Consider the following 72089-nt stretch of genomic DNA (forward strand, 5'->3'; position numbering starts at 1 on the left):
TAGTGGGAAAGGGGAGCCCAAAAACAATGCCCACCACATTAAGGGAGAGGCGCTTGCCAAAGTGGAAAGTTTTACCTACCTGGGCATCCAGTTCTCCAGCAGCGGACATTGGGGGCCACACTTGAAAGCAGTGAGACTAAAATGTATAATGTCTAAAATTGGGAACAAACCCATTAGAGAACTTTTGACCTTATATAGAAGTAAATGTATACCTTGTGTCAATTATGGGGCTTCTATCTGGGGTTTGATTAATTGTCTCCATTTACAGATACGGGAGAACCTGTTCTTATGGCGCATATTGGCTGTGCCACGATCAACCTCTTCTTACATTGTCCAACATTAATTTGCGGTTCCCTTCTAGAGAATGGCCTGCAGATAAGTCTGATCACCTTATGGCACAGTATATGGAGCAAACTGGCACTACATTTACTAGAGAGGTGATTGTAGACTGCCGAAACCTAGAGCTTAGAGCAAGAATTCCATTGTAGGCCTATGCAAATAGCCTTCTAAAGAAAGTGGACGGGACCATGAGTATTGAGGACCCTGCCAGTATACGACAATTTAGTAAGAAAGATCTACTAAAAAAAACCCTGATTGGGATAAGGAAAGATCTACTAAAGAAAACCCTGATTGGGATAAGGATGGCTGACAGGGAATCTAAAGAGAGCCCTAACCTCACTGTGCCATAGTATCTTTCAGGCGCGGTACAACAATGTGCAAGGAGCGATCTTTTATTGGTTTCTAATATACAGCACAGATTCTACCTCACTCGGTTGAGATTGGGCATTCTACATTTCATGCTCGCTTTCCTTAAGATGGGGGCTTAGCCCCAAAAGTCACTAAGTGTCCATGCGACAGCAAGTCAAATAAGTCCACTCTGCACTTTATGCTTTTTTGTAAATGTTAGAGTGACCTAAGGAGACAAATACTGCGACCATTGTTCATACAAAAAGGTCTCATCTATTATAAAGATGCTTTTAACATATGTAATCTGTACAATGTGGCTTTGAGTTATAGAGAATCTGTTTCTATCGCCCACGCTGTTCGTAGAAGGAAACTGCTTGCACACTTGGAAGCTCTTACTAATGAAGTTGTGCAATGAGGACTCTTGGCCTCCCAACAATCTATTGCCACTGGGTTTGAGCTAGGATTTTTATCACTGTCTATTTTAATACTTGATTTTAAATGGTGTCTGGGCCTCGCCTCCCTCCCCCTTGACTTTAATATATTTGGGTTTTTAAATGGCAACTTTTTGCGCGATATCATCAACCTTAAGTGTGTGAGACGAACCATAACACAATTTTTTTGTTAGGTTATTTATTCCCCAGGGTTAAATGTTTGCAACAAAACCCGAGAACTGTCAATGTTCTTGATGAATCTTTGTAGTAACTGTGTGCCTACTACTCATTTTTAGTTTTCACCTTGGCAGAGCATGAGCTGTCGCTGCTAGACATTTTGTATACATACAGTGGGCTTAAAGCCTGCCCGGAGCTTACCATGTTACCATTAGTGTTGCTTTCATTTCTTTTATCCCCTTTTGTTTTGGCATGCTTGCTTTATGTCCTCTTCTTGTGTTTGCCCCACCCCCTGGAGCATGGACCAAGTACTTTTGGCATTCATTTCTCCGGTTCTTGTAGCTACTTTATTTTGGATGCAACAACTCCATATGAGTGCCTGTGTTTTAAGTCCATCTCCCATATCCCCGTCCATGTACCTTCTATTACCTCCACCCTTCCATGTTGCTTCTTTTCCCTCCCAACCCTCTGCCCAGCAATATAACCAAATGAGCTCATCTATGACAGTGATTAGGTCTGTCGTGTGGCGCATAAGACACATATCCTTGGACTGTAAAGTGTGACTGAGTCTGCTGCCTTCCAAATAAAGAACACTTCAAAATTATTTCTTGTCCCCCAAATATTATTTATTGAGCCATGTTCTTCTACTTGGTCAAAAATACGGTGCTCACCAGTGCAGTGCCTCTGTAAAAACACTGACAGAATCCATTTGATTTGCTTCTCTTCTGAGACTAAGGACCCCGTAGAACTTGAACTGAGGCTCTGACATAGGCCTTTGCATTCCTGTATGTCATGGGTCCTCGCAAACATTTGCTCAGAGGCCACAGGGTATGGTCTGTGGAGTGACCGAAGGCCGTACTGATGCCAGCGGGGGTGGCGGTTGGGGGTCTGGGTGGGTCAGAGCCTTATAAGGCAGTCTAAGAAAGAAAGAAATAAATGGACAAGCATTTAGTTTCAGGTTAACTAAAGTTAAGTGGTGCAGGACACCACTGTTGTCACTCCATAACATCATTTAACCTGCAAATAAATGCTTGCCCGTTTATTTAACATTTTTTTTCTGAATATTAGTGATCAGCAAGTAAACAGCAGCTTGTGCTGCTTTTGACCAGGGGCTGCATGTAAAGGTCAAGAGGGCCACAAGAGCCCCCGGGCCGTCCTTTGACTATCTCTGCTCCAGGCAACTGCACCCTGCTCTGCACTGCACCAGTCCATTCTACTCCACCCTAGGCCACTCTACATCATTGCACTGTATGCCATTTCAACTCTACGCCACTGCATTCTCCATCACTCTACTGTGCCCTACTCTACACCACTATACTCTATTCCACTCAACTCTGCACCACTCTATTCTACACCACTGCACTCTATGCAGTTCCACTACACCTACGCCACTGCACTGTACTGTCACTGCACTCCCATTGCCACTGCACTATATGCCAGTAACTTTCCTCTACTCTACTCCAATCTGCGCCATTGCACACAACTCTCTATGCCACAATATGACTAAAAGACATTGTCAAAGCCAATAGTATTTGCATAGGTGAAGCGTATTGGCTTTGCCAATGCTTGTTCTTTCCCGTTTATTTCCTCTCTCCATTCACACTTCTCACTGTCTCTCTCTTCGCCTCTGTGTGTTCTTGCTGCCCTGGTACCGTTACCCGCTGCTGCTGACTTCGGTGCTGCTCTCTCTTGTGCTGCGAAAGGCTCTGCTGTAATTTGAGTGGCAGAAGCAAAGTCACCGCTTAGGAAAGTGTCAATGACTCGTCCAGCTGCAGCGCGCGCTCCGAACCATCGCGTAGACCAGTTACTTTGGAAGTAGAGCGCGTGTCACAGAGAGAACGTAGCATCGCGCCAATAGCTGCCGCCTTTGGAACTGGAGATCAGGGTTCGAGTCTGGGTTTCGGCTCATCCTGTCATTCCACATAACTCACTCCTCCCTTAAAATACTATAAATAAAATTTAAAAAAGAACGTGCAATTAAGTGATCCGACTTAGCTCTATATTGTCAAGTGCTCATAGGAGCAGTGAGGCAGGGCTGACCCTCCGTGCTGTCTGCGCATCCCTCGGTCCCGGAAAAGATTACGTTGGGCTGAACTAATGTGAGAGAAGAATTCAGGCGTATGTACTTCCATAGTGTATACTGCCCGGTAGCAAACTCCAGTCCTGAAGTAAAACTGTGATCAGGGACTTCTGACAAGTGTTCGTCGACGTCCCTTTACAGTGTGTAATGTAGGACTTGGCTCGCGTTGCCGTCTTGACGTGGGTTTGGCTCGTGTCTAACTCAGGAGCCAAAGCCCGCGTTTGGAATTGTTACCTTTTAAATGTATTATTCACGAGCCACGGTCCGTGCATACCATGTTATGTTTCAAAGTGTTACTCTCGTGCATGGACGGCTGAGTCTTTCGGTTAGCCATTGTAACCACCGGCTTTACGAAGACCAGACGTTCATGACGGGTGGAGTTATTACCTGTGGATTAAACGTCACTTACCTGAATCATTTGCCTCCTCTTCATTTACAACATATTTTGGCGACGATCGGGAGAACTCCACCCCACCTACGCGGATTTTTCTTCATTATCTGCACCTCGTCAGCGCTGTCATCATTGGTCGAGTAATGGCTTAACCTCCAATCAGCGGAATTGTTTTCCTCAATTTCTTTTACTGGCAGCCTCATTGGTCGGTTACAATCCGCTGCAACGATCCACCTCATTGGATATTGTTTTCTAATCTTCTTGAGGTATCGTGTGGAAACTTGATCGACATGACAAGGTACTGTGATTCTAAACATTTATTTAACTAGCGCTTCTTCAACGATACGCACGTTGTGTATGGAATCGTTTGGCTTATCCTTTGCGTGTCATTTCAGCGATACGCACGCTTCCAAAATATAACAGTTTAAATATTTATTTAACAAGCGCATCTCCAACGATACGCACGTTTCATTTGGAATCAAGCAGGTTAACCATTGCGTATCATCCCAGCGATACGCACGCTTCCAATATACAACAGATTCAATAATTTGCACCTTACTCACACGGTATTTCACCGCGTATCTCTGCAGCGATACGCACGCTTTTCATTTGGATTTAACATTATTGTTGTCAGATTTCTACAGTGATACGCACGTTTTTGAAACCTTAAAAAACTACCTGGCATAATTAATATAACAATTGTCTCAGCATTCTGCATATTTTTAATTCAGGGATATTTTAGCTACTATAACGATATCCATGTTTTCAAACCTTTCATATTTTTGGTGTTAAGATTACCGTAATTTTAGCCTCTTCTTATACTAATCTACTGTATTTTTATTAAATATGGCTAATAACCAGTGGCATCAAATTACCCAACCCCCACCTTTCTTGAGCAAACCTGGTACTCCTGATATAATTTGGTCTGAGTGGTTCGGGTTATTTGAGAACCATTTAGTTGCTATTGATGCTGCTGATTATTCTGACAAGAGAAAGTTCGCTATTCTTTTTGGTTGTTTAGGCCAAGCTGGCCAGCGAATTCTTAAAAGTATTATTCCTATAGCCCCTCCCATTTCACAAGATGAGAGTGGAGATAATCCTTGGAATGTATATATTGAAGCCATCGCCAGATTAAAAAAACAATTTTGTGATGAACCTAACATTATGTTAGAACGACACAATTTCTATTCCAGGAAACAAAAAGAAGAAGAGAAGGTAGAAGAATACATCGCTGCTCTCAGAGTGTTGGCAATCACTTGTAACTTTGAACCTTCTCCAGACAAATTTATTAGGGATCAATTTGTATTTAATTGCGTTTCTAGGAAAATTAAACAGAGGATTCTTGGGTGCAAGAACCCATCTTTAACTGAAGTCATAGACCTCGCCCTTAGTATTGAACGCTCTACTTTAACCAGTAAAGTTGTAATGGAACCACCGAAACAGGCCGTCAATGCAATAGACTGTTATGACTCTGATCAAGAAGAAACCCTGTGTGCCATTTCTAATAGAAACAAAGTACAATCTAGTAAATTCATTCAAAAGAAAAAGAAATTTTTCTGCTATAGATGCGGTTCAAAAGATCATATAGGAAATGCTCCGAACTGCCCTGCACTCAAGAAGCGTTGTTCTATTTGTAAAAAAATTGGACATTTTCAAGGAGTTTGCAGATTTGCCAAGAAACCTCCCAATGTTAATATGGTAGACTTTGATGCATGTTCTGATTCTTTTAAGAACATTGTTGTAACCTTAGATTCTAACGGCGATATTGATTCCATTAAGGGCCCGCTATGTGCAGCTATTATTGATAATGTTCACCTCCAAGTTATGGCAGATTCAGGTTCCCCATATACAATTCTTAGAGATTCAACCTTTTATGAAAAATGGGACAAAAGAGTTGAATTGATTGAATCTGATGTTAATCCATTGGCATTTGGCGAGAAGAATATTAACATGCTGGGGTATTTCGAAGGATTAGTCCAATGTCTGGGGAGGGAGACCGTCACTAAAATTTATGTGGCAGAGAAAGGTAAGGACATCGTGGGCTGGAAAGACTTAGCCAGGATGGGTCTTTATTTAGTTCCTGGTGATGAGAATCCCATCAAAGTTGGGAAGTTACCTACTTTTAAAACTGATCTACCCATTGCTGTGATAGAAAGTCATAATGTAGACGTACAAGATATTGTATCAGGATTTAAACCTGTTTTCAAGGAAATGGTGGGGAGTGTCAAGGGATTCGAACACAAGATTAGATTGATACCTAGAGCTCAACCAATAGCACATAAAGTTAGAGCAGTCCCACTGAGCGTCAGATCGGAATTGAAAGTAATGTTGGATGATTTGTGTAAACAGGGTATCATTTCATCTATCAATTCTTCACAATGGGTCGCACCAATTGTAGTCGCCTGTAAAAAGACGGGAGAAATTAGATTATGTGCGGATTTACGCTCATTAAATAAGAACATAATTGTTGACTGTCACCCGCTACCAAGAATCCACGAGCTCCTGGCTAACATAGGCGACGCAAAATGGTTTTCGCTGATCGATCTTAGGTCAGCGTACCATCAGGTGTCTTTGGCAAAGGAATCCCAAGAACTTACTTCTTTTATCACACCATTTGGAGCTTTCAAATTCCTTCGCCTTCCTTTTGGTTTAGCGTCTGCTGGAAGAGTTTTCCAGAAGCTGATGGATGTATTATTCCAAGGGATAGCGGGTGTACAGGCATATCTTGATGATATCTTGATTTTTGCCAAAACGTTAGACGAGCATAATATTATCCTCCGAAATGTTCTTTCAATTTTGATGTCTAGGAATATGACTGTTCGCACAGATAAATGCAAATTTGCAGTGAACAAAATTGATTATTTGGGACATACAGTCTCAGACCAAGGTATCACTCCCAAATTTTCGGTTGTTAGAGCCATTGAAGATGCAAAGCCTCCCCCTGATAAAGATGCCTTACGATCCTTCCTTGGGCTAGCAGAGTATTATGCCAGGTTTGTTCAGTCATACTCCCAGCTAGTTGAACCTTTAAGGAAACTTTTGAGGAAAGGGACCAATTTTGTTTGGACACAGGAGTTGGACAAGGTTTTTTGTGAGATTAAGAAGTTGATTGTTTCTGCAAAAGCCATACATGCTTTCAGGGAGGATGCCATCTCTGTTATCACGGTTGATGCAAGTATTTCTGGTCTAGGAGCAGTGCTTACACAGAAGGTTAATGGTCAGGAGCAAACAGTGGCGTTTGCGTCTAGAGCACTTAAAGAATTTGAACAGAGATATAGTGCTATCGAGAGGGAAGCCCTGGCTTGTGCATGGGCAGTCCACAAGTTTAAAATGTACATTTGGGGTAGAAGATTCGAGTTGGTCACTAACCACAAGCCACTAATCTATATCTTTAATAAATCCAGTTCAGCGTCCATGTCTGCACGGCTTATGAGATTAGTTTCAAAGTTGCAAGAGTTTAACTTTTCCGTTAAGCATATTGTTGGTGGCAAGAATTTTCGGGCCGATTGCCTGTCAAGGATGGCTATGGTCAAGGATGATGAGGAGGATTTTCTAGTGGAGGATGTCGAATGTGTAACGTTTGTGGATGCTGTGGATGAAATTAGTGATGTGATTTCCGAGAGTGATTGGAAGGAAGCCACCTCCTTAGACAACGTGTTGTTGAAAGTTATCGAGTTTACCACCCGTTGTTGGCCTGAACCAAGAGGTTTGAGCGGTGATTTACGTAGTTTTGCTCAAATAGCTGAGGAACTTTCTATTGAGAACGGTGTAGTACGAAGAGGTGAAAAATGTGTTCCTCCTTTTAAATTAAGAGAGTCCATTATTAATAAGGCTCACCAAGGGCATTTGGGGGCGACTAAAACCTCTATGCGTATTAAACAGCACTATTGGTGGCCTTCAATAGATTCCCAAGTAAAAAATTTGATTGATTCTTGTCCGGAGTGTTTATTATCCGACAAACATTGGCGCACATTAAAAGTCCCTTTGCACCCGACGGATTTTCCTAACTCTCCCTGGGAGAAAATTGGGGTAGATTTTTCAGGCCCTTATTCCATTCTTCAGCAGGAGAATAGGTACATTATTCTTTTGGTGGATTATTTCTCAAAGTGGATGTACTTTGATTTCGTTAAATCTCCAGATTCAGACTCCACCATAACCTTCCTCAAGAAAGTTTTTGATTTAGAAGGGTCCCCTAAGTTTATCGTCACGGATAACGGGACTCATTTTGTCTCGGATAAAATGTGCAAATTTTTGAAACAATTGGATATTAAACAACTCAAGGTCTCTCTTTATTCTCCAGCTTCGAATGGTCTTGTCGAGAGGGGGAATAAAGTAATCAAAGAGGGTGTTCAGACGGCGGTATCTTGCGGTTACAAAGTAGATGATTTTGTGAAGCAAAAAGTATGGCACTATAATACCTCTCCTCATTGCGTGACTGGGGTTTCCCCATTTTCCTTACTGAGAGGCAGAGAGAATCGTTCTGTTTTATTTCCTTCCTGGTTGCACCAGGATTCTGCCGTTAAAACTATTGATTTGGACTGTTAAGAAAACTGTTCTCGAAAAACAAAGTCAGATGAAGTTACATTTTGATGGTACCTCAGATGGTAAATTGGTGGATCTGCTGGTTGGTGACTGGGTTTTAATCAAGAACCCTGGAAAAGTAGTTAAAGGACGTTCAAAATTTTTTGCCCCTGTTCAGGTAGTTAAAGTTAGTAAGGGAGCAGCTTTTCTGGGCAAAAAGGGTTGGTGGAATAAACGCCAGTTAGTGAAAGTTTCTGATCACCAAGCTGAAATTATCAAAGGCAGGAAGTATAGTGATAAATCTGATAATTTGGATTGGAGTTTTTGGATGGATACCCCTTCCATTTCTGGTGTCCCTAATCATTCTTTCACACAGCTTCCTGTGGAGGGTTTAGTGGATCCTCCAAACGTTATCGTTAACCAGGATGTCGCAATTCACAAGAAAGTTTCTTCTTTCGGCAGACACATCAGGGCTCCTGAGAGATATAACAAATTCGTTAAATTCTAGACATTTGTTTTTTGTGTTTTGTTTCATTTTTATTTTCTTCTTCTTTTCCCCTTTCATTTTGTTCACTGTTGTAAGGGGGAAGGTGGTGTAATGTAGGACTTGGCTCGCGTTGCCGTCTTGACGTGGGTTTGGCTCGTGTCTAACTCACGAGCCAAAGCCCGCGTTTGGAATTGTTACCTTTTAAATGTATTATTCACGAGCCACGGTCCGTGCATACCGTGTTATGTTTCAAAGTGTTACTCTCGTGCATGGACGGCTGAGTCTTTCGGTTAGCCATTGTAACCACCGGCTTTACGAAGACCAGACGTTCATGACGGGTGGAGTTATTACCTGTGGATTAAACTTCACTTACCTGAATCATTTGCCTCCTCTTCATTTACAACACAGTGTCAGGGGCACTGCAGCGGCGTTGCCTGCATTTGTACGTTTCTGTAATACTTCAGCTTCGCTACGATGCGCCTGTAACACTGATGCACTGTCCCTGAGCTGCATTCGTGAAGGGGTCCCCAGCACCGGTTTGGGTGCACGTCCCCTCAGTGACAGCATACACAACAGTCACCGACGTGGAGGAGCAGGCTGCTCATTCCGACACTTAATGTATAGCTTGTCGTCCCTCGCTCGGCTACTCCTGGGGTGATTTGAAAGCTGTGAATAAAGGGGTGCAAATGTACTGCCCAGCTCCTTCTCAGAGAGTGTCTCCTGCTCAGCCACGTAAACTTCGGCTGCTGGCGGTGCGCACTCGCATCATACCTCTGCTGTTATCTCCTCCCCGCCCCCGCTCATCTTCCTCCTCCACTCATGTGTGGACGTCTCCTCCACAATCTTCTTTCTTTCCACTTTACTCCACCCTTGTCCTCAACTATCTTCCACAGGCTTCCCCCCACCTCTCCTTCGCATTCCTCTCTTCAATGTTTCCCTCCAGGATGCGCGACACTCCCCTTCCTCGGGCCCCTCACTCTCCAGCAAGGCCGCCATCTCGGCCTAGTCGTCGGATGCCATCGCTTCGTCCACGTCCACCAGAAGCCATCCCACCAGATGGCAGTGAATGCCCCTCACAGTGACAGGTGCCCTTGAGGGAGTCCCGCCCACGAGTAAAGACAGCCAATGAGAGCAGCCTCCTTTCAGTACTCCTACACTCAAGAGACCGAGCCCTGTCATTCCCACCTCGTTGTGCAGGTGAGACAGCCTGTAGCAGCACTGCCTCGTTTCCAGGCAGTAGAGACGTCACCTGTGACATCCCACCTGCGTAAACCTCAAGTAATACAAATGAGGCCCCTAGTAACTGCGGGGCGCGGTGGCGCGCGCCCTGTGTCCCTGCCGCTGGGGTTGGCCGGGCTAGTGACCTCATGAGGTAGGCGGGTGTTCGATTCCCCTGGGACCAATGATGGTGTCACAATACAAATAGTGGCACTTTGTGGCATATAAAGGGGTAGTCTCCTCTAGAGGTCACTGGCTCGTTTTTATCTTTCTTTATGTTTTACAATCCCTCGCGCTCACATAGTTTTTCATTGTGTACAACTTTTTGAGGAGTTTGCCTTTACATACAAATAATATTTGTTTTATATTTGTTTAAGCATGTTAAAAGCAATGTCAAAAATACATCAGCACTTTTTGCCTGCATCATTTTTTAATCAATTGTTGTTGAAAGATAAATTAGGCCCAAAATGACAGACAATCTAGCTTTATGAAAGAACTTTTAGATTTCAATTACAAAATAACACTTATCAGCACAGTCCCTTTCTATTGATGATTTTCGACTGGAGTATTAATTTCCCATTAAACGGAAGATTCATCTGTCCTCCTTAGTAGTTTTCATTTATGAGCTACTTAGATTGTTCCATATTTGGTGAGATTATACTTTGTAAATCAATGCAGAGCTATAAAGAGACATTATTTTCACAAACTTAGAAAAAACTGTAGTCAATAAACAATAAGGTCCTAGAAAGATGTGTTCTATTTGACAGACAATCAATCAAATCAATCATGGGTTGGTAAAGCGCAACTACTTACCCGTGAGAGTTTCAAGGCGCTGGGGGAGGTGGAGAGCAGATCTGTCTACGTGCTTGGGTCATTCAAAGAGACAGGGCATGAGGTTCTTTCTGAATTGGGGTAGCGTAGGAGATAGTCTGAGGTGGAGAGGTAGGGTGTTCCATGTCTTGGCAGCCAGGAAGGAGAAAGGCTTTCCTTCGTTTCTGGTCTTGCGGATCCGTGGGGCGGTGGCTGTTGAGGTATGCTGGTCTGGCGCTGTGGGTGAGGAGTTTGAAGAATATTTTTCTGTCTGCCGGGAGCCAGTGGAGTTCGAGGAGGTGTTGACTGATTTGGCTGAGCTGGGTGAGGTCGAGGACCAGCTGGCTGTGGCATTCTGGACATTCTGGGGCTTGCAGAGGCTTTTCTGGGTAACGTCTGTGTAGCGTACGTTGCTGAAGTCGAGTCAGCTGCTGATGAGCGCGTGAGTGGCGTTCTTTCTTGATTCAGTGGGGATCCATCTGAGAGTCTTTCACAGCAGGCAGATGGTATTGAAACAGCCCAAGGATACTGAGTTGATCTTATGGTCCATAGTGAGCGATGCGTCTAGTATAATGCTAAGGTTTCATGCGTGCTCCATTGGGGGTGGGGGGGTTCCTCGAGCAGAGGGCCACCAGGTATCGTTCCATGCGGAGGGGTGGATCCCAGGATGAGGACTTCTGTCTTGTCTGAGTTGATATTAAGGCAGCTGTTCTTCATCCAGGTGGCGACAGCTTTCACCCCTTCTTGGAAGTTGTGCCTAGTGACTTTGGGTTAATTGGTGAGGGAGAGAATCAGCTGTGTATCGTTGGTCAAGATTGTTGCGAGGGGGGCCAGGTAGATGTTGAAGAGGGTGGGTCTGGGAGAGGAGCCATGGGGCACTCCACAGTTGGTCTCTGTCGGTTCCGAGAGGTATGGCGAAAGTCAGACTTGTTCTGTTCTGCCTGTGAGGAAGGATCTGATCCAGTCGAGTGCCCGGTCACTGATGCCAGCGTCGTGGAGTCTAGTTGTTAGGGTGCGGTGGGAGACGGTGTTGAATGCTGCAGAGAGGTCCAGGAGGACGAGGGCTGCGGTTTCACCCTGGTCGACGAGGGATCGGATGTCGTCGGTGGTGGCGAGGAAGGCGGTCTCGGTGCTATGATTGCTTGGGACACCAGATTGGGAGATGTCCAGAATGTTGTTTGTTTCTATGAAGTCGGCTAGTTGGTTGTTGACAGCTTTTTCAATTACCTTAGCTGGGAAGGGGAGCAGGGAGATGGCCTGAAGTTCTTATGGTCTGTCGGGTCCGCGTTGGGTTTGTTCAGGAGTAGATTGATTTCTGCCAGTTTCCAGTCATCGGAGAAGGAGGCGGTCTCGAGGGAGTAGCTGATGGCGTAGCGTAGCTCAGGTGCGATAGTGGGGGTGACTCTGTGGAAGATGCGGTGCGAGCAAGGGTCCGGTGGTGCTCCAGAGTGGATGCTTTTCATAGTCTTTAGGGTGTCTTCTGTGGGGAAGAGGGTCCAACTGAGCAGGGTCTGTCGGGGCATCCATTGAGGAGGTTGCTGGTGTGGTGGAGAGGTCCTGGTTGTCGAAGTTGTTGTAGATAGTCTTGCTCTTGTGGTGGAACATGGTGCTGAGTCTTTTGCAGAGGTCTCGGGAGGGTGAGACGTCTGTGGTTTTGCTGCTGGGTTTAGTGGATTCCTTGATGATGGTGAAGAGTTCTATGCTGTTGTGTGCGTTAGTGTTGATTCGGTCTTGGAGGGCCTTCTTCCTTGTGTTTTGATGAGGTGGTGGCTGCTTTAAAGGCTGTGTTCGCTTCTGTCGTTTTGTGGTTCCAACAAGCAAAGCGGTGTGGGGTCGTGGACCCTATGTCAGGAGGCTCTGCGTCTCTGGACTTGGCTGGAACGTCAAGCCATTTCCTTGGTGGTTCAACACTTGGCAGGTTCTTTGAACGCCAGGGCGGATGAACTCAGCCACAGGTGCATCATAGATCACGAATGGCGTCTTCACTCGGAGGTGGCTCATGGTCTCTTAAAACAGTGGGGAGAGCCTTGGTTAGATCTATTCACCACCAAAGAGAACGCACAATGTCAGCAGTTCTGCACGTTGGAATTTACAAGGCGGCACTCGCTCAGCGACACTTTTCATCACTAGTGGATCTGTGGTCTGTTGTACAGCTTTCCGCCTATACCACTTCTGCCCAGAGTGCTGAAGAAGATCAGGTGCGACCAGGCCCAAGTCATTCTTATGGCTCCGGACTGGTTCGAAGAGTTCGAAGAGTATGGTATCCAGTGAGTTTGGATCCCCCGATCCGACTGCCTCTTCTGTCGCAGCAGCAGGGTACGGTCCTCCACCCAAACCTGTCCAGCCTCCACCTCCTTGAATGGAGATTTAGCGGTGACATCTGATTTAATTTGACTTGCATCCTGAAGTCTGTGATATCATTCTGGCAGCCAGGCGTCTCTCCATTAAATCAGTATACACCTGCAGGTGGAACAAATTTGTGGCATGGTGCACAGCAAAGGCTGTGGATCCCCTTTCTGACCCTCTTTCAGAAGTCCTTTTGTTCCTTCTTTCTTTGGCCCGGCAGGGCTCTGCTCTGGGCACTATTGAGGGCTACCTTTCAGAAATGTCGGCCTTTCTCAGGCTCCCTGATCAGCCCTCTCTTTTCAAGGCCCCTGTCGTAACTAGATTTCTCAAAGGCATTACTCACCTTTTCCCTCCTATTCCATTTGTGATGCCTCAGCGGGACTTGAATCTGGTTCTTACTTATTTGATGTGCGCTCCTTTTGCACCGCTTCACAACTATCCTCTTCTTTTACTGACTCTAAAGACTGCTTTCCTGGTTGCCATCACCTCGGCTAGGCGCGTGAGTGAGCTCCAGGCTCTTTCCTGTAAACCTCCTTTTTTGTCTGTTCTTCCGGACAAGGTTGCGCTTCGCACTCGTCCTTCCTTCTTGCCAAAGGTTGTTACTGCCTTCCACATCAGGTAAACTATCACCTTGCCCACTTTCTTTGCACCTCTACACCCTTCGGAGGGGAAGAGAGGCTCCACTGTCTGGACCCAAAACGTGCGCTCTCATTTTACCTGAATTGCACACAACAGTTCCGGGTGGAGGACCAGCTACGATGGCTGCGTAGGTACCAAGAAAGGCCGAGCTGTACACAAGAGAACTATATCCCGCTGGGTGAGGTTCTTCGGTTTTCGACTTTGTCCTGTATTCGGCCGCCATTTTGTGTCCCGTCGCCATTTTGTGTTGCCCTCACTCAGGCAGCATGGCGAACTGAGTGTTTTTGCCTTTTCCAGCTGCTACGTGTCTCTTCTGTTAAAAAGTAACCCCCTGCCCTTGTTTACGAAACCGATGTCCGGGTCTGGCCGAGTCCACTAATCCATGTCTAGGGGGATTGATCCCTGTCTCGACTGACTGTTTGGCTCTCCTTATTCTTTCCTTACTTTATCTTATCCGACTTGCCTTCGCTATTCTCTCCTTGTATTCTCTTGTTACACAACTATCCTTTGATGCACACAAATACGTCCTGCCACCTGCAAATTGGATTGTAGGCACTAGCACTGATTCATTTGTGGGGAGGGGTGACACACAGGGTCTAAAAGAAGGGCGTATTTGGGACATTTGATAGCTTGTTTTCCAACTTTTCCTATTGGCTAGCCTTGTATGTATTGGGAGTATACGTTGTAAATATGTGTGCTATAAAAGATTGTGCTTGATTCCGGTCTGGGAAAGACATGGCTTGGTAGTTCGGAATGGACTGTTCCCATGAGGCACAGGGTCAGAGCTGATTTGCATATAGCCAGTGTCTAACCCAGGGTGGTGTGGAGTGCAAAAAAACGATGGGTTTAGGCCCAGATCCTTGTACTGGGGTGAATGTATGACATTGTTCTACATTCTGTCCATCAACTGTGTTTTTTGCAATTTTCACCCCGAGTGTGCTGGGTATACTCAGACATGAGTCCCAGGCTCTCCACACCACTGGAGTCAAGCTATCCAGGCTGATGAAGGCTGTTAGCCAGAAACCGGTCCTTGGATGCTTGATTACGGTCTGGGAAAGACATGGCTTGGTAGTTCGGACTGGACTGTTCCCATGAGGCACAGGGTCAGAGCTGATTTGCATATAGCCAGTGTCTAACCCAGGGTGGTGTGGAGTGCAAAAAACGATGGATTTAGGCCCAGATCCTTGTACTGGGGTGAATGTATGACATTGTTCTACATTCTGTCCATCAACTGTGTTTTTTGCAATTTTCACCCCATGTGTGCTGGGTATACTCAGACGTGAGTCCCAGGCTCTCCACACCACTGGACTCAAGCTATCCAGGCTGATGAAGGCTGTTAGCCAGAAGCCGGTCCTTGGATGCTTGATTCCGGTCTGGGAAAGACATGGCTTGGTAGTTCGGACTGGACTGTTCCCATGAGGCACAGGGTCCGAGCTGATTTGCATATAGCCAGTGTCTAACCCAGGGTGGTGTGGAGTGCAAAAAAACGATGGATTTAGGCCCAGATCCTTGTACTGGGGTGAATGTATGACATTGTTCTACATTCTGTCCATCAACTGTGTTTTTTGCAATTTTCACCCCGAGTGTGCTGGGTATACTCAGACGTGAGTCGCAGGCTCTCCACACCACTGGAGTCAAGCTATCCAGGCTGATGAAGGCTGTTAGCCAGGAACCGGTCCTTGGACGCTTGATTCCGGTCTGGGAAAGACATGGCTTGGTAGTTCGGACTGGACTGTTCCCATGAGGCACAGGGTCAGAGCTGATTTGCATATAGCCAGTGTCTAACCCAGGATAGCGTGGAGTGCAAAAAAACGATGGATTTAGGCCCAGATCCCTGTACTGGGGTGAATGTATGACATTGTTCTACATTCTGTCCATCAACTGTGTTTTTTGCAATAAAAGATTGTGCGCCACGGAGTAAAGTGGCAGTCTCCTGAGAACCTACTCTGTACTTCTGGGACAACTGTGCTTAGCTGCAGCTAATAAACCTGGTTTTCTACGCCTAACAGAGTGTCTCGTGTCTCTGTCCGACAAGGCAGGTGAACTCGGAGATTTAAGGCGTGCCCTGCGCCACCAGGCCCATAAGGCTCGGCTCTTCAACTGGTGCCCATGTGGGGCAGCTTCCGCGGTAGCGGTTCAGCCTGAGGGTCGTGAGGAGCCTCGCAAGAAAATTCCGGAGGATTCGTGAACCACGTGCAGCGACCCCTGCATGTCGAAGTGGACCGAAGATCTTTTGTAGCTCGGCTACTCCTTTCCGACGGCTGCTGACGACTGCTGCCCTGACTGCCGCCCTGCCTTGGCCCCTTTGGTGACGACTGGTATTGCGAGACATTAGACGGACCTCTGTTGGCGTGAGAGAACACTTAGCTAAGTATTCGTGGGTATCGCCCACTTCTTTGTTTTTTTGGGGGGGGGGGGGTTTGTTAGTCGACCATTGCAATAGTCGAAGACAAGGGGTGAGTACGTTTGTGCTGTGTTATTTGCTCTAACCCCTTGAAGTTTGTAAGCAGACCAGTGAATTAAAGATGTCTAGTCTTAGTAAGTTTAGGAAGTTTTGTTGTCTTGGTTGCAATAGGGATTCCCGGCTGGAGGATCTTGTCCGATTCCTCCGGTTGGAACTCCCACTTATGAGCTCTATTTGAAACATGGTGTTGGCCCCATTGCCTTTAACGAGGCATGGATCCGATACACAAAGAAAGATGGTGTTCTGCAGTGCCACAAAATGGTAGCTTTGAGCCTGACATATTAGACAATCTAGAAGCAATTTTGTTCAAAAGAAAAGCCCGGCCGGCAATGTTTGATTCTTTCCGCCTCTGGCGTAAGGAAGCCAAACAGAGAGAAATTAAGCAGGCAAAAAGAGATAAGAAAGAGAAAGGTATGATGATTATACAGGCTGCCCAGCAGTTTAAAGATAATGAGATTGATCAGGCGATGGAAGTCTCAGAAAGACAGCATCGTATGGCAATAGATAGATGTTACCCTGTGTTGCCTACTTCTCCACAGAGTAAGGATCTTGACGAAGATCCCTTAATGTCCCATTTGTTGAGATTGCCTCCGCCCTATGTACAAGGTGCTAATGCACCCCCACTGTTACCACTTGTCCAGCCACCTGTTGTTCAGCCAGTTGTTTCGGCTCTTCCACAATTGTCCCTTCCAGTATTGCTACCCCCGCCTCCTTCGCCACCGACTCCTGTCTCTCGGACTCCTGTAGCTCAGTCTTCTTTACCCCCGGTTCCTCTTGTAACTGTCAGCCCCTCTCCAGCTTTGCTTAATACCTTGTCTCCCGTTTTACTGTCAAATTCTCCCACAGCTCGTAAACGATTGGTCGATACTGTTTCTGGCCTTTTCTCCCCCCTCTTTGGGTCTTTTAACCTGACTCCTGCTCTTTCTCGAAGGCAATCCCGTAGTCAACTCCCAGGTCCAGACGAGCAAATTGTGTTGGACTCTCTTGCTCACAAATGGATCATGAGTGGTCCACAGTATAGTGTGCACGATATTATGAGCACCTTTCACCAGTGGGATGTGCCCACGCAGAGATATGTTTTTAATGTTATGTGCGACACTCTTGTCAAAGGATGGGAGGATATGGATTTGGGTTTAGCTCCCCATGGTCTGTTAGACGTACAGGCTAAATTTGATAAAGGACTTATTGTGGGTTCTGAGGTTGAGGACGCCGTAAGGACACTTGTCACTTTCAGGTCTTTATTTTCTTCTCAGGCTTTTCTTGAACCTGATCCTGCAGTTAGACAGAAAGTTAAACATTATCCTATGAGAGAAGTTCCTCCAGTATGGAGAGAAGAGGTTCCACAGGCAGGCAATATTCCGTGTGTCCCCGCTCATTTCCAGCCTATATGGGTACATGTCCCCTGGAAACGATCTGAAGTTTTGGCGCTTAAACAGTCTTTACCGGACCCTCGTAAAAATCCCGCTGGGTATTATAAAGAGCTGTCCCAGACTGTTGATGCGTGTATCATGAATTTGGCCGATATTGATATGCTGATGGGAAATGTAGTCCCACAAGCGTTATGGGCTCGGATTCGTAGGGAGGACCACGACCAAGCTTTAGGTGGTAATTGGGCTGCAATAACTGCCACGGATGCAGCACAGGTAGGTGGTGCTAAACCCGATGATGTGATTGCACAATTGCCCGGTAGGATCATCACTTTAATGAAAACGATGATGCCTGCCTTACGTGTTAACTGGGATAAGCTAGCTGCGTGTAAACAGAAGAAAGATGAGTGTCTCCGATTTCTTTACCCGTTTCAAGGAGACGTTCATCGACCACAGTGGTCAAGATATATATACTGAGGGTGGACAGCGATTATTCGTGGATACATTTTTATTTAATTTACTTCCAGAATTATCGCATAAATTGAAAGACTTCGAAAGTTCGTGGGCTGTTTCTTCGTCTGCCCAGATATTAGCCACTGCTCAGTATTACGAGAATAGGGATAAGGAGGAGAAGGATAAACTTGAGAAAAAGACTAAAGAATTAAAAACGAAGGTTCTTTTGCACAGGCTTCTCCCCCTCGTTCTGCTCAGCGCCAATTTCAACAGCCTCCCCAGTTTCAGAGGTTGTTACAGAAACCTGAACCCTTTGTTCCGCGACCATTGCTAAGTCCTAATCAATGTGCCTATTGTAAAGAGGAAGGTCATTTTAAGAATAACTGTCCGGTTTTATTGCAGCGTTATGGTGGATTGCCAGGGCCGCGAGGCCGTGGTGCTTTTCAATCAGCACCCAGGGGTAGAGGGCGAGGTGCGTTTTCTCAGGGACAACGTTCCTTTCCCCCTCAGAATTCTATGAATTCTTTTGACCAGCAGAATACTCAGTCTGCACAATATTACAATGACGACTATTGTTCTGAAAGTGAGAATCAGGATTTTCACACTAGCTAGGACAGCCATGGACAAAGCGAGGGAGTCGTATCAGTTCCAGTGGATCAGAATGGGCCTTATGTTGAAGTTGTTGCATTGGGTGTTTCAGAGCCATTTCTTTTGGATACTGGTGCAATGAGAAGTTCTATCATTCACTCCAAACTCACTGGGGCACCTTTGTCTGGCTTAACAAACGTTTCTGTAGGATTCTCTGGCTCCCCAGTTCGTAACCCGGTTTCTTGCCCTTTGCCTATCTCAATTGGTCCTTATGGTTTGGAGGCCCGCTCATTTTAACGACTGGTTGCGGCGAGAATTTGCTGGGTTTGGACTTATTGAAACGTCTTCATGCAACATTGTATTGTTCCCCCTCTGGTGTACATCTCACTTTAGGTGAGAAATTGGTTTCTCCTATGAATTTGTCTAAGGACCAACTCCCACCCGAATTGCATTCTCTTCCTGTTACGCTTTGGGCTACGGGTCCAAATGATGTTGGTCTGCTCCAAATTCCACCTTACGTGGTTACTATCAAGCCTAATGTTAAATTACCACGCATTCCTCAGTATAAAATTTCCAACGATGGTGAAAGAGCTCTGTTGGCTATCATCTATGATTTAGTTCAGAAGGGTGTGGTTGAAGAAACAAGAGGAAATGTTTGCAATAGTCCTGTTCTACCTGTTCTTAAACGTACTGATTCTTCTCAGCCTCCTGTATATCGTTTTGTGATCGATCTTCAGGAGGTCAACAAGATTGTTGTACCCCAGTTTCCTGTCGTCCCAGATATCACTGCCTTGCTCACAATGAGACCTGCTTCAGCTGCCTGGTTCTCAGTTATTGACCTCAAAAATGCTTTCTTCAGCATTCCTATTGCTGAGGAGAGTAGGGATATTCTTTTGGCTTCTCTCTCGGAGGCCGAAGTTTCCGATTCAAACGTGCACCCCAAGGCTATTGTGAGAGTCCCTCCATTTATAGCCAGGCTTTGAAATCTCAGCTTGATGCTTTCACTTTGCCCCCAGGTGCCACTCTTATTCAGTATGTGGATGATTTGTTGGTTGCTGCTGATTCAGAGGATGTTTGTAAGAATGTGACTGTTTCGCTATTGCGTCATTTGTCTGACCTGCATCACAAGGTGTCACCCTCTAAACTACAATATTGCCGCCAAGAGGTTACCTACTTAGGTCATCTCTTGTCGAAGGAGGGAAGGCGATTGACCCCAGAACGTATTCAAGCCTTCGCACAAATGTCTGTACCATCCACGCAATGGGAGGTGCGTGCCTGTCTGGGCATTACCTCTTATTGTAGACATTGGATTCCAATTTTTGTTGTTGTTGGCTAAACCTCTGCTGGCACTTACTCTGAAAGACACACCCCAACCTCTTCCTTGGACTGACGAATGTCAGAAGAGTTTTTCCAACTTACGTACTGTCATATAGTTACTGCTTACCTATATACCGTGTTAAGTTAGCATGAGCTTATTAAATGTTTAAACGCCATTTTACCTTTTGCTGCTTCTGCACACGACACATAATTGTTGCTTTAGCTTTCAGCCTAGAAGAGCGTTGTGATTTATACGAGAATAATATGTTATTGCTCTGATAACATTTCTTAGTATACGGTGTCTGTACAGTGAGTGCTGAATCCTTGAAGGATAAGTAAACACGGTGTTATTGTAAGGTCTGATCTTCGCACTTCCCTAGACATAACATAAATGCAGCTGCTGCCAAATCTGGCTTTATGCGCGTTTTATATTGCTTTGCTAAGAACACACTTGATGATGCTTCGCATGCAGAGAGCTGGTGGAAGATGATGTGATCCTCTGCCACTGAGAGATTGAGGTATGGGGTCGCCCTGCTAAAGCCCAAAGAGACCTTCTTAGATATAATATAATATGCTAGTTAGGGAGGGTGAGAATTTGGTGTTGTTAACTCCTATTCATTTCAACATTTTAGCATGTTGTCCCCTTTTGCATTTTATGGACTAGTAACTATGCTGATAACTTTGCTTCCTATAATATGTTTGCTTGTATTATCTAAGATACTGCGTTTGAGAACCCTGCATTAGTAAATAAATATTTCAAATATGCACGAGTCCTCATTTACTCCACGTTCTGGTTTGAAATGATTGTATAACGAAAGAGTGTCTATGTGTTCCACGTGACCTGAGGTATTCTAAGATCATGTTCTGGTTTGTCTAAACATTGGGAGTTTGTTATGACCAATGAGACACTGTAGCTAGCTCAGTAAGGGGATTTTGGGTACTAAGGTGAGTTTTGGGCCATCCTAGTTCACTGAGGTTCCAAATCTCTATGCACAGTTCTGTAGGAGAATGGAATCCCTGCTACAGTACTGCCTTGTGTTCTGCCCCTGTGTTAGGTACTCCGGATTACAGTAAGCCTTTCACACTCTACGTTCATGAAAGAGAAGGTTGTGCGTTGTCAGTTTTAACACAACAATTTGGAGACAAACAGCGGCCATGTGCCTATTTTTTGGATCCAGTAGCCAAGGCATTGCCTATTTGTCTCAAAGCTACAGCAGCAGCAGCGATCTCCATTCGTCAATCTGCTGGATTGGTACTGGATAACACTCACGTTGTTATGGTACCACATGCAGTGGATACTCTTTTGAACAGAACGAAAACACAACATCTCACGAGTACCCGCTTGTCTGGGTACGAGCTGACGCTCTTGGCTAGTCATATACACTTCAAGCGATGTAATACTTTGAATCCAGCAACACTGTTACCCATTCTAGAAAAGAAAGACACCCAAGAACAACATGATTGTTTTCTCTGTACAGAGGAGGAAACGAAAGGCAGAATAGACTTAAAAGATACACCACTCGTGGACCCGGATGGGATCCTATGGGTGGATGGGTCTTGTTTCAAACTTCCCAATGGCGAGACGACTTCAGCCTATGCTGTTACCACCTTGTATACAGTAGTGGAGACAGCACGCATTAGACAGAATTCAGCCCAAGCAGCTGAGCTGATTGCCCTGACTAGAGCGTGTGTGTTGGCTAAGGGAAAGAGAGTGAATGTTTACACCGATATGCCTTTGGCGTGGCTCACAGTTTCGGTCGTTTGTGGAAGGAAAGAGGATTCTTTACTTCCCATGGGACTAAGATACAGCATGGTCAGTTGGTAACTGACCTTCTCGAATCACTTGCTTTGCCTACCCAGATAGCAATTGTAAAGTGTAGTGCACATAAAAGGATCACTGATGATGTGGGTCGCAGGAATGCTTTTGCAGACGAGGTAGCGAAAGAAACAGCGAGAGATGCTACGAGTCGCATGTATGTTGCAGGCCCTGCAAGATGGGTCAGAGAAGGAGGAATGTGTGAGGACACAATAGAAAGTGTGAGAATGATTCAAGAAGAGGCTACAGAGAAGGAATTGAGTAAGTGGAGAGAAAGTATGGGAATGTTGGACGCGCCAGGGTGTTGGAAGGAATTGTCAGAACACCAGCGTTGGCTGTTACCAGACGCCTATGTATTGCCTGTAGTTACTATGGCGCATGGTTCAGCCCACATCAGTGCAAAAGGGATATGCAAACTTCTGGCTCCAGTATGGCAGAATGAAGGAATCCATAAATGTGCCGAAAATGTGGTGATACATTGTATCGTTTGTTTGATGCATAATCCAGGAAAGGGAACCTCAACTCCTGCTGGTCATTTTGCTCCCCTACATATCCTTTTGAGGTATTACAAATCGATTACATTCATATGGAACGTTGTAACAATCCTAAGTATGTTCTGGTGGTGGTGTGTGCCTTTTCCAGATGGATAGAGGCCTACCCCCTAAAGGATAATACTGCTTTGTCCACTGCCAAAGCCCTCTTGAAGGAATTCTTCCAGAGGTTTGGTTTGCCGCGAATTGTCTGGAGTGACAATGAAAGTGAATTTGTAGGCCAAATTATGCAGAAGGTGTGTGTGGGTCTTGGTATTAGGAAGAAATTCCATGCGGCAAACCACCCTCAGTCAGCAGGCTTGGTAGAGTGCTATAATGGCCCTCTCAAGCTCAAACTGGCGAAGATTCAGGCCAGCACGGGTCTTCCTTGGCCCGATGCTTTACTGTTGGCACTCCTATCTATGAGAACAGCTATACACTCTCGTTTAGGACTCAGCCCATACGAGGTTGTTTTTGGGCGCCCAGCTAACGTCTGGGGAGTCCCTCGACCTAAAAAGTACTCCGATATTCCGTATCCTATGTTGATTGACTACTTACATGACCTCACCACTAAATTGCGTGTTCTTCACCAACAGGTTCAAAACGCTTTGCCGGAGGCCTCCGCAGATCCAGGTCACTCCATCCAACCCAGAGACTGGGTCTGCCTGAAGAATTTTCAGAGAAAGAAGAATCTAGAACCTCGTTGGGGGCCGCCTCGGTAAGTTCTCCTGGTGACACGTACAGCAGTAAAGGTTGTCGGAAAAAAGAACTGGATCCATGGTGTGCACTGCAAAAGAGTACCTTTGCCTTTTGACCAGTGGGTCCGCAAGGATGTAGGTGATAGTGAGGGCGAAAGGGTCCCTCGGTTGGTACCTTTTAGTAGTGCACGTCTGGATCGAACGAGGTCTGAAAAAGAAGACGACGACGTGTTGCTAGAAGCTGTACCATCACATCTGCGATTGAACACAACAAACTCAGAGACTTTGTTTCGAGAGCAAACGGTACCTGACAAGACTCGGTACAACCTGAGACCTAGACTGATTAAGAACAATTAAACTTTTTTCTTTTCTTTTTTTCTGGTTACACTTTTAAGAGACATTCTTTTTACCATCCATCAAGTTGCAGGGTCATGGTAGGAGTCTTAGGCTGTGACCTGAGTAGTGACGGAAGGTCTGCAGGACTTGCAGTGTCATAGGACGGCTAATAATCACAACTAAGTGATCTAGGAAGATTACCGTGAGCAACGCTTTAGAGGATGGATATTAAATTGGAAAAGAATGATATAAGGCAAGAAATGAAAAGTAAATATAAGAAACTGTTGTTTAGTCCATGTGGCGTAACCTTGTGCATTTTAATATGTTTATGTATTTTATTGGCTTGTGTGGGCTGGGTTGTTCACACTATGCAGCAAGCACCTGTTACTACTTCTGTTTCTTTGCCTTTTTCCACTACTGCCTCCCAGCATCAGTTCCATACACTCCCGAGCACGAGCAAATTAGGAGAACAGAATACTTCAACAATTCATTCATCCAGCTGTTGCATCAGCATCAACTGGCAGTCAATACTACTGACTGTTGGGTTTGTGGACTCATGCCCCATAACACAGAGAAAGGGATGCCATATTTAGTCCTTCCGTTTTCTTACGAAGGTTCCGCTTGGGCCTATTTGGCCATGTTTTCCAATGTATACCAAAATCAACTTCGACATTCTCTTGGTGGTCCATATGGTGGTGGAGCAGATTTTAGTCATAGTTCTTTGATAAAGGGAATAGTGGCTATGGCTAGAATTGCCGAAAGTGGTAAGATCCCCGTTGATGAGAAACGAGCGTATGATGGTTGGAACGTGACTAGTTACGTTACTAGCCTCACAGATAAGGCTAGACAAAGGAGATCCCCACCAATTTGGACCGTACCTCATCGAGGCAATTTGTGTTTACAGATACATGGTGAAAATACTAAAAATCAACAGGAAAAGAGTGTTTTTTCCCATACATACATCTATTCATCCCAGATTTCTTCACCGTTAGTGCCATCTCAGGGCACATACTTTGTCTGCCACGACAGAGCCTATACGTGGCTTCCCACCTACTTTTCAGGAACGTGTTATGTGGCTTTCCTTCTCCCTCCGAGATACACTGCTCCTTCAGGTCATCACAGAAATAGATATGGCAGAGGGGTTATGGATTCCAAAGACACAGCAGGACAAGAGGGAGAGGACTTTTTCAAAGGATTCCTTCCTTTCTGGTGCCCAATGGCCAATAGCAGAAACATTAGACAGTTAGTTCGTGTTGTTGAGGCTACCATAAATGTGACTTCTGGAGCCTTGAGTAATCTAACAGCCGAACTTCAGGCGACCGCCTTATGACTTTGCAGAACCTGATGGTTTTAGATATTGTTCTTGCAGATGGTGAAGGAGTCTGTAAATTGATCAGGTCTAGTTGCTGCATTTATATTCCTGATAATGCCCCTACGGTATACCAAGCCATCTCTAAATTGCACATAATTTCTGGGTCGATTCACCAGGTTACAGGAGATTGGTCTGTGATGGGATGGTTTTGGGGACGACTGTCCACATGGGGATGGAAGGTATTAACCTTCCTTGGAATGGTTTTGGCCATCATTTTCTCTTGTTGTCTTTGTTTACAGTGTGGCCCTGCCATCTGCGGTCTTTGTGCCACCATGTGTGTCTCAAGGCCTGTGTCACAGAAAACAGAGAACATTAAAATGATGTTGCAGCAACAACTCGACGACCTCATGGCCATTGACATCAACTCAGATTAACTTGAGTCCTTTGTGTTTTGCCGGAGTAATGGCAAAAGGAGGGCTGAGGTTCTTCGGTTTTGGACTTCGTCCTGTATTCGCCCGCCATTTTGTGTTGCCCTCACTCAGCACGGCAAATGGAGTGTTTTTGCCTTTTCCAGCTGCTACGTGTCTCTTCTGTTAAAAAGTAACCCCTGCCCTTGTTTACGAAACCGATGTCAGGGTCTGGCCGAGTCCACTAATCCATGTCTAGGTTGATTGATCCCTGTCTCAACTGACTGTTTGGCTCTCCCTATTCTTTCCTTACTTTATCTTATCCGACTGGCCTTCGCTATTCTCTCCTTGTATTCTCTTGTTACACAACTATCCTTTGAGGCACACAAATACGTCCTGCCACCTGCAAATTAGATTGTAGGCACTAGCACTGATTAATTTGTGGGGAGGGGTGACACACAGGGTCTGAAAGAAGGCCGTATTTGGGACATTTGATAGCTTGTTTTCCCACTTTTCCTATTGGCTAGCCTTGTATGTATTGGGAGTATACTTTGTAAATATGTGTGCTATAAAAGAATGTGCACCACGGAATAAAGTGGCAGTCTCCTAAGAACCTACTTGGAACTTCTGGGACAACTGTGCTTAGCTGTAGCTAATAAACCTGGTTTTCTACGCCTAACAAAGTGTCTTGTGTCTCTGTCCGACAAGGCAGGTGAACTCGGAGATTTAAGGTGTGCCCTGCGCCGCCAGGCCCATAAGGCCCGGTTCTTCATGGGTCGTCTTGTGTATAAAAGCCTGTTATTCTCTGGCTAAAAAGAAACCTCCGGTGGGATTGCAGGCCCATTCTACCAGGGCGACAGCAGCTACTACTGCATTGGGACGCGGTGTCCCCCTGCAAGACATCTGTCAGGCTGCCACGTGGGCTTCGCTGCACACTTTTACTAAGCATTATTGCTTTGACAGTCAAGTCCGGGGAGACTGCTTCTTTGGCCGTTCTGTTCTCCGTGACTTTCTGGTGTGATCTTGGTTCGCAGAGCCACCACCTGGGTTGGTATTGCTGGGGTATCTATTCTAAGGTAAGGAATCTATCACTATTCTGTCTCTTTCAGATGCACAAGTTACTTACCTTCGGTAACGATATATCTGTAAAAGACATTAGTTAGTGATAGAATCCTTACTGCTCCACCCATCCTCCCCGTTCTGCAAACCGTGTTCTAGGGTTAAGGTCATCCCTTTCAAGGCCCTAGTTTCTATGCACCAGTGGTCAGTATCTTGCAGGGCTCTGCGTTCCTGGTGCAGAAAGACGTGCACAGAACTGACATCAGCTCGCAAGGGCGGCGTCTAAGTAGCTGCCGCGACGTCATCCCAGTGATCATGATGCCTACGACGGACGCGGAGCCGCACGACTCCACTTTCCGAAGCGCAGGGGATCTGCTGATGAAAACTTTCCAGGTCCAGTCTGACGCCTGGGGGTAATTCTAAGGTAAGGAATCTATCACTAACAAATGTCTCTTACAGATATATCGTTACCGAAGGTAAGTAACTTGTGCTTTAGTGACCATCACCCTCTGCTGATGGTATTGAACATCAAGCCCATGTGGACTAGCGGCCCAAAATTAGCAGAACATATTGAAACACAGGGTACAAATGCTTCCGCCTCAGATAGACAAATATTAGGGGATCTTCCCTATTTGGGAAGGTTATCAAAGATGATCCCACTGAATTTTCCGTCTGCACACAATTAAATTCTACCCCACACCAAATAATAGCCGCTTTAATCAAGTTAATAATTGCAATTACTGGAAATTTGAGTTTAACCGAGAGGACCAATAATAAATCCAATGGGTGGTTTGACCACGACTGCTCTCGGGAAAACTAGAATTTGAAAAAGGCCCTCTAGATCCTCCCTAGAAATGGAGAGGAAATCACAAATTTGACATGTTCCTATAAATAGGCTGTAAGAAAACGGAGCGTGGAATTGCAGGAGTTAGCAGGGGCCAATTTACAACAGGCAGCTGAAATAGGGGATGCCATACTTTTCTGGAAAACCATAAATCAGCCATTCCTAAAGGACTTGTGAGCATCCAGGGTAGAGGCAATTGTACAACAGGTTGACTGGATAAGACACTATGTAAATGTAATGCTAATTTTTCCTTGCCATTCCGTCAGTCCAGTTCTGAAAAAAACCCATGTAGAATGTTTCTACTAAGGTAACCCACAAGTGTTCTGTACTTTTTGGTGTTCTTCCCTGTTTTCAACTTTCTCATGGTGCAACATCACAAAGGATTTTCGTGAGACATCGCTCTTGCATGTTAGTGTTACTGTTTACTTTTGTCATGTTGCTGTTTCTGGCCTTTATGTTGAATTGTAATGAGTGATTTTCACACCGTACATTATTTGGGTATGTTGGCATTCTTACAGCACAACTTATGTTTTATTATACTCTCAATTCTGTACATCCCTTACAGGTGGGATAGTTAATAGGTTTAATTTTCTTGTGTTTTTGTTTCCTTTGGGGGTTTAGTCCCATTCAACACAGATTAACGGGTGGCTCTCCCTTATCACGGTTGATGAGTTTTAGTCCCCTTCAACACAGTTTTCACAGTTATGGGTGTTAGTCCCATCTTTAGAGTTTGTAGTGGGTGTCAGTCCCACTTACATAGTTTCTAATGGGTATTAGTCTCATGTATTCATTTGTTCTGTGGACGTTTCTAACCTTCACACAGGGGTTCTAAAGGGTACGAGTCCATTGTGTTCTGTTGTTCTATTCATGTTTCTAACCTTCACATAGAGGTTCTAATGGGTATGAGTCCTATGTGTTCTGCGGTTCTTTTCATGCTACTCACCTCTAAGTAGGGGTTCTAATGGGTACGAGTCTCATGTGTTCTGTTCATGCTACTAACCTTCACATAGTTTCTAATGGGTATGAGTCCCATGTGTATCACTGTTAGTACGCACTAGTGTGCCACACTCGTGGTGGTCTGTCCCTCGGCCTGTTTGGCTCTATGGTTAGCAGTCAACATTCTTTTTCCTTCTTCCCATAACTTTTTTTTTCTTCAGTTGATGTTGGGTGTAGATGTTCCATGTTGTTTCTGGTCCATTTATTCACCTGTATTTTGGGGAAAGTGAGTTTGGGTGTCTTTCACCAATCTCCACTGTTTCTTTAAAAATGTATAGGAGGATTATGGGTGAGTGATATATTATGTATATTTGTATATGCATCTCCTCTATATTGTTTATTCTCCTTACACATCTTTGGTATATTTTCTCTGAATGTTCTTTCCATTTCTCTTGCACTTACTTTTGCATATCTCCTATCTCCTGTGGATTTTCTTTCATACTCACAGTGGGTTTTCTGGGGTTCTATGCTATTATCCTTTCACGTTTGGGTTCACTTTTTTCTTGCTTTTTCTCTACTTTTCCAATTTGCTATTGCTTGGGTTTCTCCTTGTTTGAACCTTTTTCTCCTTTGCGGCTTCTATTTTGTTTTGTGGCAGAAGGGAAGGTATGTTGTAACCTATTTTATATTTGTCTGGTTACTCTCTGTTAGTTTCTCCTTAGCTGTCAGCCAGTGTGAAAATGTGATGCATGGGATGTTGGGGTGATGAATGAATGAATGAGTATATTTATAAAGCGCAACATTCACTCCAAGGAGTATCTTGGCGCTAGTGAAAAGGATTCAAGAGGTCTGTGGTATAAAGCAGCGGGGTTCAAATTAAAAAAGAGATCAGATGAGAGACAGTACCATGTGGTCAGGGGCAGTGAAAATCCATGTGTTTAGCAATTTCCTAAACAGAAGTTCAGAGTGGCAAGTATTTCAGGCTTTAGTTCCTTGTACAGCAATGGTTTTTCCCCCTTTAGTTTTCAAACGGTAGCTGGGGGCTGCTAGAAAGTTACCTGAAGATGACTGCAAAAGGCGGTGTGTAGAATAGGGACTTATTCTGGACCTAAGATATGGCGGCCCTGTTGCCTTTATGGCTCTATATGTGAATATTAAAACTTCAACCAGTCAACAGCTACTGTCTTCCTAGCATTCATAGGGAGTAAGTCTAGGAACTTTCTAAATATCTTTATGGTATGGAAGCACATACCTGCCACTGCACGTGCTTGCCTGTGGAAAGATAAAGTGGGAACAAACCTAATTCCCAGGTTCCGTACAGTGTCCGCAGTATTTGGCGGTGGAACCATATTTGTAGGCCACCGCTGATTAGGCATGAAGGAATTGGCTTTCCCGAACAGCATAATTTCTGTTTTTTGATCGTTACATTTCAGATGATTCAGATTCATTCAGTTCATGACTGCCGTTAGGCAGTGATGGAATTTCTCTTCTGCAACGGTGGAATTTTTGTCTACGGTAAGAATGATTTGTGTGTCATCTGCATATGAAATAGCTTCAACACCAAAAGAATCATTTAAAACAAGGAATGGGGTCATATAGCGGTTTAATAACGTCAGGCTAAATGCTGAGCCCTGATGGTCTTGAATGGAATGTTGGGGTGCCTGGATGCTTGAGGGTGACTGAGTATGGGCTGAGCAGCACGTAGACTGCTGCTGGTGGCGCTACATCTCTACAACTCGTCTACTTGTAACTGAAGTTAATAAATCTACATGAAACTACATCTTGGCTACGAATCTCATCACTATACATTCCTGAAAGGGGAAACCCCGGTTCGACCTCTGACTCATGTCCCGCTATCCAGAAATCAGTTGTAGCGCCCCAGAGTACCAGCGCGGGATCCACTAGCACTTCAGCACAGAAAGCGAGGGTCCCAATACGCCTTTAATGGGACTCGAGTCAGCCACTATACACTTGTGCTACCCCATTTGTCATCATGATGAAAGACGTTCCAACATTGGACCCACACACCTATGAGGCTTGATGGGACTTAAAAAAAAAGGTGGTAAATTGGATGTCTAACCAGATCTGTGATACCAGTTTTCTATTTTTGGAAATTATTATTGTATTGTAATTGCATTTATATAGAGCTTACTACCCCTGACGAGGTGCCTTTTGGGCGAGTAGCACACTACTCCGGAACCCCAAAAAATTATGGTGATAAGCGTAAAATGGATAGGCCCCACAAGGAAAATTGTCAAAGAGACTGCATTGTTGTAAACTTTCACTCCCCTAGGGTGGTAAAATCACTTATTTTTTACCTTGACGTAGGCTAACCACTACAGGCAATCATAAGAGTGAAATTGAAGCTGAACCCCTTGTTTTTTGTAACCAGTTTTTGTCGCACAGCCCAACACACACTGGGCCGAACCGCCCTACTTGTCCCCCTAGACTCCATGCATCCCTTTACATTTCTAACAGATTTGCCCCACTGGTACAATGACCAAGATTGACTGCAGGGGACCCCTGACCCCACAGTAACCCCTGGTAGTATAGCGGATCTCACATGAGTGGAAAGCTCGGGCTCTAGTTTGTGCAGTACAGGTATTAAAGTTAAGATTATATCATGGAACATCGCAGGTATTAAAAAATAAACTGGAAAATAACGACTGGGTGAGTCTGATTAATGCAAACCAGATGATTTGTCTACAGTAAACCTGGCCAACGGGGGATTTCGAAATAGATGGGCACAAGTCTGTTAGTACCCCGGCGACCCCTTCCCAGCACGGTCGGGCAAAGGGGGGAGTTTAGCTCTACAAGTATCCGCCACCTGCCCAGTAACAGTAAAAAAGATATTAGCCATCTTACCCTATTTTCAAATATTCAATTTTCAGACTGTTGAGATATCGAACCTTAAGCTGATTCATTTTGTATCACAGTGTTTTTGATAGCACAAGGAATAGGGTCATTCTTGATCTAGGGAGGGAGCTGGAATCCTTCGAGAGTCGTGTTGCAGATAATAGTTTTTATTTATGGGTTTGGGATTTTAACATTAGTGCCTAACAGTAAGATTTGTGGCTATGCAACCGTGTATAGGGGTAAGCAGACCCATATTTCACATAGCCCATATGGGGAGGCCCTAAACCAACTCCTTGTAGATAAATCTAGCATGTATGGTAAATATACAAGATAGAGAAGGAATGACAATCCCTACCTTCCAAGATAATCGCAATGGCTCTATCATCGATCATAGCCTTTTCTCAGAGAGTGCAAACGGGTTGGTTGACTTTTAAAGTAGAACCAAGCCATTTTAGTGACCTTCACCCTCTGCTGATGGTATCGAACATCAAGTCCATGTGGACTAACCGCCCAAAGGGCACAAATGGCTTCCGCCTCAGATAGACAAATATTAATAAATCTGCCCTGTTGGGGAAGGTTATAAAAGATGATCCCACTGAATTTTCCATCTGCACACAATTAAATTCTACCCCACACCAAATAATAGCCGCTTTTATCAAGATATTAATTGCAATTGCTGGAAATTTGAGTTCAACCGGGAGGGCCAATAATAGGTCCAATGGGTGGTTTGACCACGACAGCTCTCGGGCAAACCGGAATTTGAAAAAGGCCCTCCAGACCCTCACTAGAAATGAAGAGTAAATCACAACTTTGACATGTTCCTAGAAACAGGCTCTAAGAAAACAGAGGGTGGAATTGCAAGTTAGCTGGGGCCAATTTACAGCAGGTAGCTGAAATAGGGGATGCCACACTTTTCTGGAAAACCATAACTCAGCCATTCCTAAAGGACTTGCCAGCATCCAGGATAGAGGCAATTGTACAACAGGTTGACTGGGTAAGACACTATGGTGGAATTTTTAATCCAGTTAACCAAAACCTGGACACATTTTATGGTGCAATATGCCCTGTAGGTCCATCTTATATTCAGCCCTTTAGTTTGGAGGAGGTTACTATTGCCCTAGAAAAACCTGCAAATGGGAAGGCGCCAGAATGTGATGGGATCCTAATCGATATGTTTAAGGCATGCACAAACTTAAGGGCCCCAATATTGACTCAGGTGTGCAATGTGGCAGCAAATGAGTGTCTGCCCCATTCCTGGACAGAAAGCATTATAGTCTCATTTTTTTAAAAAGGGTAAACGGGATGCACAGTATTGTTGCCCGATAACCCTTCTGGACTCATCAGCCATACTAATGGGCAGAGTCGTCCGGGGGAGAGGCTGGTCTCATGGGTGACAGGGAATCAGATCCTGACAGACTCCAGTACAGGTTTAGAATGGATGTGGGAACCATCAAACAATGTGTCAATCTTCTTCTCCTCATTGGCAAATGCACCTTGACCAAAGAGGGTCACGTTAATTTATGCTTTGCCGATATGAGCATTTTTTGTATTTGTCACCCTGAGTGGGACACTTGTTTGCCCAGACATGAGTCCCATGCTCTTCATGACACTGGAGTCAAGCTAGCCTGGCTGATGAGGGGTGCTACCTCGAAACCGGTCCCAGGATGCTTGTTTCCGGTCCAGGGTGGACCAGGCCCCGCTGTTTGGGCTGGACTGTTCCCTTGCAGGGCAGGGTCAAGACTGATTTGCATATTACTGGGTTTAAAGTGGAATGGCATGGGGAGCAAAACAATGATGAATTTGGGCCCAGATCTCTGTATTGGGGTGAATGTTTGGCATGGTTCAGCATTCCGTCCATCAGTTATTCTTTTTTGCATTTGCCCAGCTCGTTTAGTTTGGTCCATCATGCTAAGCTGTGGCAGTTGCTGATTAAGATGGGTGCTCCCACTGAAGATATTACCTACCTTTCCAGTTATATGCAAAGTTAACAGCACAGGTACGATATGGACTAAAGGGAGAAGTTGCACCACGCTTTAAAGTTACATGTGGGATTCGCCAATGCTGCATTCTTGCGCCGCTTTTATTCTCATATCTTAGGGGTGCAAAAATCCCCGCAAAAGATCAAGGCAAATGCCCCTAAGGTTGGCAACCGTGTAACCCCTTTCTTTCTGTACACAGACGACACGATTATGTTTGCCGGAACTTCCAATAGTCCCCAGCTTTTGATAGATGGTTTTGTATCGTTAATGGAGGACACGGATATTAAAATGAACTTAAAGAAAATATTCATTATGATTAGTGGGAAAGGGAAGCCCAAAAACAATGCCCACCACATTAAGGGAGAGGCGCTCGCCAAAGTGGAAAGTTTTACCTACCTGGGCATCCAGTTCTCTAGCAGCGGACATTGGGGGCCACACCTGAAAGCAGTGAGACTAAAATGTATAATGTCTAAAATTGGGAACAAGCCCATTAGAGAACTTTTGACCTTATATAGAAGTAAATGTATACCTTGTGTCAATTATGGGGCTTCTATCTGGGGTTTGATTAGTTGTCTCCATTTACAGATACGGGAGAACCTGTTCTTATGGCGTCTATTGGCTGTGCCACGATCAACCTCTTCTTACATTGTCCAACATTAATTTGCGGTTCCCTTCTAGAGGATGGCCTGCAGATTAGTCTGATTACCTTATAGCACAGTATATGGAGGAAACAGGCACTACATTTACTAGAGAGGTGATTGTAGACTGCCGAAACCTAGAGCTTAGAGCAAGAATTCCATTGTAGGCCTATGCGAATAGCCTTCTAAAGAAAGTGGACGGGACCATGAGTATTGAGGACCCTGCCAGTATACGACAATTTAGTAAGAAAGATCTACTAAAAAAAACCCTGATTGGGATAAGGAAAGATCTACTAAAGAAAACCCTGATTGGGATAAGGATGGCTGACGGAATCTAAAGAGAGCCCTAACCTCACTGTGTCATAGTACAACAATGTGCAAGGAGTGATCTTTTATTGGTTTCTAATATACAGCACAGATTCTACCTCACTCGATTGAGATTGGGCATTCTACATTTCATGCTCGCTTTCCTTAAGATGGGGGCTTAGCCCCAAAAGTCACCTAAGTGTCCATGCGACAGCAAGTCAAAGAAGTCCACTGTGCACTTTATGCTTTTTTGCAAATGTTAGAGTGACCTAGGAGACAAACACTGCGACCACTGTTCATACAAGAAGGTCTCATTTATTATAAAGATGCTTTTAACATGATATGTAATCTGTACAATGTGGCTTTGAGTTATAGAGAATCTGTTTCTATCGCCCACGCTGTTCGTAGAAGGAAACTGCTTGCACACTTGGAAGCTCTTACTAATGAAGTTGTGCAATGAGGACTCTTGGCCTCCCAACAATCTATTGCCACTGGGTTTGAGCCAGGATTTTTATCACTGTCTATTTTAATACTTGATTTTAAATGGTGTCTGGGCCTCGCCTCCCTCCCCCTTGACTTTAATATATTTGGGTTTTTAAATGGCAACTTTTTGCGCGATATCATCAACCTTAAGTGTGTGAGTGAGACGAACCATAACATGATTTTTTTGTTAGATTATTTATTCCCCACGGTTAAATGTTTGCAACAAAACCTGTGAACTGTCAATGTTCTTGATGAATCTTTGTAGTAACTGTGTGCCTACTACTCATTTTTAGTTTTCACCTTGGCAGAGCATGAGCTGTCTCTGTTAGACATTTTGTATACATACAGGGGGCTTCACGCCTGCCCGGAGCTTACCATGTTACCATTAGTGTTGCTTTCATTTCCTTAGTCCCCTTTTGTTTTGGCATGCTTGCGTTATGTCCTCTTCTTGTGTTTGCCACCCCCACTCCCTCCCTGGAGCATGGACCAAGTACTTTTGGCATTCATTTCACCGGTTCTTGTAGCTACTTTATTTTGGATGCAACAACTCCATATGAGTGCCTGTGTTTTACGTCCATCTCCCATATCCCCGTCCATGTAGCTTCTATTACCTCCACCCTTCCATGTTGCTTCTTTCTTTTCCCTCCCAACCCTCTGCCCAGCAATATAACCAAATGAGCTCATCTATGACAGTGATTAGGTCTGTCGTGTGGCGCATAAGATACATATCCTTGGACTGTAAAGTGTGACTGAGTCTGCTGCCTTCCAAATAAAGAACACTTCAAAATTATTTCTTGTCCCCAAATATTCTTTATTAAGCCATGTTCTTCTACTTTGTCATAAATACGGTGCTCACCAGTGCAGCGCCTCTTTAAAAACACTGACAGAATCCATTTGATTTGCTTCTCTTCTGAGATTATGGACCCCGTAGAACTTGAACTGAGGCTCTGACATAGGCCTTTGCATTCCTGTAAGTCATGGGTCCTCGCAAACATTTGCTCAGGGGCCACAGGGTAGTCTGTGGTGTGACCGAAGGCCGTACTGATGCCAGCGGGGGTGGCGGTTGGGGGTCTGGGTGGGTCAGGGACTTATAAGGCAGTCTAATAAATAAATAAATAAATAAATGGACAAGCATTTAGTTTCAGGTTAACTAAAGTTAAGTGGTGCAGGACACCACTGTTGTCACTTCATAACATCATTTACCCTGCAAATAAATGCTTGCCAACATTTTTTTCTGAATATTAGGGCTCAGCAAGTAAACAGCAGCTTGTGCTGCTTTTGACCAGGGGCTGCATGTAAAGGTCAAGATGGCCACAAGAGCCCCCGGGCCGTCCTTTGACTATCTCTGCTCTAGGCACCAGCACCCTGCTCTGCACTGCACCAGTCCATTCTACTCCACTCTACGCCACTCTACATCATTGCACTGTATGCCATTTCAACTCTATGCCACTGCATTCTCCATCACTCTCCTGTGCCCTACTCTACACCACTATACTCTATTCCACTCAACTCTGCATCACTCTATTCTACGCCACTGCACTCTATGCAGTTCCACTACACCTACGCCACTGCACTGTACTGTCACTGCACTCCCATTGCCACTGCACTGTATGCCAGTAACTTTCCTCTACTCCACTCCAATCTGCGCCATTGCACACGACTCTCTATGCCACAACATGACTAAAAGACATTGTCAAAGCCAATAGTACTCGCATAGATGAAGCGTATTGGCTTTGCCAATGCTTGTTCTTTCCCGTTTATTTCCTCTCTCCATTCACACTTCTCACTGTCTCTCTCTTCGCCTCTGTGTGTTCTTGCTGTCCTGGCACCGTTACCCGCTGCTGCTGACTTCGGTGCTGCTCTCTCTTGTGCTGCGAAAGGCTCTGCTGTAATTTGAGTGGCAGAAGCAAAGCCACCGCTTAGGAAAGTGTCAATGACTCGTCCGGCTGCAGCGCGCGCTCCGAACCATCGAGTAGACCAGTTACTTTGGAAGTAGAGCGCGTGTCACAGAGAGAACGTAGCATCGCGCCAAGAGCTGCCGCCTTTGGAACTGGAGATCAGGGTTCGAGTCTGGGTTTCGGCTCATCCTGTGATTCCACATAACTCACTCCTCCCTTAAAATACTATAAATAAAATTTAAAAAAGAACGTGCAATTAAGTGATCCGACTTAGCTCTATATTGTCACGTGCTCATAGGAGCAGTGAGGCAGGGCTGACCCTCCGTGCTGTCTGCGCATCCCTCGGTCCCGGAAAAGATTACGTTGGGCTGAACTAATGTGAGAGAAGAATTCAGGCGTATGTACTTCCATAGTGTATACTGCCCGGTAGCAAATAACCCTCGCATGTGCCTACTCCGTGGGTCACCAATACATACTTACTTGCCGGTCGGCATTCTGCATACATTCTCCGTCACACTATGAAATAATGTCAGCCAACAATCGCAGCTCTTAGTGGTGGTCATTGTTGGCCGCAGATTTATTAATATCAATAATGATTATTAATAACAATATTAATAACATACTGGTTGTACAATCTTCATTTGCGAACTCTAGCCATCAATCATGCACATTACATTACAGATTATGACACCTTCCTCTGGTACAGGTGTCTGTCTTTAGTGCACTCATCAGTTCGTAAATGGCACTTGTGTACAACCAGTTCTTAGTCAGTTTATTGGTGTTCCAGTAGTTAGTTGGCCACACCCCTTTTGGGTGTCATGGAGGGGAGCTTCTCTGCCTGGAGTTAGGTCCCCAGCTCGCTACCATTTGTGCCCTGCCGTCCGGCCGGGTCTGGGCCGCGAGTGCCGTCTCCATCTGTTCCTCCCCTCCTTTGTGCGGCCACGTCACCCTGCCGTGCGGCATTGAAAAGTGAGTGGCCCTCCTCCTACACACCGCCCACCGGTGTGTTTGGTTAGCCAACGATTGTAGGATTTCCGCCAAACGCCTTCCCCACTGTCCAGCACTGCGACTCTGCTGTTCCTCAGGTGTGGGTGGGTGGGCTTCAAACGATGTCGTTGTCGCGCCGCTCCCCCAGCTCCTTCGAAGACGTTGTGCTTCTGCTGGGGAGCGGCGGTGCTTAAATCCTCTTGAGCCCCCTAGAGGGTCTCAGGTGAACCCCCTTTGATTGGGGGGTTCAAAGGTAGCAAGGTTGACCATTGGTCGCCCCCCGTGGGCGCCCAGGTCACGAGGTCACTTCCTGTCGGGGTGGCTGGTGCGCACCCCGTTTCCGCTGGTTCTGGCCGCTTCGAGCGCCCAGAACCAGTTCCCATCCCCCTGTTGGCACCGCGTGGGTTATGGCGCCGGCCCTCGAGCCTCCCCCACCCTGCGGGCGGGTGCGGCGGCCTCTGCAATAACCCTCGCATGTGCCTACTCCGTGGGTCACCAATACATACTTACTTGCCGGTCGGCATTCTGCATACATTCTCCGTCACACTATGAAATAATGTCAGCCAACAATCGCAGCTCTTAGTGGTGGTCATTGTTGGCCGCAGATTTATTAATATCAATAATGATTATTAATAACAATATTAATAACATACTGGTTGTACAATCTTCATTTGCGAACTCTAGCCATCAATCATGCACATTACATTACAGATTATGACACCTTCCTCTGGTACAGGTGTCTGTCTTTAGTGCACTCATCAGTTCGTAAATGGCACTTGTGTACAACCAGTTCTTAGTCAGTTTATTGGTGTTCCAGTAGTTAGTTGGCCACACCCCTTTTGGGTGTCATGGAGGGGAGCTTCTCTGCCTGGAGTTAGGTCCCCAGCTCGCTACCATTTGTGCCCTGCCGTCCGGCCGGGTCTGGGCCGCGAGTGCCGTCTCCATCTGTTCCTCCCCTCCTTTGTGCGGCCACGTCACCCTGCCGTGCGGCATTGAAAAGTGAGTGGCCCTCCTCCTACACACCGCCCACCGGTGTGTTTGGTTAGCCAACGATTGTAGGATTTCCGCCAAACGCCTTCCCCACTGTCCAGCACTGCGACTCTGCTGTTCCTCAGGTGTGGGTGGGTGGGCTTCAAACGATGTCGTTGTCGCGCCGCTCCCCCAGCTCCTTCGAAGACGTTGTGCTTCTGCTGGGGAGCGGCGGTGCTTAAATCCTCTTGAGCCCCCTAGAGGGTCTCAGGTGAACCCCCTTTGATTGGGGGGTTCAAAGGTAGCAAGGTTGACCATTGGTCGCCCCCCGTGGGCGCCCAGGTCACGAGGTCACTTCCTGTCGGGGTGGCTGGTGCGCACCCCGTTTCCGCTGGTTCTGGCCGCTTCGAGCGCCCAGAACCAGTTCCCATCCCCCTGTTGGCACCGCGTGGGTTATGGCGCCGGCCCTCGAGCCTCCCCCACCCTGCGGGCGGGTGCGGCGGCCTCTGCAATAACCCTCGCATGTGCCTACTCCGTGGGTCACCAATACATACTTACTTGCCGGTCGGCATTCTGCATACATTCTCCGTCACACTATGAAATAATGTCAGCCAACAATCGCAGCTCTTAGTGGTGGTCATTGTTGGCCGCAGATTTATTAATATCAATAATGATTATTAATAACAATATTAATAACATACTGGTTGTACAATCTTCATTTGCGAACTCTAGCCATCAATCATGCACATTACATTACAGATTATGACACCTTCCTCTGGTACAGGTGTCTGTCTTTAGTGCACTCATCAGTTCGTAAATGGCACTTGTGTACAACCAGTTCTTAGTCAGTTTATTGGTGTTCCAGTAGTTAGTTGGCCACACCCCTTTTGGGTGTCATGGAGGGGAGCTTCTCTGCCTGGAGTTAGGTCCCCAGCTCGCTACCATTTGTGCCCTGCCGTCCGGCCGGGTCTGGGCCGCGAGTGCCGTCTCCATCTGTTCCTCCCCTCCTTTGTGCGGCCACGTCACCCTGCCGTGCGGCATTGAAAAGTGAGTGGCCCTCCTCCTAAACACCGCCCACCGGTGTGTTTGGGTAGCCAACGATTGTAGGATTTCCGCCACGCCGCAGGGAGGCTCACGTCTTTCTGCGGCTCCCCCCCTTGCCCCTTGGTTCGTGGCTACCTACCTCCTCTCCCTTTATTTTTTTTTTTTTTTTTTTTTTTTTTAAAGGCAACCAGCGAGCGCCATTGCGCCCCACAAGTTGCTCCAGAACACCTCCATTCCTTTGTCGGACAGATGCACCCCATCTTGTCCGTAGAGCTCTGGGCGGCCTGGGTGGATGAGGCCGTGCCGGCTTGATTCCAGGCCATTGGTCAAGCAAAACTTGTGCATGGCGATGTTTAACTTGCGCCTTGCGTTATCCACCGCTTTGTTGGAGTCGGCACCCCTCCAGTGCCTCCTGCTGATCATTTCTGACCAGACCACGGTCGTGGTCCCCAGCCATGCCGCCGCTTTGGTTAGGTCCTTCTGGATGGCCTGGCCCACCGCCTTGCGGCCCAACCGTGTTAGGTCGTTCCCCCCGAGATGTATGATCAGCACATCAGGCAGCCACGCTGAGTCTGCCATAAGGCCGTCCAGGGTCGGTAGTAACTGCTCCCATCTCATGCCGGGCCGTCCGATCCAGCGGATGTATGTCGCCTTGGGTCTGCTTTCTTTGTGCCCCACTCGCCGCCACCAGGACTCCATTCTGGATACGAATGAATGTCCCACCACCCAGACAAGCTGCGGGCGTCCCCCTGTCGAAAGAAAATGCTCCATTAGGTGGCTTTCTGCGCACCGGGTGTGGACGAGGGAGGGCAAGAACCCTGCCGTGCGGCATCCCAAGGCGGCTGCTCCCCGCCCCCCCCCCCCACTACACCTCTTTTTTTTAATTTTATTTTTTTATATGAGATGTGGGCGTATGTACGACTTGTAGGCCCTGGAACGCCATCTGCCCACGGCCTGAATCCTGTCCTCTGGCATGCCATGCTGCGATGCCGAGGTCGCCGCCCCGATCCTGAAGGAGTGCGGGGAAAATGATGTTGCCTGAAACCCAGCCTTACTGAGGCCCCGGCGCATTACCGCTGTGAACTGGAACCTGCTCAAGTTCCTTCCATCCTGATGTATGAAGAGGGGACCCTCGCCCGCCGGGCGGGCCGCCATGTATTTAAACAGCCAGCACACTGCGCAGAGCCCCGCCTCTGGAATACAATGTAGGCGTATCGTCGTCCCCTTTCGTGCCCTATCCGTTTTGGACTGCCTAAGCGTGAGCTCCACAGCTCTTACCATCGGCTTGATGTCCCTTGCTTGCAGGCAACGTTGTGCCGGGCCTGATTTGTTGGGAGCCACTATCTCACTTACCCGAAATGCTCCAAAGAAAGCCGTGGTGAACGCGGCCCCGAAGAGAAGCCGCTCATATTTGTTTGGAATGATGCTGGTTAGGGCACTCAGTAGCTGCCCCAGCTTGTCGAAGTCAATGGGGCGCCTGCCGTCCTTCTTGGTCCCCTCAACTCTTCGCCATCCTTTCAAGGCTGCCTTTAGATAGACAGATGCCGTGGGGTCCTCGCCTGTGTAGAGCCTGGCAAAGTGAGCAATGGCGGCCAGGTGCGCCTGGGCCCAAGACCTTGTTTTCTTGGCATCGAATGCCCATTGCACAAATTTCTCCACTGCTGTGCGCGCCTTTGCTTTGTCCTCTAGTGACTCTATGCCCCCAATTCTCATTACTGTGGCCGCGTATTTCTTGTATCTCCTGTGCGCCTCAGAGGTGAGCGAGTGCCCTATTAATCTGGACAGGTCAACCCCCCCAGGTCCCACAGGTATGGTGGAAAGGGGGTCATCTCCTTGTCCGCCCCGGGTACAAGTTGTCTGAACCGCTTCATCTGGGACCGGGATAGCGCGTCTGCCACTGTGTTCTCTGTCCCTGGCACGTGTCGAGCCTTCAGCTCCAGGTTCCCCTCGAGCTGCAATTTAACCAACTCTCGCATTAGCCTCAACATGTCCGGGCATCTTGCTGCGCCTCTGTTAATGGCCTGCACCACCCCCTTGTTATCCGACCATAAGGTGAGTTTCAGGTTCCTTATCTCCTCTTTCCAGACGGTCAGAGCCACTATTATTGGGAACAGTTCGAGGAAGGTGATGTTTTTTGTGAGCCCTTGCGCATGCCACCTGTCTGGCCACTGGCTGGCACACCATCTGTTCCCCAGTACCGCCCCAAAGCCCAGGCTCCCAGCTGCATCCGTGTAGAGGGATAGCTGCTCAGCGGTCACCCAACCCCTTTTCCAGATCAGAACACCATTAAACTCCCGCAGGAAGTCGTCCCATACCTGTAGGTCCTGCCTCACACCCGTGCTCAGCCGGATGTGGTGGTGTTTGTGGGTAACGCCAGCTGTTAGCGCGGTCAGGCGCCTGGAAAAGACCCTCGCGGGCGGGATGACCCTAGCCGCAAAGTTCAGTCTGCCTATCACCCCTTGGATATCCCTGAGGGTGGCGTTGCGCCGGCCCCGTAGTTTGGCAATTTCTTCCCTGAATTCCTGCACTTTATCCGGGGGGAGCCTGGCGGTCCCTGCCGTGGAGTCCAGTTCAATGCCCAAGAACGTTAGTCTTGTTGTTGGGCCCGTCGTCTTATCTTTCGCTAGGGGGACCCCGAGTGCTTCTGTCAAGGCTTCGAACGCTGCCAGCGTACTGGCGCACATTGTGGATCCTGCCGGGCCTGTGAACAGGAAATCGTCCAGGTAGTGCAGCTTCCCGCCCCCTTGGTGCATGTCATGGAGGGCCCATTCCAAAAAGGTAGCGAATTGCTCGAAATAGGCGCAAGATATGGCACAGCCCATGGGCATGGCCTTGTCGACATATATGTCCCCCTCCCATTGGAAGCCCAGCAGATGGAAGCTGGTCGGATGAACTGGCAGTAAGCGAAAGGCAGATTCAATGTCTGCCTTGGCCATGAGGGCTCCCTTCCCTGACGCTTTGACTAGTGCGATCGCGTCATCTACTGACGCGTAACCAACCGAGCATGATCCCGGGTCAATGCCATCTTTCACGGACGCCCCTTCGGGGTATGACAAGTGGTGTATCAGCCTAAATTGACCCTTCTCCTTCTTGGGAACCACTCCCAGTGGGGAGACGACTATTCCTGCATGTAGTTCCTCAGGAAGGGGGCCCTCGATTCTACCCAAGCTCTTCTCCTTTTCTATCTTTGCGCTCACCACCCGGGGATGTTGCCTCGCTGACTGTAAGTTATTGGCTCCTGTCAATGGCAGCGGACCTTGAAATGGGATAGTGAAACCTTCCTCAAAACCCTCAACCAGTGCCCTGGCGTCCGCTTTGTTTGGGTACCTGTTTGCTAATCCGCGCAGCTGTTGCGTATTAATGGGGGACCTAGCCAGCTGGCAATGTTGAACGTCCACTAGAGCCCCGCCCCCACCAGCCTTTGGGCTAGTGCTTCTTGTGTTTCTCTATCTTTTCACTTTTTGATTCGCGCTTGGAGCCTTTGCATGCCACCGCAGCGTGCCTCCCCCCGCAGCTTGAGCATGCGTGTTGGAATTTGCACGAGGAGCCCCATGAACAGTCCCCCGCATCGTATCTCCAGCATATTGCCTTGGTCGCAGGGGGGGAGTTGGATCTCCCCGAGGAATGCTTTTAGTAGTTTTTGTTCTTCCCCTTATGGGACGAACTCCGAAAGGACTGAACAAATTTGCCCGTCCAGGCTCTCACTTCTTTGGCCGCGAGCATCTTATGAATAAAACCTGACACATCCTCCTCGTTCCATTCCATCTCTGGGTGCCTCTGCATCTTTAATCTGAACCCTTTATCATATTCCAACCATGCATCCCCAGGGAATTGCCTCTGCGCTAAGTGTATGTTAGCCTCGTACAACCATAGGTCAGCTGCGCAATGGGGGAACCTCTCTACTATGATGCACGCCATGATCCTGAAAGCGTCTAGCCAATTCTCGAAATTCCGCTCCTTTCTGGCCCCGCGCCTTTCCCTTTTGTCATCCTCTTTCCTGTCACAAGTGGTCAGGTCGAGGCCCTCCAGTTGTATTTCCAGGAGCGAGAATATATCTATGAACTCCTTGCGCCATATCCTCTCCTTTACTGCGAGAGGAATAAGGCACGCGAGCCCCGTGGCTTTCGTCGTCAAGGAGGCAGGCCCGGGGGATGGCCTGGCGTACAGGTCAGTGCCTAGCCCCCCCGACCCTGGGCTCCCGGAGCCGGTATTGTACCCCCACCCGAGTAGCGGGGAAACCTGATCACCTTGTGCGGACAGGCCCACCTGCTCTTGTACCCTTGTCTGCCGGGCCCACCCTGGATCGATCATATGCCATGTTAAACCCCCTGTTTCCTCCGCGCGCTGTTCCCTAGGCCCCGCAGCCCCTTGCCCTGAGCCGCTCAGCAATGCCGGCGCCAGCGATTTCAAGCATTCTTTTACAATGGTACTAATATGCTCACCATTAACTGCTCCGTTGGTCGTCTCGCCCTGCTTGCCGTTGTCCAACCTCGGCGGCGGGAGCTTCTGGCGCACCTTTTTGGGGGGGTTTCTCTTGGAGGTTTTCTTCCTTGGCGTGGTCTTGGGCTTTTTGGGTGCCGATGGGCCCGCTTCCTCTTCCGTCTGGCCGTCCGGCCTATTCTCCTTTCCTTTGGCCAAGTGGGGTTGGAGCCAGTCGTTGCCGTGTACTGCCGATATCTCGCGGATTCTCTTCAGCACTTCCGCCATCTCTTCTGGCTGATCTTCAGCCATGTTGCCCACCACCCCTTGTTTCTGCGTCAGGCCGTACGTGAGGGCACCGCGTGATGCGTGTGCTGTTGGCTGGCTCTGGGCACGCTGTGCCCTTTTTCAGGTCAGCTCCGCCTGATGCGTGAGGTTTTCGGGGGGGGGGGGAGTCGAGGCCGAGCAGGCGCTTCCTCGCTGTGTGGCGTGCTCGCCCACGTGATCGGCGGGAAGATGTGGCTCGCTCCGGCTGCGAGGAGTTTTCTTTAGCGGGCTGCCCTCTGCGCCGCTGAGTCGTGTCGCTAGGCCCTAGGCCTGGTCTCTGCGGGCTGGTATCTGCGCCGCTGGGTCGGAGAGGAATTCCGGTCCCGCCTTCGAACTTCCTAGCCCGTGGATGTCGACCGTGTGATACAGCGGCCCAATGCGCGCTTAGACGGAACGGTCGCTTACCGCGCTGGAGCTTGGCTGGGTCGCCGAGCTCGTCTTCCTTCTCGGTTGCTTCAAATCACCGGCGTCGGGTTCTCTGAGAGCTGGGCGGGAAACCTGTGAGGCGCGCTGCTCTGCGGAGTCGTCCTTCTGCCTCGGCAGTCCTTCGTCGTCCCTTGCCGCAGTCGTTCCTCTTCAAACGATGTCGTTGTCGCGCCGCTCCCCCAGCTCCTTCGAAGACGTTGTGCTTCTGCTGGGGAGCGGCGGTGCTTAAATCCTCTTGAGCCCCCTAGAGGGTCTCAGGTGAACCCCCTTTGATTGGGGGGTTCAAAGGTAGCAAGGTTGACCATTGGTCGCCCCCCGTGGGCGCCCAGGTCACGAGGTCACTTCCTGTCGGGGTGGCTGGTGCGCACCCCGTTTCCGCTGGTTCTGGCCGCTTCGGGGCGCCCAGAACCAGTTCCCATCCCCCTGTTGGCACCGCGTGGGTTATGGCGCCGGCCCTCGAGCCTCCCCCACCCTGCGGGCGGGTGCGGCGGCCTCTGCAACTCCAGTCCTGAAGTAAAACTGTGATCAGGGACTTCTGACAAGTGTTCGTCGACGTCCCTTTACAGTGTCAGGGGCACTGCAGCGGCGTTGCCTGCATTTGTACGTTTCTGTACTACTTCAGCTTCGCTACGATGCGCCTGTAACACTGATGCACTGTCCCTGAGCTGCATTCGTGAAGGGGTCCCCAGCACCGGTTTGGGTGCACGTCCCCTCAGTGACAGCATACACAACAGTCACCGACGTGGAGGAGCAGGCTGCTCATTCCGACACTTAATGTATAGCTTGTCGTCCCTCGCTCGGCTACTCCTGGGGTGATTTGAAAGCTGTGAATAAAGGGGTGCAAATGTACTGCCCAGCTCCTTCTCAGAGAGTGTCTCCTGCTCAGCCACGTAAACTTCGGCTGCTGGCGGTGCGCACTCGCATCATACCTCTGCTGTTATCTCCTCCCCGCCCCCGCTCATCTTCCTCCTCCACTCATGTGTGGACGTCTCCTCCACAATCTTCTTTCCACTTTACTCCACCCTTGTCCTCAACTATCTTCCACAGGCTTCCCCCCACCTCTCCTTCGAATTCCTCTCTTCAATGTTTCCCTCCAGGATGCGCGACACTCCCCTTCCTCGGGCCCCTCACTCTCCAGCAAGGCCGCCATCTCGGCCTAGTCGTCGGATGCCATCGCTTAGTCCACGTCCACCAGAAGCCATCCCACCCGATGGCAGTGAATGCCCCTCACAGTGACAGGTACCCTTGAGCGAGTCCCGCCCACGAGTAAAGACAGCCAATGAGAGCAGCCTCCTTCCAGTGCTCCTGCACTCAAGAGACCCAGCCCTGTCATTCCCACCTCGTTGTGCAGGTGAGACCGCCCGTAGCAGCACTGCCTCGTTTCCAGGACAGTAGAGACGTCACCTGTGACATCCCACCTGCGTAAACCTCAAGTAATACAAATGAGGCCCCTAGTAACTGCCAGGCGCGGTGGCGCGCGTCCTGTGTCCCTGCCGCTGGGGTTAGCCGGGCTAATGACCTCATGAGGTAGGCGGGTGTTCGAGGCCCCTGGGACCAATGATGGTGTCACAATACAAATAGTGGCACTTTGTGGCATATAAAGGGGTAGTCTCCTCTAGAGGTCACTGGCTCGTTTTTATCTTTCTTTATGTTTTACAATCCCTCGCGCTCACATAGTTTTTCATTGTGTACAACTTTTTGAGGAGTTTGCCTTTACATACAAATAATATTTGTTTTATATTTGTTTAAGCATGTTAAAAGCAATGTCAAAAATACATAAGCACTTATTGCGTGCATCATTTTTTAATCAATTGTTGTAGAAAGATAAATTAGGCCCAAAATGACAGACAATCTAGCTTTATGAAAGAACGTTTAGATTTCAATTACAAAATAACACTTATCAGCTCAGTCCCTTTCTATTGATGATTTTCGTCTGGAGTATTAATTTCCCATTAAATGGAAGATTCATCTGTCCTCCTTAGTAGTTTTCATTTATGAGCTACTTAGATTGTTCCACATTTGGTGAGATTACACTTTCGAAATCAATGCAGAGCTATAAAGAGACATTATTTTCACAAACTTAGAAAAAACTGTAGTCAATAAACAATAAGATCCTAGAAAGATGTGTTCTATTTGAAAGACAATCAATAAAATCAATCATGGGTTGGTAAAGCGCAACTACTCACCTGTGAGAGTCTCAAGGCGCTGGGGAAGGTGGAGAGCGGATCTGTCTACGTGCTTGGGTCATTCAAAGAGACAGGTCTTGAGGTTCTTCCTGAATTGGGGTAGCTTGGGATATAGTCTGAGGTGGAAAGGTAGGGTGTTCCAAGTCTTGGCCGCGAGGAAGGAAAAAGGCTTTCCTTCGGTTCTGGTCTTGCGGATCCGTGGGGCGGTGGCTTTTGAGGTATGCTGGTCCGGCGCTGTGGACAGCCTTGCAAATGTGGGTGAGGAGTTTGAAGGATATTCTTCTGTCTGCCGGGAGCCAGTGGGGTTCGAGGAGGTGTTGACTGATTTGGCTGAGCCGGGTGAGGTCAAGGACCAGCTGGCTGTGGCATTCTGGACATTCTGGAGCTTGCAGAGGCTTTTCTGGGTAACGTCTGTGTAGCGTACGTTGCTGTAGTCGAGTCGGCTGCTGATGAGCGCGTGAGTGGCGTTCTTTCTTGATTCAGTGGGGATCCATCTCAGAGTCTTTCACAGTAGGCAGATGGTATTGAAAGAGCCCAAGGATACTGAGTTGATCTTATGGTCCATAGTGAGCGATGCATCTAGTATAATGCTAAGGTTTCATGCGTGCTCCATTGGGGGTGGGGGGAGTTCCTCGAGCAGAGGGCAACCAGGTATCGTTCCATCCGGAGGGGGTGGATCCCAGGATGAGGACTTCTGTCTTGTCTGAGTTGATATTAAGGCAGCTGTTCTTCATCCAGGTGGCGACAGCTTTCATCCCTTCTTGGAAGTTGTGCCTAGTGACTTTGGGTTAATTGTTGAGGGAGAGAATCAGCTGGGTATCGTTGGTCAAGATTGTTGCGAGGGGGGCCAGGTAGATGTTGAAGAGGGTGGGTCTGGGAGAGGAGCCAAGGGGCACTCCACAGTTGGTCTCTGTGGGTTCCGAGAGGTATGGCGAAAGTCAGACTTGTTCTGTTCTGCCTGTGAGGAAGGATCTGATCCAGTCGAGTGCCCGGTCACTGATGCCAGCGTCGTGGAGTCTAGTTGTTAGGGTGCGGTGGGAGACGATGTTGAATGCTGCAGAGAGGTCCAGGAGGACGAGGGCTGCGGTTTTACCCTGGTCGACGAGGGATCGGATGTCGTCGGTGGTGGCGAGGAAGGCAGTCTCGGTGCTATGATTGCTTGGGACACCAGATTGGGAGATGTCCAGAATGTTGTTTGTTTCTATGAAGTCGGCTAGTTGGTTGTTGACAGCTTTTTCAATTACCTTAGCTGGGAAGGGGAGCAGGGAGATGGCCTGAAGTTCTTATGGTCTGTCGGTCCGCGTTGGGTTTGTTCAGGAGTAGATTGATTTCTGCCAGTTTCCAGTCAAATCAAATCAAATCAAAATTAACTTTATTCGGATTTCAATATGAAAACCACAAAAGTACAAATTTATACTGTAAAAACACTGATAAAAATAGATACATTTAAAAAGTACATGATATGGATTAAAAATTAGTTCACTGTATTCTGTGCAAAAATGCATTTACTAGAAGCCATTTTTTTAATGGGTTCACAGGATGTTTATAAGTTTGTGCGGTGTTTAAGGCACACTTTAAGATAATGCGCCACGGATCTTGAAACTAGTAGATTGTCCAAATGCTGCATTGCCAGAAATGCTGGGCGACATCTTCTGATCTTCATTACTTTTAGGATAGGTAGGACCCATCTCTTCCGGCATGGTGTGTAAAAGGTACAGAAGAAGAGGACATGGATTGTGGACTGTGGAGAGGTGGAGTCACAGGGGCATGGTGTTCTAGTGTATGTCCAGTTGTTTTGGGTGGGAAACGAGACCATGATGTGGAAAAGATTAAACCTAAAACGGGTTAACAGTAGCTTTTCAAAGTGTGTCAGGTCTTCCTGTAGATATGTTTGCATAGACGGAACAGATTGTATCATGAGGCTATGTTGAACTGCTGGTTTGCCTATTTCTGACATCAGTCTTAGTTGGTTTAAGTGGGACAGACATATCTTTTTTAGTTCCTTTTTTGCTATGTCTGTGACTGACTGTGGGTCGTTGAAGAACCTCTGTAAACCAATATCTGTGAGGAAGGTTTTTACATACTGAAGCCACCTAATCTTTTCCATGTGTTCTAAGTCCATACAGTCCTCAATAATTGCCCTTGTGAGTGTACATTCTTCCGTTGCCCATATTCTTCGCCATAGCATTATGGGTTGGATCTTGATCAGATCTGAAATATATTCTAAACCTAGTTCCAAATGGCATCCAAGGGTGGTCGTGCTCTTGGGAACTGCTAGTAAGAATTTGAGGAAGGTATTTTCAACCTTTTGGATTTCCTCGGCGTTTGCCATTCCCCAAACTCCTGCACCGAAGATAGCCGTGGTGATGCACTTTGCATTATAGATCTTTAGCATCTCCGCCAGGGGTTTTTTCCCTAGACGGAGTGAGAAGGCTTTTAGGGCGCCGACTGTTCGTATAAGCGATAACTTGCGGGAGTTAATTGCATCTTTCCATTTGAACTCCTCATCAATGGTAATTCCGAGGTATGGGTAGGTTTTTGTTGTTTCGAGTGGTGTGTTATCTACCAAAATTGTTTTCATCTTTTTCCTCTTACTGCCGACATGCATCACGAAAGTTTTCTTTATGTTTACTTTCAGATTGAGGTTGGTCATGAAGGTACAGTAGTGATTTACGGCTTTTTGCAGCTGAATTGGAGTTCGGGCAAGGATCACCGCGTCGTCGGCATATAGCAGTGCTGGAATTGGTCTCCGTCCTGCTGTTGGAAAGTCTTTTGTGCCCTGTAGCATTGCTGTCTCTAGACCGTTGGTGTACAGTGTGAATAAGAAGGGGGCCAGTACACACCCCTGCCTGACCCCCTTCCGTATTGGAAAGCTGTCCGTGAGATGTCCTTCCAGCCCGTATCTTACCTTGCCTGTGGCGTCAGAGTATAACTCTCGTAAAAAATCTATGATTGAGGGGTCGATCCCCATGTCCTGCATTATTAGCCATAGTTTTGTATGTACCACACAGTCAAACGCTGCCGTAAGGTCAACGTAGACTAGGTGGAGACTGGTTTTTTTGACACATGTGTACTTTGCGGCCAGTAGAGTTAGGTTCAGAACTTGGTCCACGGTGCTCAGGCCGGCCCTGAACCCGTACTGAAGATCTGAGAGGACCCCGTGTTCCTGGGACCATTCCTGTAGACGATTAAGGAGAATCCTTCCTGCCATCTTACCCACGGAATCCAGTAGTGAGATGGGTCGGTAACAGGAAGGACTGTCTCTGTTACCTTTTTTGAAGATGGGAATTAGGATTGATGTTGACCAAGATTTAGGGAGGGTGATTTCTTTAGCTGCGTTCAGTACTTTTGTTAAAAGTGGGGACCAGAGGTCAGGGAGAGATTTATAGAGGTCCATTGGAACGGAGTCTGGGCCTGGCGCTTTACCATTTTTTGCTGAATTAATGGCTTTCTGTGTCTCGTTGATGGTAAAGTGTATATCTAGTGGATATTTCACCGATGGGAGCGCTGGTCCTGTGGGTAGAACTTCAGTTCTTGCCTCTCCGAAGACTTCTGAAAAGTACACCACCCAATCTTTCGCGTTAATTGCTACGTCTAGAGATGGACCCTCCTTATTCCCCATCAAAAAAGGAGTCTTGAGTATTCTCCAGAATGCTATGTTGTCTTTTTGCAAGCTACTATTTATTAGCTGAGTCCAGAGATTGTGTTGAATCTCTTTTTTACGTTCTTTAAGTGCTTGCGCGTAGCTTTTCCGTAGTTTGGCTATCTCTTCCCTGTTTCGTTCTTTCTTTGCTAAGGCTTTCTTTAGGGTAGAGTAGGCTTTTGTGCACTTGGTGTTAAACCATCCTTTTTGGGTGTTGTTTTGTTTTCTGGGCTTGGTTAGTTCGTTTCCTATTGTTTTCACTATTCTGTCATAGTCAGTCAGGATTTCGTCAGCACCTGCTAAAGGATTTAAGCAGCTTTCGATGTATGGCCTGCATTTATCCACTATTCTTTTGGTGATAAGTTCCTGGTCTAGGGTGTCCCATTTTAAGGTAAAGCCATTTGTTCTGTTTAGCGTGAGATTGTCTTGTAATAGTAAAGGGTGGTTGTCCTTTACTCGACTCTTATGGCGATCAGGTTCGAGGTATGTTAATTTGAGGGGATAGTGGTCACTGAGTGCGTTGTTAACTACTTCAAATTGTTTTATAGAGTCTGCGTTGGTGGTGGAAACCAGGATGTAGTCGATTAGTGTTTGCGCCCCTCTTCCATGAAAAGTTGGCTTGAATGGGGTTGTTGGTGACATTATCATATTTGCAAACCCTAGGTCCAGCTCGAAGATGGTGGCTTGTGTGTTGTTTCCTTCTTCCGTATGTTCCAAGTGTGTTAAGGGATTATCATACTCATCGATGATCCCACAGGTAGGTGCGTTACTTTGGCTGCAGATATGTAAATTAAAGTCTCCTCCCCAGATTGTTGTGTGTGTGGTTTTTGCAAACTTGATTTTTTGCATGTTTATTTTTTCAGTTATTTCACTTAGTGTTTTGCATAGGTCTTCTGAGCTCATATTGTTGTAAAAATTTACTATTGTGTAAGAAATATTGATGGTAACTTTGATATTGATTATTTGATAGTGTTGATGAAGAATTACAGGTGTTATATCTTGACAGGGCCAAAGATTCGAGATGTATGTTATTAGGCCTCCTTTGTTTCTCCCTGATTGCGATTTGGTGGCTTTTGAAAAGAATGTTCTGTAGCCTTGTAGATGGACTGGATCGGTCAGCCATGTCTCCTGTAGCCCTATTAAATCTTGTGCGTGCACCAGTTCCAAGAATGGTTTTTCTTGATGCTTTGTTGCAAGACCCGCCACATTCCAAAACAACAGGTTCCGCTCAACTTTATCTATCGGGTGATTGTTAAATGAGGCGGTTTGTTCTTGGGTGCTTGTTTTTGGATAATCAGTTGTTTGATTTGTTTTGGGCAGACATTTATTTAAAGGTGATGATGACAATTGTTTCGCATCCGGGACCGAATTACCGTGTTGTCGTGTGGGTTCGGTCTGACGGGCTCCATTTGATTTTCCCTGTTTTGGTGTATCTTCATTTATACTTAGCCTTGTTATGGGCTGAGTTTTTCGTATGTTGTTTATTTTGGGAGCAGTAGGTGGGAGAAGTGGTGACGTGATGATATTATGCGGAAAATTTGAAGGATGGGGCTGTGGTGATGGTCAGTCTACCATGTCTAGACAGCTAAAATGATTAAATGTCGGTATTCCCGACCATGGTTCGTTATGCAGTTGATGATGTGGTCTTCTACCGAAATTCCAGTCACCTCGATCGCCGGGTTCATATCCCCAGTCGTTCTGTGGGTGGAACCTCTGGTTATATCCTTGTCCCCTATTTCCCTGATACCAATTTCTTTGACCTTGGTTGGGTTGGCTCCAGGACCAGTTTGATGGCCAGGTAGGGTCCTCAGAGCGATGGTTTTGTCGGGGATAAAAAAAGGATAGACGTTTGACACTTATTCCTTCGTTGTATTCTGAGGTATCCCAAGAGCAGGTGTGATCGACTGCCCGTGGATTTTCAAAATTTACGATTATGCAGTCTCCTGGGATTGTTTTGGGCTGGTGGCCAATCCACAAGACTCTTCTTACCGTAGTTATTCTGGAGATGTTATTGGGGTGGTTGGGTCTATTGATGTTTAACCAGTAGCGTACTTTATTTAGTAGGGACCATGTAGGTTCTTCTGAGTCTCTGCCTAATTCGGGGACGCCCGTTAGGATGGCTACAAACGGGGTTGCTTCTGGAGGGAGATTAACTACCTTTCTCCATCTCTTATTTGCTTGTCCTGTTTTGGTGTTGTGAGTCTGTGTTTGTTCGAGTCTTGAAGGGGTCTCAGTTGATGGATTAGAAGATTTATTTGTCTGTGTGGCATTTGCTATTTTAGAATCTGTATTTGGTTGGTTTTGAGTACTTAAATTGAGTACTGGTTTGTTTTGATCAGACTTTGTTTTTACAGTGTTATTTTGGTTGGTAGATTTATTTTCTGGTTCTGTGACTGCTTTCGTTGTAGTTTTTGTGGTGGCAGTATGGACTGGTTTCTTGACTGTTTGTTTTGGGTTGGTTATATTTCCTTTTCCTGGGTCGATGGCAGCGCCTAGAGGGACAGGAAGATCATTTTTCTTTGAGATGGTGGTTGTTTTTGCAGAGGCTATTAATATAGCCACTTGTTTTTCTATTACCTCAAGACTTTTTTGTAGAGGTTGTAGTTGTTGTCTTATCATTTCTGCGATTTTGTTTAACAGTGATATATCTGCTGCAGAATGATTTGTGCCTTTTTCAGGTCGGGCAAGTGGTTTGTCTTGACGAACCTTATTGGAACTAGGTCTATTTACGTGGTCTTCGACTATGAGGACATCGGATATGATGTTCTTAGAGGAATCTGTGATGACGATGTTCTCCTGAGTTTGTTGAGTTGCAGTATCTGAGTTGGTAGTGCTTATGTGAACTGGGTTGTTAGATCGTGATTTTGAAGGGTTTTGTTTTGGAATTGCTCCTTCTCTTAAGCCTCTTAGTTCTTGTTGTGTTGGGTCAGTGGTTGTTGGTTGGAGGCTTGCGAAGATGTCAGGGGTTAGTTCAAGGTCCTCTGAGGATTGCGAATTTGACAGTTGTGACAATTGAGTGGTTACCGATAAGTCAACAGTGTTTGGTAGGGCGTGTATTTCAACGTTTGTATCTATAGTAGATTTATTTAGAGGTATCGTGTTTGGTGTTTGGGCTTGTGCCAAGGTGCCCATAGATGAGCGCCGTGCTTGGTCTAGCTCGTATGATACACGACGGTCGAGCAGCATAACTGTTTGATCTATGGTTTCATTTACTTTGTGTAAGAATTGTTCAATTGGACCTACGGTAGTTGTTACGTTTTTTTTCATGGTTTTGCTTCTGGAGCCTCTCGTGGTCATTGTATGTTTATTGAGCAGGTATGGAGCAAAAGTAATGAGCTTGTGTTAATTTGGTTCAGAAGGAAGGGGTGCTTGTACTTTTTATTGCGGAGCCTTTCCTCAGTGGTTTACCTTTCCTTGGTTGTTAGGGGGGTGCGCCCGGCCCGGTCTCCTCCGGTCTGTGACGGGCTTGGACGGGCCCACCCTTGGCCCAGGCTTCGCCCAGCGTCCCGCTCGCGTCCCGCGAGGGGGGTGGTGACGCCCTTTATGCGCCTCCTAGCGCGTCGTCAAGGGGGTGTGGCTGGGGACCTCGAGGGCTGCCGGGAGTTGTAGGCAGCCCCTCGCCACGCTCCACTCGGCGGCCCCGCTGTCAGTTGGCAGGAAACAGCAGGACGGCGGCGGAGAGGCGGTGGGGGGTCTCAACAGCACGCGACTCCAAGATGTTGCCAGAGCCTTCCTCGCTCGCTCGGCAGAATGCAGGTCAGGCCGGTAGAACAGCTGGGGTGCTTTCCTCTGTAACAGCGTGTGTCAATTTCCCTATGGCAGTAACGCCCTTTATGCGCCTCCTAGCGCGTCGTCAAGGGGGTGTGGCTGGAGACCTCGAGGGCTGCCGGGAGTTGTAGGCAGCCCCTCGCCTCGCTCCACTCGGCGGCCCCGCTGTCAGTTGGCAGGAAACAGCAGGACGGCGGCGGAGAGGCGGTGGGGGGTCTCAACAGCACGCGACTCCAAGATGTTGCCAGAGCCTTCCTCGCTCGCTCGGCAGAATGCAGGTCAGGCCGGTAGAACAGCTGGGGTGCTTTCCTCTGTAACAGCGTGTGTCAATTTCCCTATGGCAGTAACGCCCTTTATGCGCCTCCTAGCGCGTCGTCAAGGGGGTGTGGCTGGAGACCTCGAGGGCTGCCGGGAGTTGTAGGCAGCCCCTCGCCTCGCTCCACTCGGCGGCCCCGCTGTCAGTTGGCAGGAAACAGCAGGACGGCGGCGGAGAGGCGGTGGGGGGTCTCAACAGCACGCGACTCCAAGATGTTGCCAGAGCCTTCCTCGCTCGCTCGGCAGAATGCAGGTCAGGCCGGTAGAACAGCTGGGGTGCTTTCCTCTGTAACAGCGTGTGTCAATTTCCCTATGGCAGTAACGCCCTTTATGCGCCTCCTAGCGCGTCGTCAAGGGGGTGTGGCTGGAGACCTCGAGGGCTGCCGGGAGTTGTAGGCAGCCCCTCGCCTCGCTCCACTCGGCGGCCCCGCTGTCAGTTGGCAGGAAACAGCAGGACGGCGGCGGAGAGGCGGTGGGGGGTCTCAACAGCACGCGACTCCAAGATGTTGCCAGAGCCTTCCTCGCTCGCTCGGCAGAATGCAGGTCAGGCCGGTAGAACAGCTGGGGTGCTTTCCTCTGTAACAGCGTGTGTCAATTTCCCTATGGCAGTAACGCCCTTTATGCGCCTCCTAGCGCGTCGTCAAGGGGGTGTGGCTGGAGACCTCGAGGGCTGCCGGGAGTTGTAGGCAGCCCCTCGCCTCGCTCCACTCGGCGGCCCCGCTGTCAGTTGGCAGGAAACAGCAGGACGGCGGCGGAGAGGCGGTGGGGGGTCTCAACAGCACGCGACTCCAAGATGTTGCCAGAGCCTTCCTCGCTCGCTCGGCAGAATGCAGGTCAGGCCGGTAGAACAGCTGGGGTGCTTTCCTCTGTAACAGCGTGTGTCAATTTCCCTATGGCAGTAACGCCCTTTATGCGCCTCCTAGCGCGTCGTCAAGGGGGTGTGGCTGGAGACCTCGAGGGCTGCCGGGAGTTGTAGGCAGCCCCTCGCCTCGCTCCACTCGGCGGCCCCGCTGTCAGTTGGCAGGAAACAGCAGGACGGCGGCGGAGAGGCGGTGGGGGGTCTCAACAGCGCGCGACTCCAAGATGTTGCCAGAGCCTTCCTCGCTCGCTCGGCAGAATGCAGGTCAGGCCGGTAGAACAGCTGGGGTGCTTTCCTCTGTAACAGCGTGTGTCAATTTCCCTATGGCAGTAACGCCCTTTATGCGCCTCCTAGCGCGTCGTCAAGGGGGTGTGGCTGGAGACCTCGAGGGCTGCCGGGAGTTGTAGGCAGCCCCTCGCCTCGCTCCACTCGGCGGCCCCGCTGTCAGTTGGCAGGAAACAGCAGGACGGCGGCGGAGAGGCGGTGGAGTGTCTCAACAGCGCGCGACTCCAAGATGTTGCCAGAGCCTTCCTCGCTCGCTCGGCAGAATGCAGGTCAGGCCGGTAGAACAGCTGGGGTGCTTTCCTCTGTAACAGCGTGTGTCAATTTCCCTATGGCAGTAACGCCCTTTATGCGCCTCCTAGCGCGTCGTCAAGGGGGTGTGGCTGGAGACCTCGAGGGCTGCCGGGAGTTGTAGGCAGCCCCTCGCCTCGCTCCACTCGGCGGCCCCGCTGTCAGTTGGCAGGAAACAGCAGGACGGCGGCGGAGAGGCGGTGGGGGGTCTCAACAGCGCGCGACTCCAAGATGTTGCCAGAGCCTTCCTCGCTCGCTCGGCAGAATGCAGGTCAGGCCGGTAGAACAGCTGGGGTGCTTTCCTCTGTAACAGCGTGTGTCCAGTCATCGGAGAAGGAGGCGGTCTCGAGGGAGTAGCTGATGGCGTAGCGTAGTTCAGGTGCGATAGTGGGGTTGACTCTGTGGAAGATGCGGTGCGAGCAAGGGTCCGGTGGTGCTCCAGAGTCTTTTCATAGTCTTTAGAGTGTCGTCTATGGGGACGAGGGTCCAACTGAGCAGGGTCTGTCGGGGCGTCCATTGAGGAGGTTGCTGGTGTGGTGGGGAGGTCCTGGTTGTCGAAGTTGTTGTAGATAGTCTTGCTCTTGTGGTGGAAGATGGTGCTGAGTCTTTTGCAGAGGTCTTGGGAGGGTGAGACGTCTGTGGTTTTGCTGCTGGGTTTAGCGAATTCCTTGATGATGGTGAAGAGTTCTATGCTGTTGTGTGCGTTAGTGTTGATTCGGTCTTGGAGGGCCTTCTTCCTTGTGTTTTGGTGAGGTGGTGGCTGCTTTAAAGGCTGTGTTGGCTTCTGTCGTTTTGTGGTTCCAACAATCAAAGCGGTGTGGGGTCGTGGACCCTATGTCAGGAGGCTCTGCGTCTCTGGACTTGGCTGGAACGTCAAGGCATTTCCTTGGTGGTTCAACACTTGGCAGGTTCTTTGAACACCAGGGCGGACGAACTCAGCCACAGGTGCATCATAGATCACGAATGGCGGCTTCACTCGGAGGTGGCTCATGGTCTCTTAAAACAGTGGGGAGAGCCTTGGTTAGATCTATTCACCACCAAAGAGAACGCACAATGTCAGCAGTTCTGCACGTTGGAATTTCCAAGGCGGCACTCGCTCAGCGACACTTTTCGTCACTAGTGGAGCTGTGGTCTGTTGTACGGCTTTCCGCCTATACCACTTCTGCCCAGAGTGCTGAAGAAGATCAGGTGCGACCAGGCCCAAGTCATTCTTGTGGTTCCGGACTGGGTTAGAAGAGTATGGTATCCCGAGCTGCTCAGTATGAGTTTGGATTCCCGATCCGACTGCCTCTTCTGTCGCAGCAGCAGGGTACGGTCCTCCACCCAAACCTGTCCAGCCTCCACCTCCTTGCGTGGAGATTTAGAGGTGAGATCTGATTTCATTTGACTTGCATCCTGAAGTCTGTGATATCATTCTGGCAGCCAGGCGTCCCTCCATTAAATCAGTATACACCTGCAGGTGGAACAAATGTGTGGCATGGTGCACAGCAAAGGCTGTGGATCCCCTTTCTGACCGTCTTTCAGAATTTCTTTTGTTCCTTCTTTCTTTGGCCCGGCAGGGCTCTGCTCTGGGCAATATTAAGTGCTACCTTTCAGAAATGTATGCCTTTCCCAGGCTCCCTGATCAGTTCTCTCTTTTCAAAGCCCCTGTCGTAACTAGATTTCTCAAAGGCATTACTCACCTTTTCCCTCCTATTCCGTTTGTGATGCTGCAGTGGGACTTCAATCTGGTTCTTACTTATTTGATGTGCGCTCCTTTTGAGCCGCTTCACAACTATCCTCTTCTTTTACTGTTTTTAAAGACTGCTTTCCTGGTTGCTATCACCTCGGCTAGGCGCGTGAGTGAGCTCCAGGCTCTTTCCTGTAAACCTCCTTTTCTGTCTGTTCTTCCGTACAAGGTTGTGCTTCTCACTCGTCCTTCCTTCTTGCCAAAGGTTGTTACTTCCTTCCACATCAGGCAAACTATCACCTTGCCCACTTTCTTTCCACCTCCGCACCCTTCGGAGGGGAGGAGAGGCTCCACCGTCTGGACCCAAGACGTGCACTCTCATTTTACCTGAATCACACACAACAGTTCTGGGTGGATGACCAACTACGATGGCTACGTAGGCGCCAAGAAAGGCCGAGCTGTACACAAGAGGACTATCTCCCGCTGGGTGAGGTTCTTCGGTTTACGACTTCGTACTTTATTCAGCCGCCATTTGTGTCCCGTCGCCATTTTGTGTTGCCCTCACTCAGGCAGCACGGCGAACGGAGTGTTTTTGCCTTTTCCAGCTGCTACGTGTCTCTTCTGTTAAAAAGTAACCCCCTGCCCTTGTTTACAAAACCGATGTCAGGGTCTGGCCGAGTCCACTAATCCATGTCTAGGTTGATTGATCCCTGTCTCGACTGACTGTTTGGCTCTCCCTATTCTTTCCTTACTTTATCTTATCCGACTGGCCTTCGCTATTCTCTCCTTGTATTCTCTTGTTACACAACTATCCTTTGAGGCACACAAATACGTCCTGCCACCTGCAAATTGGATTGTAGGCACTACCACTGATTAATTTGTGGGGAGGGGTGACACACAGGGTCTGAAAGAAGGGCGTATTTGGGACATTTGATAGCTTGTTTTCCAACTTTTCCTATTGGCTATCCTTGTATGTATTGGGAGTATACATTGTAAATATGTGTGCTATAAAAGATTGTGCGCCACGGAATAAAGTGGCAGTCTCCTAAGAACCTACTTTGTACATCTGGGACAACTGTGCTTAGCTGCAGCTAATAAACCTGGTTTTCTACACCTAACAGAGTGTCTCGTGTCTCTGTCTGACAAGGCAGGTGAACTCGGAGATTTAAGGCGTGCCCTGCGCTGCCAGGCCCATAAGGCCCGGTTCTTCAACTGGCGCCCAACGTGGGGCGGCTACAGCGGTAGCGATTCAGCCCAAGGGTCGTGAGGAGCCTCGCAAGAAAATTCCGGAGGATTTGCGAACCACGTCAAGCGACGCCTGCATGTCGAAGTGGACCGAAGGTCTTTTGCAGCGCGGCTACTCCTTTCGACGGCTGCTGACGACTGCTGCCCTGACTGCAGCCCTGCCTTGGCCCCTTTGGTGACGACTGGTATTGCGAGACGTTAGACGGACCTCTGTTGGCGTGAGAGAACACCTAGCTAAGTATTCGTGGGTAGCACCCACTTCTTTGTTTTTTTGGGGGGGGGTTTGTTATTCGACCATTGCAATAGCTAGGGGTGAGTACGTTTGTGGTGTGTTATTTTGTCTAACCCCTTGAAGTTTGTAAGCAGACCAGTGAATTAAAGATGCCTGGTCTTCGTAAGTTTAGGAAGTTTTGTTGTCTTGGTTGCAATAGGGATTCCCGGCTGGAGGACTCTTGTCCGATTTATCCGGTTGGAATTCCACTTATGAGCTCTATTCCAAACATGGTGTTGGCCCCATTGCCTTTAACGAGGCATGTATCCGATACACAAAGAAAGATGGTGTTCTGCAGTGACCACAAAATGGTAGCTTTGAGCCTGACATATTAGACAATCTAGAAGCAATTTTGTTCAAAAGAAAAGCCCGGTCGGCAATGTTTGACTCTTTCCGCTTCCGGCGTAAGGAAGCCAAACAGAGAGAAATTAAGCAGGCAAAAAGAGATAAGAAAGAGAAAGGTATGACGATTATACAGGCTGCCCAGCAGTTTAAAGATAATGAGATTGATCAGGCGATTGAAGTCTCAGAAAGACAGCATCGTATGGCAATAGATAGATGTTACCCTGTGTTGCCTTCTTCTCCACAGAGTAAGGATCTTGATGAAGATCCCTTAATGTCCCATTTGTTGAGATTGCCTCTGCCCTATGTACAAGGTGCTAATGCAGCCCCATTGTTACCACTTGTCCAGCCACCTGTTGTTCAGCCAATTGTTTCGGCTCTTCCACAATTGTCCCTTCCAGTATTGCCAACCCGCCTCCTTCGCCACCGACTCCTGTCTCTCGGACTCCTGTACCTCAGTCTTCTTTACCCCCGGTTCCTCTTGTAACTGTCAGCCCTTCTCCTGCTTTGCTTAATACCTTGTCTCCCGTTTTACTGTCAGATTCTCCCACAGCTCGTAAACGATTGGTCGATACTGTTTCTGGCCTTTTCTTCCCCCTCTTTGGGTCTTTTAACCTGACTCCTGCTCTTTCTCGAAGGCAATCCCGTAGTCAACTCCCAGGTCCCGACGAGCGAATTGTGTTGGACTCTCTTGCTCACAAATGGATCATGAGTGGTCCACAGTATAGCGTGCACAATATTATGAGCACCTTTAACCAGTGGGATGCGCCCACGCAGAGAGATGTTTTTAATGTTATGTGTGACACTCTTGTCAAAGGATGGGAGGATATGGATTTGGGTTTATCTCCACAGGGTCTGTTAGACGTACAGGCTAAATTTGATAAAGGACTTATTGTGGGTTCAGAGGTTGAGGACGCCGTAAGGACACTTGTCACTTTCAGGTCTTTATTTTCTTCTCAGGCTTTTCTTGAACCTGATCCTGCAGTTAGACAGAGAGTGAAACATTATCCTATGAGAGAAGTTCCTCCAGTATGGAGAGAAGAGGTTCCACAGTCAGGCAATATTCAGCGTGTCCCTGCTCATTTCCAGCGTATATGGGTACATGTCCCCTGGAAATGATCTGAAGTTTTGGCGCTTAAACAGTCATTACCGGACCCTCGTAAAAATCCCGCTGGACATTATAAAGAGCTGTCCCAGACTGTTGATGCATGTATCATGAATTTGGCCGATATTGATATGCTGATGGGAAATGTAGTCCCACAAGCGTTATGGGCTCGGATTCGTAGGGCGGACCACAACCAAGCTTTAGGTGGTAATTGGGCTGCTATAACTGCCGCGGATGCAGCACAGGTAGGTGGTGCTAAACCCGATGATTTGATTGCACAATTGCCCGGTAGGATCATCACTTTAATGAAAACGATGATGCCTGCCTTACGTGTTAACTGGGATAAGCTAGCTGCGTGTAAACAGAAGAAAGATGAGTGTCTCCGATTTCTTTACCCATTTCGAGGAGACGTTCATCGACCACAGTGGTCAAGATATGGGTACTGAGGGTGGACAGCAATTATTCGTGGATAAATTTGTATTTAATTTACTTACAGAATTATCGCATAAATTGAAAGACTCCGAAAGTTTGTGGGCTGTTTCTTCGTCTGCCAAGATATTAGCCACTGCTCAGTATTACGAGAATGGGGATAAGGAGGAAAAGGATAAACCCGAGAAAAAGACTAAAGAATGAAAAACGAAGGTTCTTTTGCAACAGGCTTATCCCCCTCGCTGCTCAGCGCCAATTTCAACAGCCTCCCCAGTTTCAGAGGTTGTTACAGAAACCTGAACCCTTTGTTCCGCGACCTTTGCTAGGTCCTAATCAATGTGCCTATTGTAAAGAGGAAGGTCATTTTAAGAATAGCTGTCCGGTTTTATTGCAGCGTAATGGTGGATGGCCAGGGCCGCAAGGCCGTGGTGCTTTTCAATCAGCACCCAGGGGTTGAGGGCAAGGTGCCTTGTCTCAGGGACAGCGTTCCTTTCCCCCTCAGAATTCTATGAATTATTTTGACCAGCAGAATACTCAGTCTGCACAATATTACTATGACGACTATTGTGTTGAAAGTGAGAATCAGGATTTTCACACTAGCTAGGACAGCCATGGACAAAGCGAGGGAGTCGTATCAGGTCCAGTGGATCAGAATGGACCTTATGTTGAAGTTGTTGCATTGGGTGTTTCAGAGCCATTTCTTTTGGATACTGGTGCAATGAGAAGTTCTATCATTCACTCCAAACTCACTGGGGCACCTTTGTCTGGCTTAACAAACGTTTCTGTAGGATTCTCTGGCGCCCCAGTTCGTAACCCAGTTTCTTGCCCTTTGCCTATCTCAATTGGTCCTTATGGTTTGGAGGCCCGCTCATTTTAATGACTGGTTGCGGCGAGAATTTGCTGGGTTTGGACTTATTGAAACGTCTTCATGCAACATTGTATTGTTCCAACTCTGCTGTACATCTTACTTTAGGTGAGAAATTGGTTTCTCCTATGTATTTGTCTAAGGACCAACTCCCACCCGAATTGCATTCCCTTCCTGTTACGCTTTGGGCTACGGGTCCGAAGGATGTTGGTCTGCTCCAAATTCCACCTTACGTGGTTACTATCAAGCCTAATGTTAAATTACCACGCATTCCTCAGTTTAAAATTTCCAAAGATGGTGAAAGAGCTCTGTTGGCTATCATCTATGATTTAGTTCAGAAGGGTGTGGTTAGAGAAACAAGAGGAAATGTTTGCAATAGTCCTGTTCTACCTGTTCTTAAACGTACTGATTCTTCTCAGCCTCCTGTGTATCATTTTTTGATTGATCTTCGGGAGGTCAACAAGCTTGTTGTACCCCAGTTTCCTGTCGTCCCAGATATCACTGCCTTGCTCACAATGATACCTGCTTAAGCTGCCTGGTTCTCAGTTATTGACCTCAAAAATGCTTTCTTCAGCATTCCTATTGCTGAGGAGAGTAGGGATATTTTTTTGGCTTCGCTCTCGGAGGCCGAAGTTTCCGATTAAAACGTGCACCCCAAGGCTATTGTAAGAGTGCCTTCCATTTATAGTCCGGCTTTGAAATCTCAGCTTGATGCTTTCACTTTGCCCCCAGGTGCCACTCTTATTCAGTATGTAGATGATTTGTTGGTTGCTGCTGATTCAGAGGATGTTTGTAAGAATGTGACTGTTTCGCTATTGCGTCATTTGTCTGACCTGCATCACAATGTGTAACCCTCTAAACTACAATATTGCCACCAAGAGGTTACCTACTTAGGTCATCTCTTGTCGAAGGAGGGAAGGTGATTGACCCCAGAACGTATTCAAGCAATCGCACAAATGTCTGTACCATCCACACAAAGGGAGGTGCGTGCCTTTCTGGGCATTATCTCTTATTGTAGACAGAGGATTCCAAATGTTTCTTTGTTGGCTAAACCTCTGCTGGCACTTACTCTGAAAGACACACCCCAACCTCTTCCTTGGACTGACGAATGTCAGAAGAGTTTTTCTAACTTACGTACTGCCTTGTGTTCTGCCCCTGTGTTATGTACTCCGGATTACAGTAAGCCTTTCACACTCTACGTTCATGAAAGAGAAGGTTGTGCGTTGTCAGTTTTAACGCAACAATTTGGAGACAAACAGCGGCCATGTGCCTATTTTTTGGCTACATTGGATCCAGTAGCCAAGGCATTGCCTAGTTGTCTCAAAACTACAGCAGCAGCAGCGATCTTCATTTGTCAATCTGCTGGATTGGTACTAGATAACACTCTTGTTGTTATTGTACCACATGCAGTGGATACTCTTTTGAACAGAACGAAAACACAACATCTCACGAGTGCCCGCTTGTCTGGGTACGAGCTGATGCTCTTGGCTAGTCATATACACATCAAGCGATGTAATACTTTGAATACAGCAACACTGTTACCCATTCCAGAAAAGAAAGACACCCAAGAACAACATGATTGTTTTCTCCGTACAGAGAAGGAAATGAAAGGCAGAATAGACTTAAAAGATACACCACTCGTGGACCCGGATGGGATCCTATGGGTGGATGGGTCTGGTTTCAAACTTCCCAATGGCGAGACGACTTCAGCCTATGCTTTTACCACCTTGTATACAGTAGTGGAGACAGCACGCATTAGATGGAATTCAGTCCAAGCAGCTGAGCTGATTGCCCTGACAAGAGCGTGTGTGTTGGCTAAGGGAAAGAGAGTGAATGTTTACATCGATAGCCAGTATACCTTTGGCGTGGCTCACAGTTTCGGTCATTTGTGGAAGGAAAGAGGATTCTTTACTTCCCATGGGACTAAGATACAGCATGGTCAGTTGGTAACTGACCTTCTCGAATCACTTGCTTTGCCTACCCAGATAGCAATTGTAAAGTGTAGTGCACATAAAAGGATCTCTGATGATGTGGGTCGCGGGAATGCTTTTGCAGACGAGGTAGCGAAAGAAACAGCGAGAGATGCTACAAGTCGCATGTATGTTGCAGGCCCTACAAGATGGGTCAGAGAAGGAGGAATGTGTGAGGACACAATAGAAAGTGTGAGAATGATTCAAGAGGAGGCTACAGAGAAGGAATTGAGTAAGTGGAGAGAGAGTACAGGAATGTTGGACTGACAGGGTGTTGGACGGAATTGTCAGAACACCAGCGTTGGCTGTTACCAGACGCCTATGTATTGCCTATAGTTACTATGGCGCATCGTCCAGCCCACATCAGTGCAAAAGGGATATGCAAACTTCTGGCTCCAGTATGGCAGAATGAAGGAATCCCTAAATGTGCGGAAAATGTGGTGAAACATTGTATCGTTTGTTTGATGGATAATCCAGGAAAGGGAACCCCAACTCCGGCAGGTCATTTTGCTCCCCCTACATATCCTTTTGAGGTATTACAAATCGATTACATTCATATGGAACGTTGTAACAATCTTAAGTATGTTCTGGTGGTGGTGTGTGCCTTTTCCAGATGGATAGAGGCCTACCCCCTAAAGGATAATACTGCTTTGTCCACTGCCAAAGCCCTCTTGAAGGAATTCTTCCCGAGGTTTGGTTTGCCGCGAATTGTCTGGAGTGACAATGGAAGTGAATTTGTAGGTCAAATTATGCAGAAGGTGTGTGCGGGTCTTGGTATTAGGCAGAAATTCCAAGCGGCAAACCACCCTCAGTCAGCAGGCTTGGTATAGTGCTATAATGGCACTCTCAAGCTCAAACTGGCAAAGATTCAGGCCAGCACGGGTCTTGCTTGGCCCGATGCTTTACCTTTGGCACTCCTATCTACGAGAACAGCTGTACACTCTCGTTTAGGACTCAGCCCATACGAGGTTGTTTTTGGGCGCCCAGCTAACGTCTGGGTAGTCCCTCGACCTAAAAAGTACTCTGATATTCCGTATCCTATGTTGATTGACTACTTACATGACCTCACCACTAAATTGCGTGTTCTTCACCAACAGGTTCAAACCGCTTTGCCGGAGGCCTCCGCAGATCCAGGTCACTCCATCCAACCCAGAGACTGGGTCTGCCTGAAGAATTTTCAGTGAAAGAAGAATCTAGAACCTCGTTGGGGGCCGCCTCAGCAAGTTCTCCTGGTGACACGTACAGCAGTAAAGGTCGTCGGAAAGAAGAACTGGATCCATGGCGTGCACTGCAAAAGAGTACCTTTGCCTATTGACCAGTGGGTCCTCAAGGGTGTAGGTGATAGTGAGGGCGAAAGGGTCCCTCGGTTGGTACCTTTTTGTAGTGCACGTCTGGATAGGACGAGGTCTGAAAAAGAAGACGACGACGTGTTGCAAGTAGCTGTACCATCACATCTGCGATTGAACACAACAAACTCAGAGACTTTGTTTCGAGAGCAAACGGTACCTGACAAGACTCGGTACAACCTGAGACCTAGGCTGATTAAGAACAATTAAACTTTTTTCTTTTCTTTTTTTCTGGTTACACTTTTAAGAGACATTCTTTTTTCCATCCATCAAGTTGCAGGGTCACGGTAGGAGTCTTAAGCTGTGACCTGAGTAGTGACAGTAGGTCTGCAGGACTTGCAGTGTCATAGGATGGCTAATAATCACAACTAAGTGATCTAGGAAGATTACCACGAGCAACGCTTTAGAGGATGGATATTAAATTGGAAAAGAATGATAAAAAGCAAGAAATGAAAAGTAAATATAAGAAACTGTTGTTTAGTCCATGTGGCGTAACCTTGTGCATTTTAATATGTTCATGTATTTTATTGGCTTGTGTGGGTTGGGTTGTTCGCACTATGCAGCAAGCACCTGTTACTACTTCTGTGCCTTTTTCCACTACTGCCTCCCCGCATCAGTTCTATACACTCCCAGAGCACAAGCAAATTAGGAGAACAGAACACTTCAACAATTCACTCATCCAGCTGTTGCATCAGCATCAACTGGCATTCAATACTACTGACTGTTGGGTTTGTGGACTCATGCCCCATAACACAGAGAAAGGGATGCCATAATTAGTCCTTCCGTTTTCTTATGAAGGTTCCGCTTGGGCCTATTTGGCCATGTTTTCCAATGTATACCAGAATCAACTTCGACATTCTCTTGGTGGTCCATATGGTGCTGGAGCAGATTTTAGTCATAGTTCTTTGATAAAGGGAATAGTGGCTATGGCTAGAATTGCCGAAAGTGGTAAGATCCCCGTTGATGAGAAACGAGCGTATGATGGTTGGAACGTGACTCGTTACGTTACAAACCTCACAGATAAGGCTAGACGAAGGAGAGCCCCACCAATTTGAACCGTACCTCATCGAGGCAATTTGTGTTTACAGATAAATGGTGAAAGTATTACAAATCAACAGGAAAAGAGTGTTTTTTTCCCATACAATCATCTATTCATCCCAGATTTCTTCACCGTTAGTGCCATCGCAGGGCACATACTTTGTCTGCCACGACAGAGCCTATATGTGGCTTCCCACCTACTTTTCAGGAACGTGTTATGTGGCTTTCCTCCTGCAGTGAACCGTTAGAATGGAGCCATTGTAATCGGTAATCAACCCTCATCCCGCATTTTTTATCCCGCATACCATTAGCCCGCATACTATAATCCCGCAATTGCTTTCAGCCCGCATACCATTATACCGCATTTTTTCATAACGCATGTGCTTTTATCATGCATGCCTTTACAACGAATTACGTTGTAAAGGCATGTATGGTAAATGCATTTGCGTTGTAAACCACGACGATGAGAGAGGTAAGTGGGTTTGGGTTAATTTTTAAGGGTGGGGGTTGTACAGGGGTAGTGATTGTGTAGTGTAGTGTTGTGTTAGTGTAGTGTTGAGTTGTGGTGGTTGTTTAGTGTAGGGTCGTGCTGGGGAAAGTGTAATAGGGGTTGGGGGTAGTGTTTTAGGGGGTAGGGTAGTGTTGTAGTGTTTGCGTAGTGTAGGGTCATCCTGGGGGAAGTGTTTTAGGGGGTAGAGTAGTGTTGTAGTGTTTGTGTAGTGTAGGGTCATGCTGGGGGTAGTGTTTTAGGGTTTAGGGTTGTGTTGTAGTGTTTGTGTAGTGTAGGGTCATGCTGGGGGTAGTGTTTTAGGGTTTAGGGTAGTGTTTGTGTAGTGTAGGGTCATGCTGGGGGTAGTGTTTTAGGGTTTATGGTTGTGTTGTAGTGTTTGCGTAATGTAGGGTCATGCTGGGGGTAGTGTTTTAGGGTTTAGGGTCCATGCTACGGAAGATCTTCTGGTGGATCCCCACCGAGACCAGGAAGACCGTCACCCAGGCCCTCGTCACCAGTCGACTGGACTACGGCAACGCCCTCTACGCCGGTACCACCGCCAAGCTCCAGAAGAGACTCCAGCGGATCCAGAACGCCTCAGCCAGACTCATCCTCGACATCCCACGAACCAGCCACATCTCCGGACATCTGAGAGACCTGCATTGGCTCCCCATCAACAAAAGAATCACCTTCCGCCTCCTCACCCACGCACACAAAGCCCTACACGACCAAGGCCCGAGCTACCTCAACAACCGAATCAACTTCTATGCTCCCAAACGCCACCTCCGATCAGCCAACCACGCCCTCGCCGCCGTCCCCCGCATCCGAAGAGCAACTACAGGAGGAAGGTCCTTCTCCTACCTGGCCGCCAAGACCTGGAACTCCCTCCCGACCGACCTGCGCCTGACCCGAGACCACTTTTCCTTCAGGAAGAAGCTGAAGACCTGGCTGTTCGAGCAGTAGCGGCACCCCTCCCCCCAGCGCCTTGAGACCCTACGGGTAAGTAGTGCGCTCTACAAATGTCTTTGATTGATTGATTGATTGTTGTAGTGTTTGCGTAGTGTAGGGTCATGCTGGGGGTTGTGTTTTAGGGTTTAGGGTAGTGGTGTAGTGTTTGTGTAGTGTAGGGTCATGCTGGGGTGTAGTGGTTGAGTGTAGTATTGTAGTGTTGTGTATACCTTTAACATGCATGCTTTTACTTTGTAAAGGCATGCGTGCTAAAGGCATATTCGTTCTAAAAGTTTTAGTTCGTTTAGTTTGCGGCCTTATAGTATATGAGGGATGAAAAATGCGGGATGATGGTATGCGGGATGATTGTATGCGGGATTTCGACATATATTAATTGTAATCTCTGAAGCAGCGTCCCCTGACGAAGGGCGTATCCCGCCCGAAATGCATTTGGATAGAAATAAACACTGCTTACAACGAACCCTGGCATCTGTCTTGTTTAAGCTAGAGGCCTGGATGGGCACAGTTTATACATAAGAAGCATGGGAAATTGCCATAAGAAACCCCTCATGTAGAGCCTGATCTAGAAAGTGGATAAAGAGGAGTGAAAAACGGAGTATATTTGAAATTATGGAGTAATTGTAAAGATGGAAAAAATGATGGATTACTTTTGGAAAATTGGAGCTGAGTTGGCACTTTTCTGCAGTGCACTTGATGTGGGGCGTAAACTTGCCTCATCGCTATATATTTGTTTTCCTTTTTCCTCCGACATACACTGCTCTTTCAGGTCATCACAGAAATAGATATGGCAGAGGGGTTATCGATTCCAAAGACACAGCAGGACAAGAAGGAGGGGACATTTTCAAAGGGTTCCTTCCTTTCTGGGGCCCAATGGCCAATAGCAGAAACATTAGACAGTTAGTTTGTGTTGTTGAGGCTACCATAATTGTGACTTCTGGAGCCTTGAGTAATTTAACAGCAGAACTTTAGGCGGACCGCCTTATGACTTTGCAGAACCGGATGGTTTTAGATATTGTTCTTGCAGATCGTGGAGGAGTCTGTAAATTGATCGGGTCTAGTTGCTGCATTTATATTCCTGATAATGCCCCTACGGTATACCAAGCCATCTCTAAATTGCACGTAATTTCTGAGTCGATTCACCCAGACACAGGAGATTGGTCTGTGATCGGATGGTTTTGGGGACTACTGTCCACATGGGGATGGAAGGTATTAACCTTCCTTGGAATGGTTTTGGCCATCATTTTCTCTTGTTGTCTTTGTTTACAGTGTGGCCCTGCCATATGCGGTCTTTGTGCCAACATGTGTGTCTCAAGGCCTGTGTCACAGAAAACAGAGAACATTAAAATGATGTTGCAGCAACATCTCGACGACCTCATGGCCATTGACATCGACTCAGATTAACTTGAGTCCTTTGTGTTTTGCCTGAGTATTGGCACAAGGAGGGTCTGAGGTTCTTCGGTTTTCGACTTCGTCCTGTATTCGGCCACCATTTTGTGTCCCGTCGCCATTTTGTGTTGCCCTCACTCAGTCCGCATGGCGAACGGAGTGTTTTTGCCTTTTCCAGCTGCTACGTGTCTCTTCTGTTAAAAAGTAACCCCTGCCCTTGTTTACGAAACCGATGTCAGGGTCTGGCCGAGTCGGCTAATCCATGTCTAGGTTGATTGATCCCTGTCTCGACTGACTGTTTGGCTCTCCCTATTCTTTCCTTACTTTATCTTATCCGACTGACCTTCACTATTCTCTCCTTGTATTCTCTTGTTACACAACTATCCTTTGAGGCACACAAATACGTCCTGCCACCTGCAAATTAGATTGTAGGCACTAGTACTGATTAATTTGTGGGGAGGGGTGACACACAGGATCTGAAAGAAGGGCGTATTTGGGTCATTTGATAGCTTGTTTTCCAACTTTTCCTATTGGCTAGCCTTGTATGTATTGGGAGTATAGTTGTAAATATGTGTACTATAAAAGATTGTGCGCCACGAAATAAAGTCTCCTAAGAACCTACTCTGTACTTCTGGGACAACTGTACTTAGCTGCAGCTAATAAACCTGGTTTTCTACGCCTAACAGAGTGTCTCGTGTCTCTGTCCGACAAGGCAGGTGAACTCGAAGATTTAAGGTGTGCCCTGCGCCGCCAGGCCCATAAGGCCCGGTTCTTCATGGGTCGTCTTGTGTATAAAAGCCTGTTATTCTCTGGCTAAAAAGAAACCTCCTGTGGGGTTGCACGCCCATTCTACCAGGGCGACAGCAGCTACTACTGCATTGGGACGCGGTGTCCCCCTGCAAGACATCTGTCAGGCAGCCACGTGGGCTTAGCTGCACACTTTTACTAAGCATTATTGCCTTGACAGTTTAGTCCGGAGAGACTGCTTCTTTGGCCGTTCTGTTCTCCGTGACTTTCTGGTGTGATCTTGGTTCGCAGAGCCACCACCTGGGTTGGTATTGCTGAGGTATCTATTCTAAGGTAAGGAATCTATCACGATTGTGTCTCTTTCAGATGCACAAGTTACTTACCTTCGGTAATGATATATCTGTAAGTGACATTAGTTAGTGATAGATTCCTTACTGCTCCACCCATCCTCCCCGTTCTGCAAACCGTGTTCTAGGGTTAAGGTCATCCCTTTCAAGGCCCTAGTTTCTATGCAGCAGTGGTCAGTATCTTGCAGGGTTCTGCGTTCCTGGCGCGGAAAGACGTGCACAGAACTGACATCAGCGCAGAAGGGCGGCGTCTAATTAGCTGCCGCGACGTCATCCCGGTGATCATGACGCCTACGACGGACGGGGAGCCGCACGACTCCACCTTCCGACGCGCAGGGGAACTGCTAATGAAAACTTTTCAGGTCCAGTCTGACGCCTGGGGGTAATTTTAAGGTAAGGAATCTATCACTAACAAATGTCTCTTACTGATATATTGTTGCCGAAGGTAAGTAACTTGTGCTTTAGTGACCATCACCCTCTGCTGATGCTATTGAACATCAAGTCCATGCGGACTAGCGGCCCAAAATTAGCAGATCATATTGAAACACAGGGCACAAATGGCTTCTGCCTCAGATAGACAAACAAATATGAGTGGATCTTCCCTACTGAATTTTCCGTCTGCACACAATTAAATTCTACCCCACACCAAAAGATAGCCGCTTTAATCAAGTTATTAATTGCAATTACTGGAAATGTGAGTTTAACCGAGAGGACCAATAATAAATCCAATGGGTGGTTTGACCACGACTGCTCTCGGGAAAACTAGAATTTGAAAAAGGCCCTCTAGATCCTCCCTAGAAATGGAGAGGAAATCACAAATTTGACATGTTCCTATAAATAGGCTGTAAGAAAACGGAGCGTGGAATTGCAGGAGTTAGCAGGGGCCAATTTACAACAGGCAGCTGAAATAGGGGATGCCATACTTTTCTGGAAAACCATAAATCAGCCATTCCTAAACGACTTGTGAGCATCCAGGGTAGAGGCAATTGTACAACAGGTTGACTGGATAAGACACTATGTAAGTGTAATGCTAATAATTCCTTGCCATTCCGTCAGTCCAGTTCTGAAAAAAACCCATGTGGAATGTTTCTACTAAGGTAACCCACAAGTGTTCTGTACTTTTTGGTGTTCTTCCCTGTTTTCAACTTTCTCATGGTGCAACATCACAAAGGATTTTCGTGAGGCATCGCTCTTGCATGTTAGTGTTACTGTTTTACTTTTGCCATGTTACTGTTTCTGGCCTTTCTGTTGAATTGTAATGAGTGATTTTCACACGGTACATTATTTGGGTTTTTTGGCATTCTTACAGCACAACTTATGTTTTATTATACTCTCAATTCTGTACATCTCTTACAGGTGGGATTGTTAATAGGTTTAATTTTCTTGTGTTTTTGTTTCCTTTGGGGGATTAGTCCCCTTCAACACAGTTTTCACAGTTATGGGTGTTATTCCCATCTTTAGAGTTTGTAGTGGGTGTCAGTCCCACTTAAATAGTTTCTAATGGGTATTAGTCTCATGTATTCATTTGTTCTGTGCACGTTTCTAACCTCCACACAGGGGTTCTAAAGGGTACGAGTCCCATGTGTTCTGCAGTTCTTTTCATGCTACTCACCTCTAAGTAGGGGTTCTAATGGGTATGAGTCTCATGTGTTCTGTTCATGCTACTAACCTTCACATAGTTTCTAATGGGTATGAGTCCCATGTGTATTACTGTTAGTATGCACTAGTGTGCCACACTCGTGGTGCTCTGTCTCTCGGCCTGTTTGGCTCTATGGTTAGCAGTCAACATTCTTTTTCCTTCTTCCCATAACTGTTTTTTTTTCTTCAGTTGATGTTGGGTGTAGATGTTCCATGTTGTTTCCGGTCCATTTATTCACCTGTATTTTGTGGAAAGTGAGTTTGGGTGTCTTTCACCCATCTCCGCTGTTTCTTTAAAAACGCATAGGAGGATTATGGGTGAGTGATATATTATGTATATTTGTATATGCATCTCCTCTATATTGTTTATTCTTCTTGCACATCTTTTATATATTTTCTCTGAATGTTCTTTCCATTTCTCTTGCACTTACTTTTGCATATCTCCTATCTCCTGTGCATTTTCTTTCATACTCACAGGGGGTTTTCTGGGTTTCTATGCTATTATCCTTTCACGTTTGGGTTTACTTTTTTCTTGCTTTTTCTCTACTTTTCCAATTTGCTATTGCTTGGGTTTCTCCTTGTTTGAACCTTTTTCTCCTTTGTGGCTTCTATTATGTTTTGTGGCAGAAGTGAAGGTATGTT

Source organism: Lissotriton vulgaris, chromosome 12 (assembly GCF_964263255.1).
Source record: "Lissotriton vulgaris chromosome 12, aLisVul1.2, whole genome shotgun sequence".
In the NCBI taxonomy this organism is placed as follows: domain Eukaryota; kingdom Metazoa; phylum Chordata; class Amphibia; order Caudata; family Salamandridae; genus Lissotriton; species Lissotriton vulgaris.